At 39.1% G+C, this 72,089-nt stretch overlaps 2 protein-coding genes across 2 annotated transcripts; one reads left to right on the top strand and one right to left on the bottom strand.

The window, feature by feature from the left end:
- The first annotated feature begins 36,030 nt into the window (after positions 1-36,030).
- LOC145061634 (putative protein phosphatase 2C 44) lies at positions 36,031-40,149 on the top strand. Its single transcript, XM_079009168.1, has 5 exons — positions 36,031-36,259; positions 37,056-37,307; positions 38,448-38,724; positions 39,466-39,620; positions 39,791-40,149. The coding sequence occupies exons 1-5, from the start codon at positions 36,209-36,211 to the stop codon at positions 39,926-39,928; spliced, it is 873 nt and encodes a 290-aa protein (XP_078865294.1). The 5' UTR covers positions 36,031-36,208; the 3' UTR covers positions 39,929-40,149.
- Positions 40,150-40,779: 630 nt separating this feature from the next.
- Positions 40,780-43,440, bottom strand: LOC145061633 (uncharacterized). The gene has a single exon (XM_079009167.1). The coding sequence runs from the start codon at positions 43,357-43,359 to the stop codon at positions 40,942-40,944; it is 2,418 nt and encodes an 805-aa protein (XP_078865293.1). The 5' UTR covers positions 43,360-43,440; the 3' UTR covers positions 40,780-40,941.
- Between the last annotated feature and the right edge of the window lie 28,649 nt (positions 43,441-72,089).

Here is a 72,089-nt window from a genome sequence, read left to right on the forward strand (position 1 = left end):
AGTGCGGCCGGACTGGTCATCTTAGCAGGGATTGTACTGCTACCACCACACAGGGATCAGAACTGATATGTTTTCACTGCAGTCAGCGGGGCCACAAGAAGGCCTAGTGCCCCAGTTTGCTTCCGGAAGGACGGGTGATAGCACCTGCCCCTACAACTCTGAGGATCTCATACGGCCATCAGGGCCGAGTAGAGGCACCTGCGGTAGGAGGCAGGGCTTTTCAGATGACTACCATGGAGACGCGAGCAGCGCCGGCCATTGCAAGTATACGAATTTCGTTTCTATTCCCTTTATTCATGATTATATGGTTATGGTTCTGCATTGTTATCGATATAAGTATTTTAGAATTGTGCGGCTTGCTTGTGATTTAGTTATATGCCATCTGCATACCTTGGATATTAAAATAGTAGTTAGGGGTCGTGCCCTATGGAAGCAGGTTACTTGGGATGTAGTAACTATAGCATGCTTGTGTGGAACTCAGTAGTGACCCGCTGGATTCAGAAAGGTGTTATTGAGTGATGGATCGGTTAGATCCCTAGCTGTGGCAAGCTTGGTTTTTCAGCAAATTGATTGCAGTATAGTAGAGAAGATTGGGAATTCTTCTCAAGCATTGAGCAGTGAGGTATAGGCAGGATCAAAGTGGGGGAGAACCCTCCGAGTGTACAAGGGTAAGAGCACGTAGATCCAGAATGAGTACACGACCTCTGAGAAGCAAAGGAAGTAGCACAGTGATTGATGGATTGAGGAGTTCAGCGTTGGGAGTTTGAGAAGCTTCCTAATAGTTAGTTCATGTAATCAAGATGGTTAGTATCTGGTTTGGAATTTAGGTTGGAGGATTGCCTGTAGGACTCGAGTGAGTCGGAAAGAGGATCTTGAGAATGGTTAGCATGGAAGGTGTTGTAAGACTACGGGGTAGCCGTAGCATTCACCAACGGTCAGTTAGCATGGAAGGTGTTGTAAGACTACGGGTAAGCCGTAGAATTTCCTAGCAGCTTAGTTAGCGGAGAGTGGGCGGGGGCCTGTATCTCCTAGTTAGTGGAGTTTGGGCGAGGCCCTTACCTCCTAGTGATCAAGGTAAGGATCAGGAATGGATAGTTGACGAGAATAGTATGGAACTAGCCTGCATAGCCCTAGAAAGGTGAGACCTTGGGAGAGGCCTCTCCAAGATGTAGTTGGGTGAGACCCGTGGGCGAGGCCTGTTGGTGAGTAGCAGTATAGGTGAGACCTGAGAGCAGGGTTGCTCGGTAGTATAGTCGGGTGAGACCCGTGGGCGAGGCCCGTGAGTTTTAGTAGCACAGGTGGGACCTGGTAAGGACCTTAGGGTCAAGTTGGGGGATCAAGGATCGCAGGACTTGTAGCGCTAGAGTGGCAGGGTAGATGGAGCAATATTAGGTGGCCGAAGTTTCTTCGGAAGTCGTTGGGAGCAACTGAGAGATTACGATGGGACTAGCGACCGGTAGAAGTCCGGTAATCCAAATATTGATAGATTAGTAGGGACCAGGGTGGTCTTGGTTCACCCGGAAGGCAGACAAGGGGCAGTAGAAATTTTCAGTCAGTGACGGTGATGGTAAGAAGGCTACGGTGCAAGACAGCTATTTGATCGGGGAGTGCTATGCATCTCACAGCAAGGTTGGATAATCTCAGAGGGAAGGGTTTGACCCTGTTGCGTAGCTCTTTTTGAGTCTAACTGTTGCAGGGATGAATCTTTTACTCAAAGGATTATCTAAACCATTCGTTGTGATGGGTGCTTAGCACTAAGCTATAGTAGTAAGAAGTATCCAGTGGGTACTGGCAGTAATGACCGCCCTAGAAGTAACAGGAGTAATGGATTCGGTGAAGGGTAAGTCCTTTAAAGCGATAAGGGAGGTAGTTGGTTATGGAATGTTGCCTTGGGGAGGCCGGAAAACGCACAAGGAAAAGGGGTGAACCCCTAGGATGTCCAGCATGAGTACTCATGAGTACCAGAAAGATTGTCAGTTGAGTAAGTTGTGTTTCTAGAGTGGTCAGGGTTAGGGTTAACCCGAGAATATTATCCGCAAGGATTAATATTAGTCAGAATGACCGGGCGAAAGGCCAACGAAGGTAGTCAGCGGGTGTTAGGTCTATCAAGCAGACTATTGAAAGCAGATTGCAGGGCGATTGGTCGTAGAGAAACTTCGATGACGAAGTTTAGTTTAAGTGGGGGAGAGTTGCAATACCCAGAATCAGAAAGACTAAGAAAGGAAAGGAAAACCCTAAGTCAAGGGGTCAAATCGTCGAGTCCTTAGCTGAACTCGACGAGTCGGAGTGGGATCCGGGTTATGGAATAAGTGACCGGCAAGTGGACTCGGCGAGTATGGTCTGATCGAGGAAAGCCCTAATCCGAGGGTTTGCACCCTATTTAAAGGACCTTATGTCCTCTCCTTAGTCCCCCTTGTCATCCACAAGCTGCTATACATGATTCCAAACCCTAAGTTGAGTGAGAGAAGGAAGAAAGTGAGTTTGGGGCTTTTGCAAGAGAAAGATTTGGAGGAATTGACCACTAAGGAGCTGGAGGATCCAACCCTTTTGTTTTGAGCATCAGTTTGAAGGTAACAATCTGTCACCTTGCCTTTGTTGCTTCTAGATCTTCTCATGGATGATGTTTTGGGGCCATTTTGGTATGATAAGGAGCCTTTTTGAGTTAGAAGTCCAAATCTGAGGTTTCTACTTTAGATCTAGGTGTGTCTTGGCCCAGGGACCCATAAAGTATCAGTTTTTGGTGTGTTGGTAAAGCATGTTTGCCCCAAACCCTAGCCCTAGAGTGTTTTAATCCTATAGCTCCTTGGTTTCACGTAAAGTTTGCAACTTTACGTGAGGAATAGACTTTGGAAGAGTGGATCTACAAGATGGAGCCCCTGCATGGCTTGAAAAGCCACTGTATGGATTAAGAACTGAAGTTACTCGGTGAGTCACATGGGTGGACTCGGCGAGTTGGATGAAGACAGGCGAGGCCTTAGGACAGGAATATAGTAGGGTATGTTCGGTTATGTGTTATATGCTATTTTGTATTATGTGGTTAGCTGGCAGGGCCCAGAGACAGGTGGGGCCTAAAAGAAACAGATCTGTATCCGAGCGAGGCCCGGAATAGTGGTCATGGCCTAGTATGTGCAGTATGTGTTTATGCATGGTATGTGGTAGGTTAGGGGAACTCACTAAACTTCATGCTTACGGTTTTCAGTTTTGGTTTCAGGTACTTCCGGTAGCGGAGGGAAGAGCTCGGGGTGATCGCATGGCACACACCATTGATTAGTCAGCCTGGGATGTTTTACTCGGATAATGAAAATATGTTTTGGAAATGATACTCTGAATTTAGGTTATGACTTATGATATGTTTTTATGAATATGGCTTTGGTAATGATTTAAAGAAAAATTTTTGGTACGGATTTTTGGGTCGTTACAGATGGCGGCATCAATTAGAGATATATGTATGAGGATGACGGTGATTACTCCCTTGTTGGAGCAGATTAGAGAGGCACAGGTCGAGGGCCTGAAGGAGGAGAGGAAGAATTGTGAGAGGATTGTGGGCCGAGTAGCTTCTTTCGACTATGACAGTCGAGGATTGTTGACCCTTCATGGGAGAGTCTGGGTGCCATATTAGGGAGGAGTACGGCAGGTGTTGATGGATGAGGCCCACAAGTCCCAATTATCCATCCACCCAGGGGCGACGAAGATGTATAGAGATCTTCGACCCGATTATTGGTGGCCCTGCATGAAGCGGGACGTGGCCTGGTACGTAGAGAGGTGCCTCACCTATAGGAAGGTCAAGGCGGGGCACCAGAGACCCCACGGCAAGATGCAGCCGTTAGACATTCCTGTGTGGAAATGGGAGGATACCACCATGGATTTCATCACTAAGCTTCCAGGACCGCACAGGGAGTTGATTCGATTTGGGTCATAGTGGATCGGCTGACCAAGAGCGCGCATTTCATACCGATCCAGGAGAGTATATCGGCTGAGAAGCTAGCCGATATTTATGTGCGTGAGGTAGTAGCACGGCATGGAGTGCCTGTATCAGTAGTATCAGATCGATACGTCCGATTCACTTCTAGGTTTTGGAAGCGGTTTCATGACGAGATGGGGAATCGTCTTCATTTTAGCACCGCTTTCCACCCTCAGACAGACGGGCAGAGCGAGAGGACGATTCAGACTCTCGAGGACATGCTTCGGGCATGTGTTCTAGACTTCGGTGGTAGTTGGGATACGTATCTTCCACTAGCGGAGTTTTTGTATAACAACAGTTACCACGCTAGTATTGACCGCCCTCCTTTCGAGATGCTCTACGGAAGGAAGTGCAAGACCCTGATTTGTTAGGGCGAGGTCGATCAATGATATGTGTATATATATATATATATATATATATATATATATATTTATACATTATATCTTAATATTTTAGCCTTTATTATTCTCTTTTAGAACTAAAAAGTACTTATAATGCTTTGAATTATGATTTGCAGCTATTAGTTGTCGATAAAGCACAAAAGAAAAGACTGGAGCGGAATTAGGGCTTAGAAGTTAAAAGAAAGAAAAAATGGTGGAGGAGTCAATTACACCCCGCGTAATTGCTAAGTACGCTTAGCGTAATGGCCAAAGACGAATTACACCTAGCGTAATTTATGGTTACGCCCAGCGTAACAGCTTGCATCCGGATTTCCTCATCGCGACATAGTTCTCAGTACGCCCAGCGTATGTAAGTCGGTTCCAAGGGTTATAAAAAGTGATTATCAGGTAACCAGAAGGGGGGGATTCGACGTCTAACCTAATTTAGTCGATAATTAACCTTTGTTAAGCCGTTTTGAGGGTCTAGAAGGCGGCCGCAAGGTCATTAAGCTAACGGGAGCGGAGATCGGAAGGATTGGAGAGCGAATACATGTCGGTAATCATGTGGGTTGTTAACGTGACCATGTTTAGCATTCCACTGTGATACTATTATGTGTTTAGTTCCTGATTTGGGTGTAAAAACCTTTTACTTTGCGTTTATGATTAAATGAAACCTTGATTTATAGATTAATTGCTAGATTAAATTATTTGTTTATGTTTAATTTATCTTGCCAAGCTTGTTAAAAGATCCTTACCTGTTAATGATAATTATGTGCTGTTAATTGTCAAGTAAATTAAGTTGTATGAACATCTGCTTGATTGCTTGTATCTTATGACTTTGATGACCATCAAGATTATAAGTCTAGGAATAGCGAATGTGCAACTACGATTAATTTGGAAATAAGTAAGTTAACGTGTGAGCCTTGTTTGATGACCATCAACAAGAGGTTAATTGAACGACCAATTTGATTAACTATTATTACAAGTCTTACTTGATACGAACTGAATACTAGGAAACATGTTAGTTTAATCAACTGATCACTGTTTAAATTGACTTGTTTGCTAAAAGATTAGTAATAGTGAACACGAATCTAATCATTTTAGGAATCGGTGAACATGAATAAATAAATTAGTGTATGCAATTGTCTATGCTTTTAAGGTGTAATTTATCTAAATCAAAGTACCTGAAGAGATTTGTTTCCCTGTTAGTTTATCAAGATTTGTTAATTAATTGTTCATCTGCGATTTAATAAACCATTTCTTTACTACTTTTGTGTGTTTTGTAACCTATAATCAAATATTTTAAATTAATTCACCACCGTTCCCCCAGTGTCTGACACCCTTGCGTATCAAAGCTATACTATACTCGATCGGGTTCACTGCCTGTAAGGTGTGGTTAGATGCGATAAATTAGGACTTATAAATAAAAAAACTAGTGCATAAATATCCACACCAAGTTTTTGGCACCGTTTCCGGGGAACGGTTTTCAATTATTTTAGTTTATTTGATTATTCGTTATTCATTTTTATTTTTAGTTTTTTTAGTTTTATTTTTGATGATATCATTTCACTTGTCGAGAAGGTTCTTGTTGTTAATTGCAGGAATTTGGGATCGTACACATTGATTGTCTTTACCTTTTGCATGGGTTTCGAGAATGCAAGTGATTAGGGAATTCTTGACCTGCTTAGCATACTACTTTGTTGATTTGTCCAACTCAATCCATGGGGCGTAGTATAGCAAGGCGTATTGTGGTGGTTAAGTAGAAGACCGAGCTCTTGCTATTCTTGACTAGTTAGGTCACTTCTTGTTCTACTTTTAGTTAAAGGTACGAAGAAAACAAAGGAAATATTCTAACGGGTCCCGAAAGTGGTTGTTTACACGCACCATTTCTTGCGTGCAAGGGTTTTAATCAACTATTGTTGTTTGATCTCGACAAAGACAATTGATCATGATGTCTCATTTTTTTATGTCACTCATCGGAAAGTCATTGCTGTTGTTGAAGCAATTAAAAAAATAATAATATTTAGAAGTTCCCAAATTTATTAGTTGGAAAAAGGAATTTCAAATAGGGAAAAGGAAAATATTTCAGTTAAATTACGCCCAGCGTAATTGACATTACGCCAAGCGTACACAACCTTTGATCGCGAATGACTTCTTCTTGGAATTGGAGGTACGCCTCGCGTACATTTGAAATTACGCCCAGCGTAAGACGGTGACAGGTTATATCTTTTTACCCTTTGACTTTTTGTTATTCTTTCAAATTGTTCCTTCGCTCGCACGCACTGAGACGGTCGAATCTCCCCACAAGATCTTCGATTTTTTTTAGTAGAATCGACACAAAGGTATGTTATTCGGTTACTCTATGTCTTTGATTTGTGTTTAATCAGTGAAATTTGTTGCATATTGCCTTTGTCGAATTCTAGGGTTCATATATTTCTTGAATGGGGGGCTGATTTCACAATTGTATGTTTGATTATGGCATAAATAAGGCTAATTTCGGTCAACAGACTAAACCCTAGGAGTTAATTTGGCCTTAATCCCGAGCAATAGCCATCGATTCGTCCTTATGGGTTTATGCCTAGCATTCGCTAGACGTAAACCTTCGATTGATGGACTGCCCTGCGCATTTCTTGGTATAATGTTGTTGAAGAGTGATTATGGCTTAAGGCGGTGACGAACATGTTCAGATACGACTTCGTTGGACGTATGCCTAAGTAGTTTGCCCATATTTTGACTACCCTTCATGATTCTCTGGTGAATATGTGTTGACTGTTTATTATGACTTTAGAACAAACAGGGGACACCGGGACAGTTTTGAGCATCTGGACGTACGCCCAACGTATGCTGGATGTACGCCCAGCGTACAGTCTTGACCAGCACTATTATTTTTCATTCTAAATCTGTTAATGCTGTGATTATTTTATTTGGTTTTGTGTTTGGTGTTTATTTGTGCAAATTATGGCCCATAGAACTCAAAGAACCAACCCACCCGAGGACGTGACAGATCACCGTTTCTTGCAGTTCCCGCAAACTCTAAACAACGAAACCCGGGCCAAATATGTCAACAATCTGAGTCTGCTGCTTACTATGGAGATTGACATAGCACCTTCGTTTGATTGGGAATTGGCGGCCCAGACTGGACTTGCTGCGCTGATCCAGGATTTTTTACAATACACGCACTCGGACGCGAGTGGCGTGCATTTGTTCGTATGTCAGGGTTGGGCAAGACTATTCAGGATCCAGGAGCCTGTGTATCAGGAATTTTTGCTGGAGTTTTATGCTATAGTTTCCTATGACCCTAGGAAGACACCCGATGATAGGACAACCTTTTCCTTCAGACTAGGTGGTGTGAGTCGGGAGTGCAGTGCGATTGATCTTGCCACTCGAGTTGGGATATATACGGTAGACGAGACGAGGAGTGTCCACTTCCCGGCATTCCTTGCTGATTGTCTCACGGGCCGGCCAGATGACTACAGTGAAAACACTTTTTGGGCAGAGATCACAGGGGGAGTGTACACAGCATCTACTGCACGGGGGAGGATGATTCGGTCTACCACATATAGACTGTTGCACCGTCTGATTTCCATATCTCTCACGCACCATAAGAATACTGAGAGAGTGCCTTCTACAGACTTGTATTTCTTATGGGCACTTGTTACTCCAGGGAGGCACCTGAACCTTCCAGTTGCTTTAGCCGCTTATTTAGGTAGGAGGGTCAGGGGACTTCGGGAGGATAGCCCGATTTACCGGGGGGGGGGGGGCATTTTATTACGCGATTAGCTCGATACTTTCAATTTTTAACGCGTGAGATTACGAGATCGATGGTGTTTCATGATATGAGGCCGATGAGCCTTCAGTTATTAGAGTCGATGCGTGTACTTGAGCGGAGCGAGGATGGTGTCTTGCGGGTATGACCAAATGACGTGGCGGACGAGGAGGGTGCAGTCTAGCCACAGCCGCGACGAGCCCAGCGGTGTAGATTTGCTCCTCAAGGAGTGCAGTAGGGACGTGAGCCGGAGATTGATATGCGTTACCTAGCTCAGCGCATTGATGAGGGATTTCACCGTATTGACGAGGGAGTGTAGAGCCTGGGTGAGCGCGTTGCACATGTGGAGAGACAACAGCAGTGGTATGGGGATGCGTTGACCACATTCTTTGCCCACCAAGGGTTTCAGTACTCGGTTCCTTTCTCTCCACCATTCCAGTCACGACTTGATGGAGCCGGTACATCTGGGACACAACAGCATGATGACGGGGATGACGAGTGATTTAGTTTATCCTTTTTATTTTAGTGTTATTTTTAGTTTATTTTTACGTTGCTTAGTATTAGTATTTTTATTTGGTATGTAATTAAGTTTAATTTAGGTTGTTTTATTTTTGGTACTTTTTTTCCATGTTGATGCTCTTTGGTTGTTTAGATCTTTGCAGAATTTTTGCCCTTAGAAAGTTAGTTGTAAGTTCAGCAGCTAGGTTCAACTGTTGCTAGAGAGAGTCGTGTGAGAGTTCGAAGATTATAGTCAAGACCCACGATTTGTCATAAGTGCGGGGTGCATATTGATTTCGTGAGAGATTATTTAAAAGAGTGACATTTTTACTATATTTTGACTCTTATGGTACGGATGAGATGTTCCCACACCATAGAGTTTTATTTCGATGCGAGGTAAAAGTATCATCCCGGCTGCCACGACATGGTTGACACTTTCCTATATCGTGGGGGAGTTTTCATCGCGAGAAGAGGCTGCCATTCTTGATGAGACGACGTGGTTGACACTTTCCCACGTCATGGTTACTACATATTACATTTATTTGCAATCTATGCACCACATCTCAGAAGTCGGCGTTCTTGAAAATTCTGAAGCAGCAGTTCTAGTTTCCAGTCTTTCAGCAATATTTGGAGCAACTTGTAGCAGCCCCATTCGATCTTGCCACAACTACCCCAGGGGAGTCTGTTCATTTTTCTCCCTTTTTATGTGTTTAATTAGTGTTATGCATACAATGAGGGCATTGTATGAAATAAGTGTGGGGTAGGGGTCGATAAAAGTAAATTAAAAACTGAAATAATAGTTTGAAAATTGCTAGATTTAGGAAAATTTAAAAATTTATAAACTTGAAATAATAGTTTAATTTAGAAAAATCTAGTGATAATTTAAAATTTTGCTAATATTGTATGATATGATCAGATGAGAACTCAAATGTTTAGTTGAGCCAATACACGTTATAGTGCATTTGTGGCTTCTCTTATTCTAGTAAAATCATGGGACAAAAACACAACTTCGCTTAGTTTGAGGGATGCAATATGTTTAGCAGCATGTACCTGAAATGTATCTAGGAAAACTAATACTCTAACCAATAAAGGTTGAAGTTGAGCGCCCCTGCTTAAGCATGTAGGTTTTTGAGAGAAGAAAAAAAAGTGAGTTACATGTGAAAAAAAAGAGAGAGAATTACAAGAAAAGTTGTAAGAATTTTGGAGCAGTTAAAGTGAAGATCAAAAGATCAAAATTTCGAAGATTCAAAAAGTTGATGATACCAAAAATCAAAGAAGGTGGTGAATTCAAAGAAATCAAGATCAAATTAACAAAGAAGTGAAGAATTCAAAGAGCTCCGTTGTGGTATCAAAAATTGTAATTTTCTAGATTATGTATGCTTGGGTTGCTTGACCAAAAATACCTTGAGGTTAAGAAAGCTTTCTGGGGATGGATTCGGAGGGATGCATAAAATGAGCATTGTTCAAAAGAAGTGGACGAGTGTTTATGAGGATTGTGAGTATTTAGAATTAGGGGGTCCTTAGGAAAAATTTTAGACACAAATGCATGCGTTGCGGTCTTGACATAATGGCTGAGTTTAAAATGGATTGTTTAGTGCGATATTGGTAAAATAAAAGTAAATTTGTAACACCGTAAATTTTCAAAATAATTTTTTCGCAATTATAAAAACATTTCTCATTTAATTTCATAAAACATTAAGTTTAACATTCCAATTCGTGTCATACAAATCCCAAGATCACATAAATGTATATCAAAAGTCCCCTGCGTGTGTACAGATCAAGCCGGCGCCTTCCCACGGTCATCGCTAGTACCTGAAACAACAACACTAACACTATAAGCACGAAGCTTAGTGAGTTCCCCAAAATACCACACATAAAACACATAGTAGCCACTCGAGGCTATGACTCTATGGGTCCGTGCACCCAAACCCTGTGAACCCTCAGGTTCTAACTCTAGGAACCTTCCGATTCCAACTCTGTAAACATGCACAACATATATCACATAGAAATAATGCGGTACAACATATAACATACATAACATACAAATATTATGTCACATAACTCTGGTTACCTACTCAAGGTAAAGTATAGTGAGAAGACTCACCTCGCGTATCTCGGTATCTCACGAATCCTGGAAATCCCTCGTGCTCGATCCTCCGAGCTCTAATCCTCCTATCACATCATATGTCCCTAATTAACACTTTTTATCTCTAAGGTTGACTAACCCTAAGAAGTCAACACAGGTCAACTCTGGTCAACGGTCAACGGTCAACTTTGACCGTACTCGGCGAGTGCACAAGGGCAACTCGGCGAGTCTAGACGTTTTCACCAACTCTCTAGGATTCCCTTCTTACACGTCGAGTACTCCCCCTGACTCGACGAGTTCCACCAGGAAGAATCGCGGGGCTACCCCGACTCAACTCGCCGAGTCTCAAGAACAACTCGGCGAGTCCCAGCTCGACTCAGTCCACCGGTCAACCCTCTCTAACTCACCCTGACTCACTGAGTCAACCTATGACTCGACTGGACCACTCACTGAGCGAACTCAAGGCAATCTTCAAGCTACTCGCCGAGTCTGCTCATCGGACTCGGCGATTCCATGCCATGCAATCACTCAAACTCGCTTCTAAGGTCAGATCTGCTCCAACAATTCATAGATCTGGCCTTCCTGGACTGATTCATCACGTAAAGCCCGAAACTTGGTGTCCATAACACACCCCATGGCTCATAAATAGCATTTTGACCTAAGGCATAAGGATTCCAATCCAAAACCTCCATTGATTCCCAAAAATATTGGGCAAAGGGACACTCTGGACCTCCAAGGGTCCAGATCTATGGTCTAAATCGCTTAAGGGACCAAGGGAGCACAAGATCTAGCCACAAAAGGGTTCAATAAACCCTAAATCAATGTAAACATCAACATAGAAGAGGATAGCTCGAAGGTATTACCACAATAGTGATGCTCTGGACTCCAAACCCTCAGAAGATGGCTCCTCTTGCTTTCCCCTTAGCTGATTTTCCCTTTCCTTGCAAAATGACACCTCCAAGATCAATAATGGCCTCCTACTTTGCTCCAAACGCTCACACTCGATTAGGGTTTCACTCAAGGGACTGGTGAGCACAAATGACGGCCATAAGGCCCTTTAAATAGGTCCCAAACCCGAGAAATCAGGGTTTCATTAAACAGCGCGGACTCGCCGAGTCCATATCCTGGACCCGCCGAGTCCAGGTGAATCCCGCGTCCAGAATTGCGACCCTACTCGGCAAGTCTGAGCTCCAACTCGCCGAGTCCCCTCTCAAAACACCAAAATCATAAACAATAAAGATACCTGGAAATCCGGGCTGTTACACTTCTCCCCCACTAGAACTAGACATCGCCCTCGAAGTCTCGCTCTGAAAATAGCTCCGGATGCTGCTCACACATCTCACGCTCCGGCTCCCAGGTCATCTCCGATCCCTTCCGGTGTTGCCACTGAACCAATACCAGAGGTACCTCCTTGTTCCTCAGAACCTTGATCTTCCGATCTCTGATGGCCACTGGTCTCTCGGCATAATTCAGGCTCGCATCCACCTGAATATCCTCTAATGGGACCACTGCCGACTCATCGGCTATACACTTCCTCAATTACGACACATGAAAAGTGTCGTGGATCTGCCCCAACTCTGCTGGCATCTCCAAATGATAGGCTACCCGGCCTACCCTCGCAATCACACGAAATGGACCAATATACCGGGGCTCCAACTTGCCCCTCTTCCTGAATCGAATCACTCCTTTCCAAGGAGAGACCTTCAGGAGAACGAAGTCGCCGACCTGAAACTCAAGCTCGGACCGGCGTCTGTCTGCATAACTCTTCTTTCGGCTCTGGGCGGTCAATAACCTCTGTCTGACCTGCTGAATCTGCTCTGTCGTCTGAAGCACGATCTCTGTACTGCCCATCACTCTCTGCCCAACCTCTCCCCAACAAATGGGGGTCCGACACCTCCTACCATACAACAGCTCAAAGGGTGGCATACCAATGCTCGAATGATGGCTGTTGTTGTAGGAAAACTCTGCCAAGGGTAAATACGCATCCCAGCTACCCCCGAAATCTAACACACATGCTCGAAGCATGTCCTCAAGCGTCTGAATCGTCCGCTCACTCTGGCCGTCTGTCTGGGGATGATATGCGATACTAAAATGCAATCTAGTACCCAACTCCTCATGAAATTTCTTCCAGAATCTAGAAGTGAAACGCACATCATGGTCCGAAACAATCAAGATCGGCACCCCATGCCGAGATACCACTTCTTTCACATATATCTCCGCCAACTTCTCCGCTGAAGAACTCTCACTGATGGCAAGGAAGTGAGCGCTCTTCGTCAACTTGTCCACAATCACCCAAATTGCATCAACTCCTCTGGCAGTCCTCGGCAATTTGGTGATGAAATCTATAGTAATCTGTTCCCACTTCCACTCGGGAACCTCCAATGGCTGCAACTTGCCATGCGGTCTCTGGTGCTCGGCCTTAACCCTGCGGCAGGTCAAGCACCTCTCAACAAACCAGGCGACGTCCCTCTTCATACAGGGCCACCAATACTCTTTCCTCAAATCCAAATACATCTTCGTGGCCCCCGGATGGATCGAAAATTTCGACCGATGAGCCTCCTCCATCAAAGTAGCACGCGTACCGCCCACAAACGGTACCCAAATCCGACCCTGAAAAGTCATAAGCCCTCGACCATCCGTAACGAACTCTGAAACCAAACCAATGACCCGTTCCCTCTTCTGCATCCCCGGTTGCACAGCCTCGGCCTGTGCCCCACGAATGGCATCCAGTACCGGAGCTATCACGGTCAATCTCAAACATACATCTCGTAGTGGTGTGCTCTCTGCCCTGCGGCTCAACGCATCGGCTACCATATTAGCCTTGCCTAGGTGGTACAGGATCTCACAATCATAATCCTTGACCACATCCAACCACCTCCTCTGTCGCATATTTAGGTTGGGCTGATCCATCAAGTACTTCAAACTCTTATGGTCCGTGTATATCGTACACCGAACCCCATACAAGTAGTGACGCCAAATCTTGAGAGCGAACACTACTGCCCCCAACTCTAGATCATGCGTGGGATATCTCGTCTCATGAGGCTTCAGCTGCCTCGATGCATATGCTATCACATGTCCCCTCTGCATCAACACCGCACCCAGCCCCAAAATCGATGCATCACAATATACTACAAAATCCTCCATCCCTTCCGGGAGAGCTAATACCGGGGCTTTGCACAACCTTTGGTGAAGTGTCTCAAAGGAGATCTGTTGCTCGGTACCCCATGAGAATGCAACACCCTTCCGGGTCAATCTGGTGAGTGGCACTGCGATCTTGGAGAAATCCTTGATAAATCTCCGATAATACCCTGCCAACCCAAGGAAACTCCTGATCTCAGATGGTGACTTCGGCACCTCCCAACTCATCACCGCCTCAACCTTGGCCGGATCGACCAGAATCCCTTCCTGGTTAACAAGATGTCCTAGGAACTAGACCTCCCGTAACCAGAAATCACACTTGGAGAACTTTGCATAAAGCTTCTCTGATCTCAAAACCCCAAGGACCTCCCTCAAATGCTCCTCATGCTGCTCTCTAGATCTCGAATATACTAGAATATCATCGATAAATACAATTACCGACCGATCCAACATCGGCCTGCATACCCTGTTCATGAGATCCATGAACACAGCCGGGGCATTGGTGATCCCAAAAGGCATCACCACAAACTCATAATGCCCATATCGCATCCTGAACGCTGTCTTCTGGACGTCCTCATCCCGCACTCTCACCTGATGATATCCCAACCTCAAATCGATCTTGGAGAACCAAGATGCTCCCTGCAACTGATCAAATAAATCGTCGATCCTCGGTAACGGGTAACGGATCTTGACCGTCAGCTTGTTCAACTCCCGGTAGTCAATGCACATCCGGTGTGAACCATCCTTCTTCTTGACGAACAGGATAGGCGCTCCCCACGGAGAGCTGCTCGGCCGAATAAACCCCTTCCCCAGCAGCTCCTGAAGCTGCGAGGATAACTCTTGCATCTCTGGAGGTGCAAGATGATAAGGCACCTTAGCGATAGGCGCGGCCCCCAGAACCAAATCAATACTGAACTCCACTTGCCTCACAGGAGGCACACCCGGTAACTCCTCGGGAAAAACATCTGGAAACTCACGCACCACCGGAACCTCCTCAACTGAACTCGGTCTCTCGGAAGCCACCCGCGTATCCATCACATACGCCACAAAACCCTTACAGCCCTGCTGTAGACACTGCCTCGCCCTAGCGGCCGAACAAAAAGCTGATCCTGAACGTGTACCCTCGCCGTACACGGAAAGAACTCCCCCACTAGGGTCTCGTATGGTCACCAGCTGACGCTCACAGTCGATAATTGCGCCGAATCGGCTCAACCAGTCCATGCCCATAATGACACAGACATCACCCATCGCAATAGGAATCAGATCAATCGGAAACTCAACCCCGAAAATCTCTAATACACATCCCCGGAGAACCTCTGTGGCACAAATCATTCTATCGTCAGCTATGGAAACTCTCAGAGGCCAACTCAATGCCTCACGACTAACACTGGTATGCTGACTAAAGGCCAAAGATACAAAAGACCGACTCGCACCCGAGTCAAATAACACTAAAGCAGGTACAGAGTTCACAAGGAAAGTACCTATGCATAGCATAATATAAGCATAATATCTCAACATCAAAATAAATACATGAAAGGAAACATATCAGCCACAACATCGGGCGCAGCGCGGACCTCCTCCGCAGTCAGCTGGAAAGCTCTCCCTCAAGCTCTCGGCGCTTCGACCTTCACAGGCCGACTCTCTGTAGCTCTGATGGCGGCAGGAGCAAATCCCTGAGATGCTCCGCGCAACTGCGGACACTCGGCCTTCCGGTGTCCGGTCTGGTTGTAGTGAAAACACACTGCAAACCCCTTGGAGCAGTCCTTGGCCATATGACCCTCCTTGCCACATTCGTAGCAAGATCCTGCTCGGCAGACTCCCTCATGACCCTTGTCGCACTTCCCGCAAGTTCGGCTCTTCTAGCTCCCTAGTTTGGGATCAGCGGGCTTAGCCCGCTTGGCTGCCGGCTGAGACTGTGCCGGTCGCCGATCCCTCCCCTGAGACTCCGCCTCCTCCCTGGCCTGAGTCTCAAGCTCAATCTCCCTCTTCCGGGCATTTGCCTGAAGCTCAGCAAATGTCCAGTACGAGGAGTTCACAGCGAACTCCCGAATATCCCGCCTCAAAATGCTCAAGTAGCGGCTCATACGTGCCTGCTCAGTGGACACGTGCTCAGGGCAGAACATCGCCCTCTCATGGAACATCCTCGTGATCGCTGTAACTGACTCAGTACCCTGCTTGAGGATCAGAAAGTCCTGTGCTAAACGCTCCCTCTCCACCTGGGGAACGTACTCATCCCGGAACATGGTAGTGAACCTCTCCCAGGTCACCGCCGAAAGCTCAGCAGGCGTATAATGCGCCGTCACAAATTTCCACCAGTCCTTTGCTCCCAAGAGAAGCTGGTTCAGTGCGAACCGAACCTTCAAATGCTCACGAGACGAGCAAGTGAAGAAATACCCCTCAATATAATATATCCACCTCATAGCTGCCACCGGATCCTGAGTCCCATCAAACTCTAGTGGTTTGGTGTTGCTGAACTCCCGAAACAGCAATGCATCACCACCCTGCGGCCTCGCAGCAGCAATCGCCGCGGTAGCCGCTGCAACAGCAGCCTCAGAAAGAGCGGCATAACGCTCATCAAACGTCTCAATCAGTGTGGTCTTTATAGACCCAAACATCTCCGGTATCTCTGCCCTGATGGCCGCAGCCACCTCCTCCTGGATGATCCGGCGGATCTCCTCCTCACTGGTACCACTGCTCTCGGGCATCAAACGTGTCCTCACCAGGATCTACCTCTGAAATACAACATACGAAAATCAGAATCCACATGAGCATACTCACACTCGTCAACTCTTTCCTCCTTGATTCTTGGTATTCCAAAGATTCTTACTTGGGCTGCACACCGCTCCGGTGCTTTCAGTAGTACGGGCCCAATACTACTGTCCGCATCGCACCAGAATACACCCCAAGTCCTCCTCTTCGGATCCTAAGTCCCAAGTACTCTATCATGCGTAGACCACTCTCTAATAGATCTCTCATAAGCCCCTCACTACTATCATGCTACCTACTCACTCTCAAGCATCTCATAGCAGCTCACCTCTCCCTAGGCTAAGGCATCACAAATCAGGCCACTCTAGTCCTAATTGCAATACCTAGCCTACTCTAGCATGCAGATACATCATATCAATATCAATATCACATAATATAAAGGTATTTTGGGAAATCACCGTTCGGGCGCTGACTGATCGTACACACATCTCTTGCCCTGCGTTTTTCAAAAATCTTTTACTCTTTTTTTGAAAATACATCTCAAATCCTCAGTTTGAGTTCAAATACGCCCGAAGTACAACGCCCGAAGGTGTACTCGAATCCCTCAAACCAAGGCTCTGATACCAACTTGTAACACCGTAAATTTTCAAAATAATTTTTTCGCAATTATAAAAACATTTCTCATTTAATTTCATAAAACATTAAGTTTAACATTCCAATTCGTGTCATACAAATCCCAAGATCACATAAATGTATATCAAAAGTCCCCTGCGTGTGTACAGATCAAGCCGGCGCCTTCCCACGGTCATCGCTAGTACCTGAAATAACAACACTAACACTGTAAGCACGAAGCTTAGTGAGTTCCCCAAAATACCACACATAAAACACATAGTAGCCACTCGAGGCTATGACTCTATGGGTCTGTGCACCCAAACCCTGTGAACCCTCAGGTTCTAACTCTAGGAACCTTCCGATTCCAACTCTGTAAACATGCATAGCATATATCACATAGAAATAATGCGGTACAACATATAACATACATAACATACAAATATTCTGTCACATAACTCTGGTTACCTACTCAAGGTAAAGTATAGTGAGATGACTCACCTCGCGTATCTCGGTATCTCACGAATCCTGGAAATCCCTCGTGCTCGATCCTCCGAGCTCTAATCCTCCTATCACATCATATGTCCCTAATTAACACTTTTTATCTCTAAGGTTGACTAACCCTAAGAAGTCAACACAGGTCAACTCTAGTCAACGGTCAACGGTCAACTTTGACCGGACTCGACGAGTGCACAAGGGCAACTCGGCGAGTCTAGACGTTTTCACCAACTCTCTAGGATTCCCTTCTTACACGTCGAGTACTCCCCCTGACTCGACGAGTTCCACCTAGAAGAATCGCGGGGCTACCCCGACTCAACTCGCCGAGTCTGAAGAACAACTCGGCGAGTCCCAGCTCGACTCAGTCCACCAGTCAACCCTCTCTAACTCACCCTGACTCACTGAGTCAACCTATGACTCGACTGGACCACTCACTGAGCGAACTCAAGGCAACCTTCAAGCTACTCGCCGAGTCTGCTCATCGGACTCGGCGAGTCCATGCCATGCAATCACTCAAACTCGCTTCTAAGGTCAGATCTGCTCCAACAATTCATAGATTTGGCCTTCCTGGACTGATTCATCACGTAAAGCCCCAAACTTGGTGTCCATAACACACCACATTGCTCATAAATAGCATTTTGACCTAAGGCATAAGGATTCCAATCCAAAACCTCCATTGATTCCCAAAAATCTTGGGCAAAGGGACACTCTGGACCTCTAAGGGTCCGGATCTATGGTCTAAATCGCTTAAGGGACCAAGGGAGCACAAGATCTAGCCACAAAAGGGTTCAATAAACCCTAAATCAATGTAAACATCAACATAGAAGAGGATAGCTCGAAGGTATTACCACAATAGTGATGCTTTGGACTCCAAACCCTTAGAAGATGGCTCCTCTTGCTTTCCCCTTAGCTGATTTTCCCTTTCCTTGCAAAATGACACCTCCAAGATCAATAATGGCCTCCTACTTTGCTCCAAACGCTCACACTCGATTAGGGTTTCACTCAAGGGACTGGTGAGCACAAATGACGGCCATAAGGCCCTTTAAATAGGTCCCAAACCCGAGAAATTAGGGTTTCATTAAACAGCGCGGACTCGCCGAGTCCATATCCTGGACTCGCCGAGTCCAGGCGAATCCCGCGTCCAGAATTGCGACCCTACTCGGCGAGTCTGAGCTCCAACTCGCCGAGTCCCCTCTCAAAACGCCAAAATCATAAACAATAAAGATACCTGGAAATCCGGGCTGTTACAAAATTTGCTTGGGGGCAAGCAAAGGCTAAGTGTGGGGTATTTTGATATGTGTATTTATATATATTTTTTATACATTATATCTTAATATTTTAGCATTTATTATTCTCTTTTAGAACTAAAAAGTACTCATAATGCTTTGAATTATGATTTGCAGCTATTCGTTGTCGATATAGCACAAAATAAAAGACTGGTGCAAAATTAGGGCTTAGAAGCTAAAAGAAAGAAAAAATGTTGGAGGAGTCAATTACGCCTCGCGTAATTGCTAAGTACGCTTAGCGTAATGGCCAAAGACGAATTACGCCCAACGTAATTTATGGTTACGCCTAGCGTAACGGCTTGCATCGAGATTTCCTCATCGCGACATAATTCTCAGTACGCCCAGAGTAATGCGACTTACGCCCAGCATACGTAAGTCGGTTCCAAGGGTTATAAAAAGCGATTATCAGCTAACCAGAGGGGGGGATTCGACGTCTAACCTAATTTAGTCAATAATTAACCTCTATTAAGCCGTTTTTAGGGTCTAGAAGGCGGCCGGAAGGCCGTTAAGCTAACGGGAGCGGAGATCGGATGGATTGGAGAGCGGATACATGTCGGTAATCATGTGGGTTGTTAACGTGCCCATGTTTAGCATTCCACTGTGGTACTATTATGTGTTTATTCCTGATTTGGGTGTAAAAACCTTTTACTTTGCGTTTATGATTAAATGAAACCTTGATTTATAGATTAATTGCTAGATTAAATTGTTTGTTTATGTTTAATTTATCTTGCCAAGCTTGTTAAAAGATCCTTATGTGTTAATGACAATTATTTGCTATTAATTGTCAAGTAAATTAAGTTGTATGTGTTGGATTAATGTCTAAGTCCATAACTATAATTGGTAAGACTTGACCCGACCCGGTATGGTCCATTTGGATTGCATGGCATCTTGCATTTGGATAAACTATAATGAGAGAAATAACACTTAAGGTTTATTAATATATTATAAGTTATAATATATATTACTAAGATTATTTAATTATTATTGATCAAGAATTAATCTAGAATTAATTAAGTGATCAAAAGAAGACTAATTAAATATATGGGTTGATTGTGTAAATCATCCATACTTGTATAGTGGGCTAATGCTCCATGGATTATCAAGTTGGGCTAAAACCCATATGATGCTCCATGGATGCTCCATGATGTATTTGAACCCATGGATCCAAGGAAATGGAAATTCATGACAATTAGGGTTTACCCTAATTGTAACAACTATATAAGATCATATTCTTTGGGAAAATCGGCACTTATGTATGAGGAAGAGAAGGGCTAGTCGATTTTCAAGTGTTCTACATTTCTCTCAAGGTTATTCCAAAAGCAATTGATGTTGTGTGAGCCATTTGAGGTGTCACACTTGGGGCACTAGGCACTCAAGCTTCTTGAGAACATTCTACATCAAAGAGGTATGTATTCTATCTTGTTATATTCATTGTTTTGTATGCTAGATTAGGATAATACCTTGGATGTTCATATTTGCATGTATAATAGAGAAAACATAGATCCAAGGTATTTAGGGTTGCATGTACACTTAGGAGTGTTAGAATGCTGAAAACCCAACAGTGGTATCAGAGCCTATGCTTGTTTTCTTGTTATACTTGCAAAAGTAGCTGAAAAATCGAGTTTTGATGCTGTCTGCCCAGCAGACTCGCCGAGTCCAAGGAAAAATTCCAAGTCGCCGAGTTGGTTCGTGCACTTGACGAGTTGGACCCCCAGACAGCATATATTCGACTTTTTTGGCTGGAATTGGACTAGGAACATTACCCTAAGATGTTTTGAACTTATAAACTTGTTTTTTGATGTGGTAATGTTCATGCTAATCCAATTTCTAAGATAATTGTCATAAGTAAAAGATTTGTATTAGTTTGTATGTTCATGCTAATTTCTTGAAGATTGATGATTTGAATTATCTTGTTCTTAGATTAATAGAAAAGTTGTGTGAAATAGTTGATTTCAATCCATTTTAATCTAAGAGTTGATTCCAAAGTGTGTTTTTGTAACTTGTCCTCAGGTTATATGAAAAGTCACATTTAAGAATCATAAAAACTCATAAAAGTTGGCAAAGGTTACAAACTGAAGAGTCTAGTTCTAATTAAATGGTTTTATGACTCCATAACGTGTCCTCAAGTTATGGAGGTTCAAGAGTCTCTTCATTAAATTATTAATAAAAAATGTGTAACCTTAATTAATTCCATAAGTTATAAAATAAAGAAAACTTGATTCTTTTATTAGTTTAAAGTCTTCCATAACTTGTCCTCAAGTTATGGAACTTGAGGAGTCCTTTAATTAAAACTACTTTAAACACATAAGTTATGAAATTAATTAGTTTTGAATAGTTTCAAAACTTTCCCTCAAGTTTTGGAATTTGAAAAGTTTTCTCTTATGAATACTTTAATTCCAAGTTAGCCCTTAGAATTTTAAAAGTTAAAATTCAACCCTTATACTTTATAATATTATAAGTTAATTATATATATATATATATATATATATATATATATATATATATATATATATATATATATATAAGAGTAAAGTCAGTCTTACCGCAAGTAGGCCTCATTCACGAAGCCGGTCTATAAGGGGGGTATAAGGTTACTGCCTATAAAATGGCAGTTTAATGGGTGTCCACTCTCACCCACCGCTTCCTTGACTGGTGGAGGGTCGTTAGCCGAACGGGTAGGACAAAGACTATAAGTTCTCCCTTCATTAAAAGTATTAATGATAAATACTAAGTAACTAAACCTTTTATAAATTCCTAATCTTAGCTACTTAGGAAAATGTGAATAAGGTGCTAACCCATGAAATTACACTTGGCACTTTGCTTAAGTCGGTTGGTGGAGCGTGTGTGGTTAACCGGCACACTAGCTTGATTTAACAAGGTAGGAAAAGGGTTCCTTAAAGTTTAATCATAGGCCAGTGGAGCGTGTGTGGTTTACCGGCACATCGGTTGGGTGATAAACATTTAAGAGTACCAAGTAATTTGCATGGTTACTTCACACCTTGTTTTGTGATCCTCGGCATCCCAGTCACAAAACCTGAAGGGCACACTCGAGATTGAAACATGCCATTGAAAAGTTCAATGAATCTCAAAAGATCTAGGAGTTTCAAATCCAATTAAAACTTAATTATATTTCATTTTTCATGGTGGAAATTGGTAAAGCGTCATTTACCTACCTTCAAATATTTTATAGCTTGGATTACGGCATCCCTCTTCTGAGTTATAAAATAGTTTGTAGGGTCCTAGCCTTAATATTTTATATTGGGTGTTGTATTAAGGACTTTAAATCAACTATCTTGAATATCTCCCAAAAGATGTCTAGTTCAGACATCAATGATCTTCCAAAATATCTTAGAACTTCACTTCCTCCACCTCCTCCAATTGTTCTCCCTAACCCACAAGTTCAAGGTCACTCAAGCCCTATTGGCAAGGCAAGGTCTAGGTGTGATCACATCTTGGAGATGAAGTCACATATGGACAAGCCGGGAGAGTTAGGTGTCAAAGTCTTGAGAAAGTTGGTGGTTCAATCACTTTCTAAGTCACATAGTGAGTTCCTTTGGGACTCTTATGAAACAGACTATGACAAGACCCTTAATAATCTTATCTATTTGCTTGGTACTGCTGAATCAGCAATGATTTGGAAGGCCAGTAAAGCAAATTTGATTAGAAGATAGACTTCCAAAACTTTATGGACATTGACAATGATGACACTGGAAATCCAGAAAAAGCATTCTCATCCCAATGGAAAGGGATCGGCCATAGTCAACTCGGTTGACCAAATGGTAAAGAGAAAAGCTAAGTCTGTGATTGTCCCATGTACCATTACCAAAGGGTCCATTTGTTAAAATTGCCAAAGGAAGGGGCACTGTTTGCGAAGCTGCCAAATTTACCTAAGGATGTTAAAGTCAATAAGTTTGACTCTACTTTAGGTAAAGTCCATTGTCTAACTCTGTTAACCTCCTATTTGGAGATTCTTATTACATAATGTGACTGAGTCACATGGTGATGATATAAGAATCAAAGAAAAAGAGAGAAAGCTTAAAGGAAGTATATGTTGCTTCTGATCGCGAAGATGGATTTCGATCGCATCAGAATTTTGAAGCTTTTGCTTAAGAGTTATGATAAATTGCTTAGGAATAGATAACAACAAGTTTTCATATACGTTTGCATTGTAAGGATTAGTTTTTCCGCAAAGTTTTAAAATAAAAGAGAAGTTTTTAATTTTATTTATTTTAAGCATCCTTACAATGGCATTTGTGAAAGAAATTGTTGTTTATATGATTCCATTGATGGCAATAATGGAAAATGGTTTTGATTCTTTCATTTGTGGTAGTGTCTAAATTTACCAAATAAAGAAAATTTCTCATCACCCAAGTTTCAATTGGACCGAAACTTGGAATCATGCAAGTTGTATAGTATGATGAATGAGAACTTTCAAGCATTAGAAAATTAAGACTAATTACTTGTTCACATGGATGTGTGAGTCAAGTAAAGGACTAAATGATCGAGTACACATTCATGTGCACTTGTCAAAGTCCATCACAAAAGATGGATAAGACTATTCGTCATGATTTACTAAAGTTTAGTAAATATGATTATACTTACAAGCTTAAGTATAATTCTGATACATTGAAAAAATTTCGATGTATGGCAAAACGAATAAGAAGAATCAAATTAGGCAGAAGGATAAAAGTTTCTCAAATCTGAAAAGATGGGAGAGTATTTTCATGTTATATGATCATCTTAATGATTAAGAGACCTTATCACAATTCATCCTCTAAGTGCATTCTGACAGCTAAGAAGAGGGGCCATGAATTGTTGAAGTGGTTAAATCAAGAAGATGAGTCATACTACGTTCCAAAACAATTCTTAGAGTCATACTCCAAGATTGTAACTTGAGTGACATATCTTAAAGAAAGGTTTAAAAACACGTGTCAAATGTAAGTGTAAAAGTGTCCTACTCTTGTACATTTGAAGTTGGTAAGTTGTGATGTTCTGGATAAAACAAAGACCAACTTAGGCCAATTGTGTGAAGTGTTTTTCTTGATAAATAATCCGCACTATCCCTTGAATATTTGACAAGAGAGTCTTATATGTCAAGAGGACAGTGGGAGTCTTAAAGGTCTTGAAAGTCTCAAGAACTAATCAAGAATAAAACCTGAGGTTCTTCACTAGCACACGACTTGGGGTTTATAACCTATCGTGTTGACATATTCTGTGCCCATTTCAGTTAAAGATGGCTCTGCATATGAGTTCTTAGAGTTCTCAATTGGTTGCATAACAACTTGGAAGCAATGGCAGGCCCTGTACTGCCAGGTGGCAAGAAGTTAAAATTGCATAAGTTCGGTCCATATGTGTTTGGACTTGTCATTATCTGTGTCTTGTGACTAAGGTTTTGACAAATTCATATGGGTAGGAACACATACACCATAAAAATCTAAGTGTCATAAGGTTTCTCTCCGATTCATGAAAATGATGGTGAGGAAACGCTTCCACTAAGTAGATTTGTAAGTAGATAGTAATCTTTGCATTCTCAAAGTTGTTAGTAGGCACACTAACATGGACTTATGAGAAATAGCAAAGGTCTAACCAATTGAGACTATGATTACGGCATTCCTTTTCATAGTTCTGAAATTGTTTAGACACACTTGTGAGCTATCTAAGATAAGGTGTATGATTTTGATAAAGTCTTATCAAAGCAATCTAGTATCAGAAATCTGAACTTTGGTAAAAGAAAAAAAGTCAATAGCTGATTTCTGAGTACATGTCAAAGCTAGTGGGAGCATAAGTGTTATGCTAATAATAATCATGTTAATGGGAGCATGATAATTATGATAAGTATTGCAAGTTAGCAATGTTAATTATAGAAAACAAAAGTTTCAATTCGTGAGGTTGCAGGGGTTGAAAAAGTTGTTTTGCTATAAGTAAGGGAGAGGAAATTATATTTCATTTCAATTATGAAAAGCTTAGATTGAGTTTAAAATCACTCTAAAGAGCTTATATTGAGTTTTTAATCACCTTTAGTCAAGAATATATATATGAATTTCATGTTGGATTGGTTCAACTTAAGAAAATTCTATATATTGCGTTCTCAAAATTCGATTATGATTACGGCATCCCTTTTCATAGTAAAATTTTGAGAATATGGCAAAAAAAATTATTATGGCAAAAGACTGGTCTAGAACCATGTCTTTATGTGAAACATCATGAATCGTGTCCCATTTACTTTGGGTACAAGATCGATTACATGTGCTATAATATTTATTCTTTATGAATTTTCCAAATGCCTTGGGGCATTAAGGATGAAAATGTCTAGAATTGGATATGACTAAAGTGATTAAGCAATTGTCGAGGACAATCTAAGGATTACCAAAGTTTGGTTGCTCAAGGATAGTTGGAAGTATAGTGTGAATTTTGGAATGGCCATATTGACATAGTCTGAAAAGAGGCAACTCTTGTTCAGAAGTAGTAGTCAAAATGGGAATATAGAGTTGTCTCTATAGATAGAAGCAATCTGTGTAAGATTAGAAAGAACTTAGTGCAAGAAGCATGTTCAAAGCAATGCATACTAACATAAGGCTTTGTGTCCATGGAGTAGGTCTTCATTGGAATACCATGTAATGGTTGTTGACAAGTCTTTGTGACCTTGTACACATTCATTTCAAGAGGGTAGGGAATTTAAGTTTAAATCCTAACAAGATTACGATTTGGGAGTGTGAAATTAGAATCATTGAAAGTTTGGTCAATTGGTTTATTTCACAAAGCAAGGATCATAGATAAATATAGAGTGCATACTTGGTGTATGGCAAAGCTTTGTTTAGGAAAACATAGTGTACATGCTTGGAGAATGGGATACCTAGTGTTTTAATTCAAGTATAAAGTTGATAAAACCGAAACAATGAATAATGAGTAATCAGTATGGTGATAAATAGAAGTGGTCTATTTATATTCATAGGGTTTGATACCATATTTGATTCATTTATTCTTGTGTTTCACTTTGCATGTTTTGACTTCCATAATAACTAGGTTATTCTTCCGGAATGACTAAGTTATTTAAACCATCCACAGTCGGTCATATGTTGGAAGTAGATATGAATCAAGACTGTCATGGGTTGGGTTGTAGAGGTCCAAGTTGGTGGACAAAGTTCTGCTACAACACTCATGAGTGCTCATAAGTTCTGAGTATTGGATTCAACCCGTGCTCATTTGAATCACTTCATGGATTTTATCACGAGTGATCATGAGACGATAATATCTTATATTCTTCAAACCTAGAGATATGAGTTGTTACTATGAGTTGGTTATACATTGATTGCACGAAACCACATTGGTAACTCAATGTTATAAAACGTGTCGTTGTGTATAATTCAACAAGTAGCAGAACAAGCCATATGAGTCGAAGTTTATCCATTCCTTTTAGCTTCGGGATAAAAGCGATATATGTGGGCCCCTCGATGATTTAATGATGATACATGTGAGTGTTTTGCCAAGCTAGGACTGATTTGATTTGTTCAATCAGTCAGTCGTCATAAATCGGAAATCGGGAAACAACAAATAGACAAAGAGAATGATTTATAATCCATGTCTCAGTCCATATGATATCTAGAATGGAGGAATATATGATCCCTTATCTAATGGACAAGTCATTGACAAAGGTCAGAGTTCATCTACGAGGTCAGAGTTCGACGGAAACTTTTGAGAGCTACGATTGCCACTTGGTTCTTGAAGTCATACGCAATAATAGTTTTAGACTTATCCAAGTGGGAGACTGTTGGATTAATGTCTAAGTCCATAACTATAATTGGTAAGACTTGACCCAACCCGGCATGTCCATTTGGGTTGCATGGCATCATGCATTTGGATAGACTATAATGAGAGAAATAACACTTAAGGTTTGTTAATATATTATAAGTTATAATATATATTAATAAGATTATTTAATTAGTATTGATCAAGAATTAATCTAGAATTAATTAAGTGATCAAAAGAAGACTAATTAAATATATGGGTTGATTGTGTAAATCATCCATACTTGTATAGTGGGCTAATGCTCCATGGATTATCAAGTTGGGCTAAAACCCATATGATGCTACATGGTGTATTTGAACCCATGGATCCAAGGAAATGGAAAGCCATGACAATTAGGGTTTACCCTAATTGTAACAACTATATAAGATCATATTCTTTGGGAAAATCGGCACTTATGTGTGAGGAAGAGAAGGGCTAGTCGATTTTCAAGTGTTCTACGTTTCTTTCAAGGTTATTCCAAAAGCAATTGATGTTGTGTGATCCATTTGAGGTGTCACACTTGGGGCACTAGGCACTCAAGCTTCTTGAGAACATTCTACATCAAAGAGGTATGTATTCTATCTTGTTATATTCATTGTTTTGTATGCTAGATTAGGATAATACCTTGTATGTTCATATTTGCATGTATAATAGAGAAAACATAGATCCAAGGTATTTAGGGTTGCATGTACACTTAGGAGTGTTAGAATGCTCAAAACCCAACAGTATGAACATCTGCTTGATTGCTTGTATCTTATGACTTTGATGACCATCAAGATTATAAGTCTAGGAATAGCGAATGTGAAACTAGGATGAATTTGGAAATAAGTAAGTTAACATGTGAGCCTTGTTTGATGACCATCAACAAGAGGTTAATTGGATGACCAATTTGATTAACTATTATTACAAGTCTTGCTTGATACGAACTGAACACTAGGAAACATGTTAGTTTAATCAACTGATCACTGTTTGAATTGACTTTTTTGCTAAAAGATTAGTAATAGTGAACATGAATCTAATCATTTTAGGAATCGGTGAACATGAATAAATAAATTTGTGTATGCAATTGCCTATGCTTTTAAGGTGTAATTTATCTAAATCAAAGTACCTGAAGAGATTTGTTTCCCTGTTAGTTTATCGAGATTTGTTAATTAATTGTTCATCTGAGATTTAATAAACCATTTCTTTATTGCTTTTGTGTGTTTTGTAACCTATAATCAAATATTTTAAATTAATTCACCACCGTTCCCCTAGTGTTTGACACCCTTGCTTATCAAAGCTATACTATAGTCGATCGGGTTCACTGCCTGTAAGGTGTGGTTAGATGCGATAAATTAGGACTTATACACAAAAAAAAACTAGTGCATAAGTATCCACACCAATCAACGAGTCATCGGGAGAACCGAGGTGGTGCTCAAGACCACAGAGTTGATCCAACAGGTTCGTAGCAGACTGCAGACTGAGCAGATTAGGCAGAAGAGTTACGCCGACCCTGGAAGGGTGTTATCAGGTTTTGGAAGAGGGGCAAGCTGGGCCCTAGGTTCATTGGTCCTTTTAGGGTTTTGGCCCGGGTGGGTCAGGTTGCTTATCGGTTGGATCTTCTGGCAGAGCTTAGCCAGATCCACAACACTTTCCATGTTTCTCAGTTGAGGAAATGTTTGGTGGACGAGTCAGCAGTTGTACCCTTGGAGGATGTTCAGGTTGATAGCAGCCAGAATTATATCGAGAGACCAGTTGCGATCTTTGATCGGAAGATGAAGACCTTGAGGAACAAGGTGGTTTAGTTAGTGAAGGTGCAGTGGCAGCATCGAAAGGGTTCAGAGTGGACGTGGGAGACCGAGGGGGATATGAGGGAGCATTATCCAAAGTTATTTTCAGATTAATCAGCAACAAACTTCGAGGATGAAGTCTAAGATAAGTGGGGGAGAGTTGTAACGCCCCATTTATGGTATGTAATTTAAATAAAATATTTTCATTTCTTAAGGGATACTCGACGAGTCTGTAGTCTGACTCGTCGAGTAGAGACGGGATAATCACGCAGTTTAAGTTGGCTACTCGACGAGTCCATATGCTGGGACTCGGCGAGTTTTCCTGTCTGGATGAAGCCCTAATTTCAAGGGTTTGCACCCTATTTAAACACATGTATGCGCCCCAAACCTGCCTCCATCACCCTTAGAGCGTCCTTTACAAAACCCTAGCAATTCTTTAAGTAACTTTGAGTGTTTTGTGCTTTTTGAAGTTTTGGAAGGAGAAGGAAGGAGGATCCAAAGAAGAAGAAGAAGATCCAGGCTTTTGGGGGTCAGTTCAGAGCATATAGAGGTATTAACACTAGGACCCTTGCTGTTCCTTCAGTTGAATCTCCATAAAAGCTTAATCTAGTCACTTTTGGGCCATTTATAGAGCTATTAGTGAGTGGGGGCATGTAGGGATAGAAGAACATCAGATCTAGTTATGTTTGAGCTCAAAAAGCTCAGATTCACCAACTTTATCACGCCAATCATGCATGCAAGCCCTAGATCTAGACTTTTGGATTATTTAGGGCTTTTAATTCTCATTTGATCATGCATGCACGTAAAGTTGGAAACTTTACGTGTAAAACCCACTCTAGGAACCCAGATCTATGAATTGAATGCCTTGGAATCGATAAGAATCAAAGATATAGTTATGTCATGAAAGCGAATCGGCGAGTTGTTCATCGGACTCGACGAGTCGATTTGCGAGTACCCAAATTTATCCCTTCTAAGAGATTACGAGTGGAATCAGTGAGTAGGACGTGGACTCAGTGAATTGGGACACGAACTCAATAATGGAGGGACTCGGCGAGTCTACGCCCTGACTCGGCAAGTCCAAGACAATCTTCTTCCCTCAAGAACAGACTCGACGAGTTGTTCATACTAATAGGTGAGTCACAGACTAGATGTGTTCATATGATAAGGATGGACTCGATGAGTTGTTCATATAACTCGGCGAGTCGGATGAAGTTAGACTCGATGTTAGCATCGAAGAAGAACTCGTCGAGTCTTTGCCAAACTCGACGAGTAGAAGCGGGTAGAGGAGTAGAATGGATTATAGGGACTTGGCGAGTTGACGGCCCAACTCGGCGAGTCCGGTCAACTGAAAGTTGACTTTGACCAGAGGTAAAATAGTCATTTTACCCTGAGGACATTTATCAGTACCTAACCTAGTATTTTTGGGATTTGTAGTCGGACAGTTCCGAAGCAGCAGTCAGCCAGTGTTAGAGTTAGCATCTCAGTAGCCAATGTTACGAGGTGAGTTTTCCTTCCAGTAGGAACGGGTCTACGGCCATAATGTCGGCCCGTCTAGTTAGCAGTAGTTTTGGACTTCGGTCCAATGTAGTAGTTCAGTATGCTTGATGTCTTCGTGATTCAAGCAGGTCCTTGTGTTATATGTTCCGGACTTCGGTCCGATGCAGTATGCAATATATGTGTTTATGCTAGTTGATATGCTATGTTATGCTCAGTCAGTTTCCGGACTTCGGTCCGATGCAGGGGACAAGGTCCCAGTCAGTTCTGGATTTCGGTCCGATGCAGTTAGTTTCGGACTTCGGTCAGATGCAGGGGACAAGGTCCTAGTCAGTTCCGGACTTCGGTCCGATGCAGTTTTCGGACTTTGGTCCGATGCAGAGGGAAAGGCCCTGGTTAGTTCCGGGCTTCGGTCCGATGCAGTTTTCCGGACTTCGGTCTGATGCAGTTTCTGGACTTCGGTCCGATGCAGTGGGCAAGGCCCAATAGTTGTTTATGTGTTATTGTATGGTATATGGTAGTTTGGGGGAGCTTACTAAGCTTCGTGCTTACAGTTTCAGTTTTGATTTCAGGTACTTCCGCTAGCAAAGGGAAGAGCTCGGGATGATGGCATCGCACACACCACAGCTTCAGTTCATCCTGGGAGTTTATTTTGGATGTTGTTGTGATTGATACAGCTTTGTTTTGACATAGTTACTATGACATTTGAGTTACTCATTCCATGGTTTTATTATGTATGATACTCGATGATTGATTTTTAGGAATATTAAAACAAAAAATTTTGGGTCGTATTTTGGGTCGTTTCATTATGTGTAATTCTTGATGGTAACTTGGGAAAATTTCGAGTCAATACTTGGGACGAGTATGAGTAGGTGTGAATGGTAGTAGAGGCCTATACTATCGGAAGCACAAGACTCGCACTTGGATCAGGGAAAGTCACAAGGTTACCAAGAAGCTAGTAATTAATTCTGTTTTATTCAAATCTGTCATTACCATTGTTTCAGTAATGACTAAGAAGATGATTGTTATTCCGAACCTAGTGGTCATGTCATATCGAGTCTGACTAAGATATGTATTCAATGTGGTTCAGAGAACCAAGTTTGATGTAACATCCGACTTAAGCCAAAAGATTGAAGTGAAAGATAATCGAAGCGATCAATAGAAGTATCGCGACCATTATTTAAGTAAGAAGTCTATATCTAGAAATGCTAAATGCTAAAATGTGATTATATCACATTAGAACATGAAGGAAGGTATATTCCATTCTGGAATTTGACTCTAAGAGACCTGAGTCTAAGCGTTGCATCATACGATGAGAGGTCATTAGAACATGACCCATCGGTCTATTATGATAATCGAAGTAAAGAACTTCTCTTAAGATTAGTCTGTTTAAAAGAAGAAGGAGTCTCCAATAAGGATCAATTTTGTAACTCGAAGGTTACGATTGAAAGTCCAATATAGGATAAAGAGCGGGTTCAAGATTGAGCATCGCATGCAATCAAGAAGTCCACGAGTTAGAAACTCATTCAAATGAACATAGAAGTTACGGTTATTATCTAAGATGAAGAGACAATGCATGGAGTCATTATACAAGCCCTGTTTTGTTAATGATTTCAGGATGTAATTATCCTAAGGGGGAGATAATTGAAACGCCCGTAGATCCGGGCTAGTCAATTTGGAGACGATAAGCGTCAAAAATGACTTTTTTTATAGATGATTATTTAGAATAAATAATCTTAACTAAGTTGTAGTATATGTCACAAGGTTTTCGTACATATGAAGAACGCTGAAATCTGAGTTATAACGAAGAAGTTATGACCTGTCGAAGTTTCGCGACAAAACCGACACGACACCGAGAATCATAAAAAAGAAGTTTATGATAGAGTACTTTTTAGCCTTAGAGTTCTAAATGAAAGTTTTAGAGTATGTCTCCACCTTCACGTGGTTATAAAGAACGTCAAAAACGGAGCTTGTATGCAAAAATTATGGCCTTCCGAAGATATAGTTGTCTGAGAGCATGACACGTGTCAGAAACCCTAATTTGACTGGACTCACGACGTGAGGAATCAAAACGCCACATTTCAAAGCTAGAAGTCTACGGAAATGATAACTCAAAATCTCACGACGTAAGCAATGAATTCTCACGACGTGAGGAGTCAAACTGACACTATTCAAGCCTAAAACGCAAATGTCGAAGCTACGAGGTGATTCAGCCATGGCTCACGATGTGAGCAATGAATTCTCACGACGTGAATGGGCCGAAATCAGCCTATAAATAGAAAGTTCGACCTCATTCACTTCTTACACCAAATCTTCTTTCTCTCTCTCTCTCTCTCTCATTTTCTGAAGTCGTTCCGCATCTCGAGCCTGACGATCACGAACCATTAACCGTTTCTAGTTAGATTCTATCAAAGCACGCTACAAGTGAGTGCATAGTTACTTTCATCTTACGCATAGATATGAAGTATTTAATATAAATTACGTGTTATGTGTGCATATTATTTGTGTTCTTGATATCTATGTTGGATAAACGATTTATACATGTTTACGTGATTTAAACTGTATACGTAATTTTATACTTATAAATATATATTAGGTAGCAACAGGTGATGATAGAAAGGTGATAATGATTAGGTGATGATATAAAGGTCATGATAATTAGGAGATGATAGAAAGATGATGATAGATAGGTGATGATAAATAGGTGATGTGAGATGAGAGGAGGTACCATAACCTCGATCGGCGATGTGGCGATGTAGTCATCTACCAGAGTATAAATGGTGACCACTGACTATTCTAGACAGTCATGTGGAAACACCAGCGGGCTCATAACCTGTAGGTGATGAATTACGAGCTCAGGCGATGTTGTAACTACGTATTCATGCGATGATACTCTAACCCCTTACTATAAATTACGAGTTCAGGCGATGTTGTAACTACGTATTCATGCGATGATACCCTAACCCTTACTGGACACGTATTAAGGGAGTAATCCCCGAATCAGTACTGTCTATGTGATGTAGGCGATGATCCTTAGGAATAAACATATAAGGAAATGCGATGTAAGGAGATGAAAGGTAAATACGATGTAGGAGATGAACCTTAGGATAAATCTTTAGGGAAGGTACTTAGGAATAAAGAAGATAATGGGGATGGATAATTGGGTTATTTTCTTGATGGAACATAATAATTATATTATTGTGGGTTGAAAACCTTATGTACTCACCAGGTTTCCCAACCTGACCCACTCAGTTTATTTGTATCACAGGTATCGATATCAAGCTACTTTACACTGAGAGATTAAGGAGATATAAATCATCAGTGATAATGAATGTAAGTTCTGTTTATGCTTATGTTTCTTTAATGACGATGACGTCCCAAATGTTTTCAAATGAATAAAAATACATTTCTTCGGAAATGATTTGATAATATATTTATCATGTTTTTTTGGGAACAAATTCCGTAATATATTTCTTTAAAAATATACTCTGATTTCCAAATAAAACATAAACAAATCGGTCTTTTCTGGCCATGAAAATGAGGATGTCACACACGACGTGGTGATGACCAGATTCATCATTTTGGATCAGTTTCGTGTTGGTTCTTAGTGGTACTTTCTGCTTGTTTTTGCTTCTTTGATACAATTACAAAAAAGGAACTCTATGTTGGGTTCACAAGTTTGATCAACTACATGACTCGTCAAAAGAAGAAACCTACAAAAAAGTCAAAACTTTGTTTACATTCTATTGAGTTCTAATAAGTTGCATAGATTAGTTGAGTTTAGATTCATACGTTTCGAGTGTTAGATCAAATTGTTTGTTGTTTTCGCCATCATTTTGTTTGTTCTAATAAGACTTAGAACCCATCATTTTGTTTAAATCATAATGATTATAAAATTGTGGGGTGTGGTGGCGTTTTTTTCCGCCGGTATTATGATTTAGCCATGTTTACCGGCGGCAATCGGATCGATATTATTGTGGACGACACATTTGAGCAGCAAACCTTTGTCGTTTTCTCTCTACTCTTACTAGTTGAATTGATTGGTCTTTTATTTTTATTTTTATTTTTATTTTGTAGATTTGATAACAAAAATTATAAAAAATTTTATCAAACGTCGTTTTACAGCCAACTTCTTCATTTGTAATTAGATTTTAAAACAATTTTTTTCCTTTATTAAATGTTGCCATTTTCTTTTCTTTTTTTAATTTATTTTTAGAATTCAAGTATATATTAAATCATAATTTGGAAGACAAAATCTCATTTATAGTCAAATAGAAAAATCTCCAATAAAATCATAATATTTTAGGTTATTTTACGGTTTAATTCCAAATTAATTTTTTTTAAAAGACAAAATACCGACTAAACTTCGGAACAACCCTCCGGGGCCGGTTTTGTAGATTTAGTCAGTATTCCGGCGTTTTCATCAATTCGTCAAAATATCGGGACTTTTTCGTTAATTCGGTTAAAACTTCATAACAACATTTTTGTCAATATATTAAAAATAGTTTGTTTTTCACTAAGTGTTTCCTTTTGTACAACATTATATACTCAGTTTTAAAGTCACAAAATTTAGAAAAAGTATCTATACAATGCTAAAAAATTAACAAACTTCATAAATTTTCTGAAAAGTTATACCGGAAGATAAAGTGCTCCATGATTGCAAGATGAAATTCATAAAAAAATTATTGTATATTTTCTTGATTTCAACATTGGTCTAAGTACTAGGATAACCACAAAACATACATAATAATACTAATTTGGTATAATTAAATCTATGGGATAACATTTCTCGTTAATGAACTCCTCCATTCTTCTTCATTCTATTGGTTGTTTAAACCCTTAATCCATTGCCATCTTTCTCCCTCTATTTCTTTCTATCTATTGCAGAATTGGGAAGGATACGATAAGGGATACATACATACACCCCTCAGATAGATCTCTGTCTTTCTATTCTATGTGCGCACACACACATCAAAGTTTTTGATCTGGAACGTGTGTGCCTATGTGAAATGAGGGTATCAGAATTCAAGCGAATCTTCGTTTTATGGTCTAGCCTAGGCAAGACTAGCCGCTACCAAGATGTTGCTACAGTCATTGGCAAATTGGGTACAGGTTCAACATGAGCATGTTGAAGTCCATGATTCAACAGAAAATGAGTATTAACAAGAAAGGTTATCCCATATGTTTTGTAGTTATCCCAATACTTAGACCAATGTTGAAATCAAAAGAAAATATACAAAAATTTTATATGAATTTTATTTTGCAGTCATGAAACACTCTATCTTTCATTAAAGCTTTTCAGACAAGTTTTATGAATATTGTTAGTTTTTTGCATTGTATAGATAATTTTTTTTTTAAATTTCGTGACTTTAAAACTGAATATATCTATATAATGTTGTATAAAAAGAAATGAAAAATTACATTCAGTGAAAAACAAACCATTTTTAATATATTGATAAAAGGGTAATTTCGAAGTTTTAGCCGAATTAACAAAAAAGTCTCAATATTTTGACGAATTAATGAAAAAAAGTTGGAATACTGTCTAAATATGCGAAACCAACCGTGGATGGTTATTTCAAAGTTTTAGTGGGTATTCTGATATTTTTTGTAAACAAAATTTAATTTGGATTTAAACCGTAAACTGACATAAAATATTATGATTTTATTGAAGATTTCTCTAGACTTTGAAATTGCACCATATAAATATTATTATTGTTTTGTTACCACAAAAAGTGAAGCGATTTATCCTAAGCATAAACATGGAGATTCAATCGATCTAGGCTAATATCATACCTGAGGGTTACTATTGACAACTTGCGACAACCTTAAGGTAATTTTAGTAAAATTCTCACAGGAGAAACTTCCCGGTCCTAGAAAATTCAAACAGGTAGTTGGTGTATTGAAAATAAGGGGTTTCTTGTAAAACATTATACGATAGGGGACCACTAGGTACAGTAAATACAAGTTGAGGGGGCCTAAGATCAAATATCATGATCTTGATAAAACCGCCATAAAGTAAACGACCTTGTATTCCCTTTCGAAGACTTGAGAATTTGTCTCTGACTTTAAACACTTGCACAGAAAGATTAGATAGAGATCTGTGTGAAATCGTTCATAGTGATTGCTGTACGCCAACCCTTTTTGACAAAGTAGAACAGTTGATCGATTCTAAAGATATAAAACCGCGGGAAAGAATTCCGTTTTGATTTTATGTTTTAGAGAGAAATTGGCGATGGAGAAGAGATATCCCGTTGCAACTGGTGGAATCCTCCACAAAATCAAGGTGAATTTCGTGTTTGTGAAATCGTAGTTATGAATAATTTTGTTATTTGTTATCGAACAGTTTAATCTCATCATTTTTACTCGTTTTGTTTGAATTTTTGGTGTTCCGATCGCTGAAATTTGTGCATAAACGGTTATGATCTTCGAGTTTGGTTTGGTATTCATGTGTATTGTTTGATTAAACGAACTGTAAATTCATGATTTGCTTCCAATGAATACGTATACTTGTTTGAAAGAGTGGTTGCAACGGTTTCACCCGTAATTCATTATCCCTTTGGTTATCGAAAAAATCTGATCTATAGGATAAGATGATTTTCTTATTAGTCTTTTTCGATTTAAATATTTTAATCTACTACTTACTGAATTCAATTCGAACACATCATTTTTAACGATAAGAACTTTAATGCTTTTGCAGTTAAAAAGTTCAAAAAATTGACGTCTAAAACTCGAAAAGGACTTTTATCGCAGGGCAGAAAATATATTTTTATTTTTTCTGGAATGAATGCAGATGAATTTTATTGAAATCAAACTCGATCAAAGGCATTTTCGTTTACTCCATATCAAGGAATCTGTATGAAAATCTAATACAAGTTTATAAGAAAATTAAAGATCTTACAATTTTAGGCTTCACTTGAAACTTGAAATAAATGTTTGATCAATCAACATGTGTTACAACTTAAGAATTGGGATTTTGTACCCTTTTGTTATCTTATACTTGTACATATATGAATAGACATTCTGATTTAAAGTTTTGTCTTTTCCCTTTATTAATGATTCCTTTTATGATGGAATGACAGAAAGCTGCTTGCCTTGATGCATCATCATCTGACACTGGAAAAGGAAAAAGTAAGTCATCTGATAATCAAGTGTCTCATGGATTCCACTTGGTTGAAGGGCAATCTGGTCATGACATGGAAGATTACCACGTGGCAGAATACAGAAACATAAAGGGTCATGTTCTTGGACTATTTGCCATTTTTGATGGCCATTTAGGTGATCGTGTGCCAAGTTATTTGAAAGATAATCTTTTTAACAACATTCTTAATGAGGTAAGTTTCATTATACATTTCTCCCTTTTATTGTTTCATTCTTATAAGTTATAACACAACAAAATGTTGTGTGAATCTTTATGAATTTCATGAAATGGAATTATGTGTGAGTAATATTTAAATTAGGGAAAAAAGTAACTTAGAAAACCAAGGAATAAAGTACATGATATAGGAAACATAAGGTTGCTTAGGTTATACTTAGCTATGTGATTGTTTATCTTTTCAATATCAAAATTCTAGATCCCAAAGCTTCTATTGTCCTATGGAAAGAGAAGATTTTTAATGTTAAAAATTAAAATAAGCAAAAGTCTGAATATTTTAAGTGAATTTAAATATGGTGATATTTTCCATAACTATGCACAAGCAAGTTGTTATGTATTAAATCTATATATGAAGAAATTCCTTTTCAATGGTTTTAGTATTGGTAGCAATTAAAGGTGGCAAGTTTAATGCATTTACTTATGAAAAAAATTATTTGGATTATATTTTAAATTATAAAGGGTCGAATGGGTAAAATTAAAAAAAAAAATGCTAAAAAAGAAAACGGGTTGAAAGTTGTTCAAGATATATTTTTAATGCATACAACCTGTTGTATAGCTTTATTCAAATAGTTAAATTATTATTACTACCATAATATAGATGTTTTAATCATATTTAATATATTGATTATTTACAAAAAGAAAATATACAAAAAGATATTTTCACCTCAAAGTGAAAGCTTTTGTCATATAGGCTAAAAATGGCTATAAAATAATTTGTTTTGCTTTTTTTTTTTTTTCTTTTTAAGATATTTTAAAGTCAATCCTCATACTTTATTGGACCCGGATGGAAATTTGGAATTGGTCTCCTCCCTCCCCTTGAAGATTTTTTATTGGGTCAATGGCCAAATTTGACTATGAAAATTTCCAAAATCAGTCAGAAAGAATTGCCACGTGGACCATACTCTAGTGGCAATTAGACGAAAAGAAAAAAATTAAAACCCCTCAAAAAATGGTAGAATTTAAGATAAATAGATCATGAACCTTGGATCAAATTCATCCAACGGCTGTAATTTATAGAGGCTGTAATTTATAGAGGCTAATCAATATGCAAATTAAAAAAAAAAAAATTAACTTTTGTATTCGCTTAAACATTGTGTAGCCAAGTTTTTGGAAAGATCCAATGAAGGCAATAAAAGATGCATATCGTTCTACCGACCAATTTATCCTTGAGAATTCCGGGCAGTTAGGTCCGGGCGGGTCAACTGCGGTCACCGCAATTGTTATTGACGGTAAAGATCTGTGGGTGGCAAACATAGGCGATTCTAGGGCGGTCTTGTGTGAGAGGGGTTCCGCCAATCAACTTACTGTGGACCATGAACCGCACGTAGAAAGAAAAAGGATCGAGAAACAGGGTGGATTTGTGACTATTCTTCCAGGTAAATATTTGTCCTGTTTAAAAAACAGATAATGTCATAAATGAGTAACGAACTATTATTTTAGGTAAGTAACTAAAAACAGTTTTTCACAAAATATCATTATTTCATGGTATTTTGTAGGGTTAATCCCATAAAAAAAACTTATATTTTGTGTTTTTTTTAATTAAACCTCAAATTTATTTTTTGTCTGAAAAAGACCTTGTATATCTTCGTATTTTTCGATTGGGCCGTTTTAGTCAATTTTTTTCGAAAACTGTAATATGTGAGGGTTTTTTCGAGAAAATTTGAAAAGTTGAGGGTTTATTTGGAAACATTTAGAAGGTTGAGAGTTCTTTTCGAAAAAAATACAAAGTTGAGGAATTTTTCGGAAAAAATAATAAAATACAAGGTCCTTTTCAAAAAATATAAAATATAAAATATAAGGTCGTTTATGAGATTAACCCTATTTTGTAAACAAAATAGTTGGTTATATCTGATAGTATATTTTAAAAAATCAATGGTGTTCTATAAAAATTATATTTTTTTAGGACTAGACTGGCGATCTAGTTCTTTTTCTCATTTTTCTATTGTTTTTTTTTTGGATCGATAGTCAAGTTTTGTGCTTTTTCCTTGTGGATCAATTTTTGTTTATCAAAAAATTTAAAATTTTAATTACTTTTCGTAAAACATTTTCTAAAATCATTTTCGAGACAAAGTGGTATTACTATCGGCCACGTAAATTTGTTATTACTATTTTTTAAGGTGATGTTCCTCGAGTGAATGGCCAGCTAGCGGTTGCTCGTGCTTTTGGGGACCAAAGCCTAAAAGCACATCTAAGTTCAGAACCCGACATACGACATGTACCCATCGACCCCACCATAGAGCTTGTAATATTGGCAAGTGATGGCTTATGGAAGGTCCGTTATATTCACTCACTTTTAATTTTATATAATCTGGTATACTTATACACTCGACAAGGGTTCAATTCTCAACAGCTACAATGTTGTTTAACTTTATCTCAAATATCAATGAAAGTACGTTGCTATTTCTACTAATTAGCCACTGACATAAGTTTTTACTGGTATAGGTGATGAGCAACCACGAGGCAATCGAGATGGTGAAATCCATCAAAGATCCCTTAGCAGCCGCCAAGCGTTTGACCTCAGAGGCATTAGCAAGAAAAAGCAAAGATGATATTTCATGCATTGTTATTCGATTCGGTTGATAACACCCATTAACATCTTCCATTATTCGCATATTCGGTAATAACTTCCTATTACTTAGAATAAATATGTCGTATATAATAGGCGATGATTTAGTATTTTATTTTATTTTTTCGTTTTTTTCGGATTGTATATTCTATACATAAATAAGAATTGTAGCAGACCATGATGTATAGTGTGTTAGGTTTAATATGTTTGTTTTAAAGTGTGCTTAATTTGTCTTCATGTCTTTTACAAATTAATAATGCATCATCAGATTTGGTTGGACATTTTTTATGGGAGAATAATTAAAGAAAATATAATGAGGAAATTGAATGTGTGTAGCTGGCATAGTGAATGCAGAAAGTAGAGTAGTGAGTGTAGTGTGTATAATTTGAAGAACAGATGCATGTGATGAAGCACATGACTTGTTATAAAACGGTGGGCAGGTATGTATGGGAGCACTACAATTATTCATCTTTTATTTTCACGTGTATTCTACCGTTGCAAATTATCATTTATTATTTACATCAACCCATAATTAAATATAATGGACGTACTTGAAGATTATAAAATATTAATTATTAATATTTAAATATTGTTTTATGAACAGATGCATTGTATCATTAAATATATATTTATGGGTATCTAATCTATCTAGTCGGGTTCATTTCTCTAAAAGATTTGTAAAGGTGACATTGCACTATCACAGAAGCAATGAGATGGAAAACAGAAGTTTATTACATTCATAATACATAGATGTATACATAAATAATAATGAATAAGAATAAGCTAGGAATTCCTAATTTGGAAGCTGAAATTGTACATGATTATGATTATGATTATATCATGAAATGTAAAATACTTAAACAGATTAATAAAGTAGGCAAATCTTCTTGAAAAGAAGATTACATCGATCGATCTCAGCCCCCGAATCCCCAAAAAGCTGCAGATTTAATCCATAATTCTCTATGTTCTTCTTTTCCTTGATTTTCAAGGAAAATGTATGTATTGATAGATTAGGATATGGGTTTGATTAATAGTACGGAATTACCGGTGGTGGTGGGGAGGCGTAGGATACCCCGATCACTGGCGGAAGAGGGGTGTTGTCCGGTGGGGGTTGTGGGTGTGTGGGTTTATGGGGTGGTGAGGGTGGTTGGGTTTGATGTGGAGGTGGTGGTGGGGAATGATGGTGGGTGGTGGGTGGCGGTGGAGATTGAGGTTGTTGTGTTGGTGATGGTGGTGGGTGGTGCCATTGTTGTGGTGGCGGTGGAGGTGGTGGTGTTGGTAGAATGCATCCAGATGATGGTGGTGGTGGCGGAGGAAGTGAATGGGATGATGGAGGTGGAGGCGAGGTGCTGACGTGGCCGGGTGGAGAATTGTCCGGTGATGGAACTGGAATATGTTGGGGTGGAGGTGGTGAGGTTTGGCTTCCATGAGGCGGCGATTGGTGGCTATCGTGTGGTGGAGATGGAGTGCTTCCCTGTGGTGGAGATCCATGGCTTCCATGTGGCGGTGATGGTACAGGTTGACCTGCTGGTGGAGATCCGTGGCTTCCATGTGGCGGTGAATGGTGGCCTCCATGTGGCGGTGAATGGTGGCTTCCTTGTGGCGGAGATCCTTGGCCTCCATGTGGCGGTGATGGTACAGGTTGACCTGCTGGTGGAGATCCGTGGCTTCCATGCGGCGGTGACGCGTGGCTTCCATGTGGAGGTGATCCATGGCTTCCTTGTGGCGGAGATCCTTGGCCTCCGTGTGGTGGTGATGGTATAGGTTGACCCGTTGGTGGCGATTGATGGCTACCATGTGGCGGAGAATGGTGGCTACCATGTGGCGGCGATTGGTGGCTTCCTTGAGGTGGAGAAGGTGTGCTTCCCTGTGGTGGAGAAGGTATGCTTCCCTGAGGTGGGGATCCCTGACTTCCATGTGGCGGTGATGGCACAGGTTGTCCAGTTGGTGGTGTGATCTGGGACACTGGTGGTGGTGGTGGATAATGGATTGATGGAGTAGTTCCCTCTCTAGGCGGTGGTGGAGGGTGTAACTTTGTATTTGGTGAACTCTCAGAAGTAGGCGGTGGTGGTGATGGCTGAACAGATGGCGGATGTGGTGTAGGCATGGTAGAAGGGGGTTGAGACGGTGTCGGAGTCGTTGGTGTCGTTGGAGTAGGAGCTGACGTCGGAGTAGGAGCCGACGGTGACGTCGGAGTAGGAGCTGACGGTGTATTGGGACCAGAAGGTGACGTCGGGGTAGGAGCTGACGGTGTAGTGGGAACAGAAGGTGACGTCGGAGAAGGAGTTGAAGGTGAAGTCGGAGTAGGAGAAGATGACGGCGCCGGCGATGAAACACCACCACATTGTAGCTTCCTACAATCAACAGGACGAGCATCTCCAGAGGAACACTCCCTCACTGATCGCTGGTTCGTCTTTCCAATAATACAATTCTTCCCGTCATCAAACACCTTACCACCACCACCTCCGGCAGCAGAGCACGACGGCGCTTCACCAGTGAAGTAGTTAAAAGAGTAAGTAAAGTTCTGCAATCTCGGCAACCTACAAATACTATCCGGCACCACTCCAGTCAGCCGGTTATGCGCCACATTCAGCTGCTCCACACTTCTCATTCCACCAATCGCCGCCGGCAACGGCCCTTGAAGATTGTTAAAGCTGACGTCAAAAACCGTCACCTGCTTCAACATTCCGATTTGCACCGGCAAACACCCCGTTAGATTATCATTCATGAGAATAATCTCGTTCAACGTTTTCCCCATCTGACCAATACTCGCCGGAATACAACCACCGAGATTATTGTTCGCTAAAACAAGAACAGACACCGGCGAGTTACCCAAGTTCGGCGGAATGCCGAACTGAAACCGGTTATCATTCAAAAAAACCGCATCAAGATCTTTATCAAACAGCTTCGTAGGTACAGACCCCTCAAACTCGTTGAACCGGAGATCCAAATACTTCAACGCCGGCAAAGACAAGACCACCGTCGGGAAAACTCCGACGAAGCGGTTGTTACTTAAATCGAGCTCGTGTAGTAATGTAAGGTTCTTGAAAGTCGTCGGAACAGTGCCACAGAAGCGGTTTGAGTTGATGTGGAAAAGGGCTAGGTCAGTGAGTAAGCCGAGCTCCGGTGGGAGATAACCGGCGATATCAGCATGGTTGAGGTCTATGCCGGCGACGACACGGATAGAGGGGTTGGGTATGGAGGGGGCGCAGTAGACACCGCTGTAGGAACAGACGTTTGAGCCTTTCCAGTTGGTGGTGAAGTTGAAGGGGTCGGAAAAGATGGCGGATTTCCATGCTTGGAGAGCAATGTAGGCTTGCCGGAGCCTTGGGTTCTCGAAAACAAGCTTGTTTACGTCGTCGTTTTCAGCGGCGGAGCAGATCTGGAGGGTGGTGGTGGAAATGAGCAAGAGGAGGAGGAGGGAGCGTAAGCGCGGTGGAGGCATGATTTAGAGGAGAGAGAGTGAGAGAGAAAGAGAAAATAATGAATAAATGTTGAAACAAAGCAATGTGCGATTCCTGTTATATTTCCCCCCAATGTCAGAATTTAAAGCCTTTGGTTTTATTAACATGAATAATTGATATTTGAATTATTATGGTACCTTTTTAAATCTTATTATAATATTTAACTTGAATAGGTAAAAACTACTACAAGTATCTGTAAGATGATTTTTTTTAGTCTTTTGACCTTTTTAACCACAAAAATGTCATTAAAATTGGAAAATCTATTCAAAAAAAGGCTTCTTCTTTTTTTACATTCGTAAAGTTTTTACAAAGTTGTTAATTAACAAACTAAACTATCGTCATAATTATTTTCAAAGATTTGATTCAACCAATTATAAATTAATTAAAAAAAAAACAGAAAACTACTTTGTTGGGGAGTTTTTTATTTTTATTTTATATATATATATATATATATATATATATATATATATATATATATATATATATATATATAAAGATTATACCAAAAACCATGCTTTTACTTGTTTATATTAAATTATATAAATGGTCCGGAAGTTGGGTGGACACTGCAACTGGTTTTTAAGCATCAATTTTTTGCAAGAACGGTCCCTTTTATTAATACTGTTAGTTTCTAAGAAACGGGTATTAAATACTTATAAAAAAACTAACTTACCATTATTTTTTACTTTTTATTTTTTTATTTTACTATTTATTTATCAACAGCCGAATCACAACATCATGTTTTTTGAACGGAACAAAAACAAATATATGGTGCTTTTGGGATTTGCTTTTAGAAACCAATATATGATTACGACTGGAAGGGATGTTATGTTGGTTGTAGAAAAGGGAAAGATTAATTATAGATTACATATTTGGTCCTTGTGGTTTGTAAATAAGACCACTGTATGTCCTTTTGAGAAATTTTGCATATAAATTGTCATATTTTCAATTTCATGTTTCAAATGAACACGGAAGGTCCCTTTAGCTAACGTGCTTACGGGGTTAACTTTTTTAATTAAATCCGATATGAAATGAAACATTTGTCTTTTCTATTGCATGGACCATTTATGTAATTTTTTCTTACGACAAGGACTATTTGTGTAATTTTATCTATCATTTAGACAAATGCAAAAAATGGTCCCTGTGGTATGCATTTTTTCTGATGTTTGATCCAAACCTCGAATTTTTTGATCGATGGTCCTTTTGACCATGATTGATTGTGATTTTGGTCATTCGGAAAATTGAAAAGACAAATGTGGTTCTTATATACTTTTTATATTTCCTCGATTTAATTTAAAAGCATTATTAATTAAAATAAGGAGTCTCTCTCTCTCTCTCTCTCTCTCTCTCTCTCGGCATGTATACAGTCGTGTTTGTTTAATAGATCAGATCCATTCCAATTTAGTTTCGAAAAAAATGCAAAAATGGTCCCTGTGGTATGCATTTTTTCTAAGGTTTGGTACAAACCTCGACTTTTTTGAATTGATAGTCCTTTTAAGCTATTTTGATTGCGTATTTAGTCCCTCCAAATATTGAAATGACTATAATACCCGTAGGGTATTTATTTTTCATTTTTCTTTCATTTTTTTGTAAATCAAATCCTTATTTATTTATTTTATTAATCATAAAAAGAGGTCTCTCTCTCTTACTAAAACCGTCCCCAAAATATGCATCTTCCTCTTACTCATACAAAAGAACAACCATGGTTGTGCTCCACCTCTCTCTTTAATCAAACCCTTATACCTAAATTACATAAACGAAATCCCCCTCCCTTTTTGATTCCTCACAGATTCACTCTCTATGTTCTAATCAAGAGTTCTTGATAAACCCTAACTCTTAATCGCACACCCCAAAACAAGACGAAGAGAAGAAAATCTTATAATTGATCGAGTTTTTAGAGTTCTTGACAGACCCAATTCTTATATACACACAGACAAAGAAGAAACCATGTAAATTATGATTAAATCTCGTTGAGTTGCAGGGGTGATTGTTGACCCAATTGTGGTGGTGATAATGGTGGTCGGAAATTTGTTGGTGGCCATCAGACTTTGGCCCACCTCCATATCTCTCTCTCTCTCTCTCTCTCTCTCTCACATCCAATTCTCTATGTACCTTCAAAAATCATCTCCTCAAGAAATCCAAGGTTTTAAACCCAATGAAATTAAAACCTAATCCCTTTTGTTTTGTTTCTTGGTTTGATTTCTGAATAAAAAAAAACCTTATTGGATAAATCGAGAATAATATATTAGAAAGGGAGATAAAGACAGTGGTGGTGAACATGATATTCAAAAATAAAAGATACAATGGAGATGAACCGATGAAGAGCTGATGAAATTTCAATTTACAAATCCCGATTTATAGATGTTAAAATATCGAGTTACCGGAAAAGCCCCACATTCAAGATCCAAACTTCAATTCTTCTTCAGAGATGAAACACAAACGCCCCACCTTCGAATCTAGGGCTTCACTGGTTCCTTATATGCCAAAAATGCTAGGGCCGTTAGTCGTCGATTGAACCGACCATTATAGAACATCGTCCAATAACTTTGTCCAGGACATTGAAACGCATTTCAATTAACACAATTATCAAATTCAAATCCCAAAGATCACAAATTGCGGAAAAAACACGGGTGTATGCGCTGCGATCGTCCCGAGCTCTTTCGTTTGAAAACTAGAGTAACATAAACTGGAAACCATAAGCACAAAGCTTAGTGAGTTCCCCAAATACCACATACCATACATATCCAACAATCCATACGAGTCATACATAATCGCGAGCCATACATATCATTCATATAACATAATCAATAAAGGTGTTATGTGTCGCACATAGTCTTGCCATTATGTCGCGAGCCACCTCGTGGTCTTTCCTGCCAAGTCGGGGGCCACAACCCTGGGTCTTATAGAAAAGTGTCAGGAGCCACCTTCAGGTCTTCCATGCAAGCATCACAAAGACAACTAGCATACAATCTAATCTGCTTAACTAATTAGCATACAATGTACCAGGAACCGCCTCCTGGTATTTTATAGCCTAGGGCTAACCCCTGGGTCTTCCTACAATACTTAAACCAAATGGGTCGGCATTGGTGCCTTCGACCCCTACGAAAAGTGAAGATACTCACCTAAAATGCTGAAGCTTATTGCATGAAATCTTAGTTGATGACCTGACGACTTCCTAAACTATTAATACCCAAACAATAACCAATTAGCAACTAAAATCCAAACCATGTTCCATAATCCAAACTTGGGGTAAAATAACCATTTTACCCCTGGCCCATCAAGACTCACAACCAAGGCCCAAGCCTAAAACCAACAAGGCCCAAAACTATAAGATCCATAAAAGCCCACTAATGGCCTAATTTTCCAAATTGAGCCCGATCCCATATGGGTCTTATCCTAAGCCCATATTTTCCTTGAATACAATTCAGGGTACACAAACACCTCTTGGGACACACATTGGTCGAAAGCATAAGTCAAAAGTCAAAGTCAACGCTCCGACTCAACTCATCGACTTATCCCATAATTCATTGAGTTTCCATTAAGCACAAAACCGCGATATTTCGATCCAACTCGCTGAGTTTCTCATTAACTTGTCGAGTTCCTCTTTTTTTAACAAAATCGGGACAAACCCAACCCAACTTGCCGAGTTCCCCTATGAACCCGTCGAGTTCTTCAGTTAGCCAACCCACTTAATGCATTCAGCCACTATTCTTCAAACCAAAGCCCAATCTTCCAGATCTAAACTGAAAAAGCGTCTAGAAGGAAAAGTTTCCGGCTTTACCCATTAAGAACCATCATAATGGGATTAAAATCAAACCTTAGCCTTAAGAAGCTTATGCCTTAATCTGAAAACCACCAAGTCTTCAAGATAGAGCTCATAAACACAAATTTGGACCTTAAAGGCTAAAAGGTCCCGCAAAGTCTTCAACTTTACTCACATGTAAGGCTAAAAGGAGCTTAAAAGGCCATAACAAGGGCTTAATGGATGCATGTAGCTCTTAGGGCCATAAAGTTGGCACCTTTATGCCATAAAAGCTCCCTAGGACCCTAGATCTGAAAGGGTTTGACCAAAAGGGACGTCCAACTCCCAAAACCTTATAATTTGGACCAAAACAAGCAAAAGAACCCCAAGATGAAGATCTAAGAAATCACAAAGCAAGGTTGAAACTTTTTACCAGAAAAATGGCGAAAATGAAGAAAGGATTCGGGATCTAGCAGCTCCTTCTTATATCACCAAGCTTTCCTTTCTTCCAATGACTTCAAACACACCTAAAACACTCCAAAATGGTTCACAATCACTCAAAGATGCCTTACGGTTTTGAGGTTAGGGTTTAGGACAATGGAAGCTGGAAATGAGACCAACTTATGGGGTTTAAGTTGTTTAAATAGGGTGCAAAATCCCGAAATTAGGGTTTCCCAAACCACATCCAACTCGTCGAGTTGTTCCTTTCCAACTCGTTGAGTTGGTCTTCAAAAACACGCGTGACCAACACTTCCAGCATGTCGATTTTATGCCTTAAACTCGACGATTTGACCTTTAGAAATGAGGTATTTATTTCCATAACTGACCTTCTAGATTTCGGATGTTATAGTCCAAACGAGGACAGACCGAAGAGGGCATGATCCAACTTCAGAACATCCAATTTCAAGCATCGTTGAATGGGATGTGTCGTTGATCAAAAAGAGGAAATAATATGTAGTTATTGATAAACATGTGGGAATGAACATCTACACCCAAATTAATTTCCAAAAATTAAAACATACACAAACACACACACATACTCAAATCAATTTCCAAAAAGAAAACACAGACACACATTCTAATAAATTTCATGTGTGAAACACACAAACACATGCATTTTCAAATTTTGTTTTTGGGGATGAAGACACACACATGAATTCATATGTGGTTCGATTTTAGTGTTTCGATTCTTGAGTTTCGGTTTAGAAAAACCCAACACCATTGAGTTATAATTATTGAACTAGTTTTTTTAGTGTGCATTTTGCAAGTGTTTGTATGTATGAAGCCACTCGATATATATATATATATATATATATATATATATATATATATATATATATATATATAGAGAGAGAGAGAGAGAGAGAGAGAGAACGCTAGTGTTGTTGTAAGCTCCGATAGTCAATCCTACCTGCAACGCTTGATTGTGTTTTTTCCCGTCCAAATCGATTTTGATTATATGTTCAATTGTTCATAGATGAACACGATGAACAAAAACAGACCTGTACATTGATTTTTTTTGGTTTTGTTAGGGCTAGAAAATGTTGAATTTAGGGTTGGAAAGTATTGATTTTAGAGCTGGAAAACATCGACATGGCAAATTTTTACAAACCTTAATTTCTGATCTTGATCTTGCTTATGTTTGATGTGGAATGGATGCCATATTGATTAAAGTTTTATGGGAACTAAAAACAAAAGTACAAAAATGGTCTCTGTGGTATGCATTTTTTCTGAGGTTTGGTCCAAACCTCGACTTTTTTGGATTGGTGGTTATTTTGACTATGTTTGATTGTGATTTTGGTCCCTTGGAAAACTGAAAAGACTAAAATTCCCTTATGATACACTTTTTTTATTTTCTCTATTTAATTTAAAAGTTTTATTAATTAAAAATATGGGGCTTCTCTCTCTCTCTCTCTCTCTCTCTCTCTCTCTCTCTCTCTCTTTAGCCAAGCACTCCCACGTTATCTCTCATCACCCACCTCTCACCATCATGTACCTGCTTCTCCGGTTTGCAAACTCGGTTTCTAGAAGAAAGGCAAATCAAGAGCATTTTGCTTATCTCAACAATAACCACAAAAGATATGGAAAAGTCATTTTTTTAAAGATTTACAAATTTTATTTTTTTCTTGTAAATTCATGAGCATACAGACACACGTGAAAAATCCATTGACTTTCTAGGTTCTACACACACACACACTGATACACGCACAATGATTATGTGCTTCAAGGTTTTTGTGACATCCTTAATTTCACGGTCATTTTAAAAAAATTATTCTTGCTTATTTAAAGATCAAAGTAACCATTTTAAAGGATACTATTGTGAAATTTGTTCCCAGAAAACATGATAAAGATATTATCAAAGCATTTCTGAAGAAATGTATTTTATTTATATTAAAACATTGGAATGTCGTCGTCAATATAGAAACGTAAGCATAAATAGACCTTACATTCATTTACACTAATAATTTACATCTCCTTTAATCTCCCAATGTAATGTGTCGTCATATCGATACTTGTGATATAAATAAACTGAGTGGGTCAAGTTGGGAAACCTTGTGAGTACATAGGGTTTTCAACCCACATAATTATAATTATTATGCTTAATCATCAAACAATTAACCCAACTTCCCATCCCCATTATCTTCTTTATTCTTAAGGATCTACCCTAAGAATCATCTATCATTCATTCCCAAGGATTATCCTAAGGAATATGCATGAAGCCCATCGTTGCCAGGGTTTATCTAACAAGCACTAAGTCGATAGCTGTCGATGTTATCTGTTAGACACTAAGTCCATAGCTGCCAATGTTCATCTATAGGGTACTAAATCCATAGCTGCCAACATTCATTTGTAACGCACTAAGTCCATAGTTGCCAACATTCATTTGTAACGCACTAAGTCCATAGTTGTTGGGGTTTTTAGAGTACATATGGTGAACATGTCGTTCACAACACTTGCAGGTTGCGAGCCTGCTAGCATTCCACTAGACTGTCTATAATAGTCCGTGGTTGTCATCTATACTCGGCTTGATGACTGGGCCATCGCTTGGGTCAAGTCTTCTCATCATCTATATCATCTTTCATCTCTCATCATTCATGTCATCTTTCATCTCTCATCTCATCTTTCATCTACCCATATTTAGCCATCATAATTATAGGTATAAAATATGTATACAATTTAAATCAAACAAAACATGTATATTTTGTTCATCCAATATAGATATCAAGAACACAAATAATATGCACATATAGCATGTAATTTATATTAAATACTTCATATCTATGTGTAATATGAAAGTAATTATGCACTCATGTGTTAAGGTGATGAATCTAAACTCGGACAACGCGTCGCTTCTAACAATTTTATTTTCCTTCGACGAAACCTAGTATCATTAGCACTAGATTTTAGTCTAATATTTATTGCGACTAATTATTAGTCTAGATTCACGAGCGATATTGTTTAATAAGTGTTAAACAATACTTTTCAACTACTATGTACAGACAGGGGCCAAACATGAAACACCGTAGGGCATGACCATTTTGGCATTTAAGCTGTTCTGAAATCCAACAACCTTATGTGGCCCTTCGAACCAAATTCCCTATACTGCGAGTAGTTAAAAGGTATTATAATAACACTTTATATTTTATCATACTTAGCACATATATTGCTTATAAGTTCATAATAACGATAATGAACTTATACATCAGCTATAGTTAAAGTAGGGTAAGCATAACTTACTTATAAGGGGGTTTAGCTAGGAACCATACTCTACGGGGCTAGAAATTATGAGCCAAAAGCTCTTCTTCTCGGTGCCTTATGGCGCTCTGAGACTCGCCTGTAGCACTTGGGAAGTACTAAGGAAGGGGAGGGAGTGTTTGGGAGTTATGAGAGAAAAAGAAGGGATAAGGTGTGAAGAAATGGGGTGCTCCTCGCATCTATTATAGGGGTAACTTTGGACTACTTTGGGTGTAGCCTCAGAGCACACTGCATGTACGAGGGGCTACGTTGCGCGTATGAGGGGGCAACTGTCAGCTCCGCACGCGAGACCATGGGGAGAAAGCAAAGGTTTGGATGGTGCCATGTGGAGAAATCTGGGACCACATATGTGAGTACGCGCGACATAATGTCGGGTGCGCAGGGCGTACTCGTGCCACGTGTCACCCTCGTATCCTCTTATAAATAAATAAACTTCTAAATTCCGTAACTTTCACATACAATCTCCGTTTTTGACGTTTTTTATATCCACACACAGGTATTGAAAGGATCTACAACTTTCATTTAGTCTCTATCGGCTAATTTTGACTTTGTTTTTAAAGTTATATTTTAACAGACTTAGACAGATAAAGTCTGTTAAAATTTCATAATTTTATCATTCGACGTCTGTTTTCGTCTATCTTTATATCGTTGAGTTCCTATTAGTGAGATCTTCAATTCTGGTTTAGATTGTGTCGGATAGAAATTGATTGATCTAAAATTTGAATTTCGGGTTGTGCACTGCTATGCTAAATCTTAGAAAAATCATAACTTCCTCATACGAAGTTAGATTTGGACGTTCTTTTTATTCACATTCTCGATTTAACGTATACTACTACTTTCCTTTAGATCGCTAAGGCTAAAAAGTAATGTGAGTCCCCAAAACTGAAACCAACTAGTGATCAAACACAAAAACAAGTAGTAATCAATTAAGAATAAGGAGTAGAAGCAAAGAATGATCCAAGAATGCACACGTCGATTAGGCCGCAAACTTCAGGTACACTTGGATACACACACACGACTACTGTTCATCTGACAAATCTGACACTATTTAAAGGGAGCAACCAATCGCAAACACGTTCATGACCACACATACGTTCACGGCCATGAACACCTATACAGCCGCAAACACACAACCGTACACCCATACATTACATGACCAAAACCCTATCAAGACCTATACAGATTGATGCCTAGCTTAAACCAACAAAATATGACCTAACATTCTCCCCCTTGGTTTGAGGCTAGCATGAATTTAGTCTTTCTCGATGACCAGCACATCAGATATACCCATTGCACCCAGCCACATCTTTTTCTCGATAATATCGGCAATCATGCTTGTGAAATCCTTAACATCAACCTCATAAATCTCTTCATGGCATGAAATTTGATGATGAGCCAAAATGTGGATGTCCCTTTCACCAAATTGTAGCAGATCCCTTTTGTAAACAATATGAAAGACACCATCTGGGAATTTGATAACAACAGAAGCTGTGGCAACATCATAGACCCAATATTCCATCTTGTGTAGTGATCCATCACAAAATTTCTTCACAATCGAAATTTGTTTCATCTGATCTGTCGGGGGCCACATGACATTCGTGAAGTTCTTATTGGTCTTTGGGTTAAACACATCTTTAGCTCTCTTCAGGAAAGATTAAGCGGTCTTCATCCCATCAGATTGTCTCTTAACTTGGTTTTCCAAGAAGAGTTTGAAGTCTGTTCCACGAGGGTCATTAGCAAGATTGGAGAATGGAGCTTTAGAGAGCTCCGTAAGATCCACCTTCGTCAAAGAAGTTAAATCATTTTTGTTTTTGTAGTACTCCACATTCCCGCTCTTGCGTTTGATCAGCCAACAATTTAATTTATCGTGAAAATCCCACATACGAATCCCTGACCGTTCATCGTATCTATCTCTGAACCACATTTTTCCGAGATCCATCAAAGTGAGTTGGGGCTGGTCTCCACGAGCATTCTGATCAGAATTTTTCATGAAGAGCCATTTCCCCTTCTTCTTAAAAGATGATGATTGTCGGGCTCGCTTAAGAGTAACTCTTGGAGGCACTTAAGCTGGTTCAGTTTCAAATTGGTCAACTATTGTTGTGGTTCTGATTGGAGGATTGTTATCAAGCTTATCAGATTGTGATGTATTAGTTGGGGCTGATTGAGAAGTCTCGGCTGCCTTTGGATCTTCGACTATGGTCTTGAACTTGTCACCAAATTCTAAAATAAGCTTGTTCTTCAAGTTGAAGTATCCAGCAGTTAGGGCTCCAAGGTTGACTTGTAGAGTAGAGATTTGTTTTGACTTTAAAGTATTTTCTTCTTCCAGCTCGGAAACTCGGATGTCGATATTTTCAATCAAAACGTCCTTTTCCATGCTTTCTTTGACAATGTCAATGATGTTGCACAACCTGCAACGGAGACAGAGGGAGCCCGTAATGTTCTCGAAGTGACGCCTCCAATTTCTAGCGAGATGGCCAAAATTTGTAACTCCCCAAAACTGGAACCAACTAGTGATCAAACACACAAACAAGCAGTAATCAATTAAGAATAAGAATGAGTAAAAGCAAAGAATGATCCAACAATGCACACATCTATTAGGCTGCAAACGTCAAGTACACTTGGATACACACACACACACACGACTACTGTTCATCGAAACATCTGACACTATTTAAAGGGAACAACCAACCGCAAACAAGTTCACGGCCGTACAAACGTTCACAACCGTGAACACCTATGCAACTGCAAACACACAACCGTACACCCATACATTACATGAATAAAACCCTATAAAGACCTATACAAATTGATGTCTATCTCAAACCAACAAAATATGCCCTAACAAGTAATTTATCAAAAATTCACCTTTTACGTTACGCAGTGTCGTGTCGGTTTAGCTGTAAAACTTCGACGGGTCTTAACTTCTTCGTTATAACTCGGATTTCAGCGTTCTTTATATGTACGAAATCCTTGTGACATATACTATAACTGGGTTAAGATTATTTAATCTAAATAATTTTCTATCAAAAAGTCACTTTTGATGCTTATTGTGTCTGAATTGACTAGCCCGAATCTGCGGGCGTTACAATTATCTCCCCCTTAGGATGATTACGTCCCGAAATCATCAATGAGACAGGGCTTGTATAATGACTCCATATGTTATATTTTCATCCTTGGTAATAACCGTAACTCATATGTTCCTTCGAATAAGTATCTAACCCTTTGACTTCTTGACTACAAGCGGTGCTCGATCTTGCAACCGCTCTTTGTACCATGTTGGACTTTCAGTCGTAACTTATGAGTTACAAAATAAGTCCTTTTTGGAGACTCCTACTCCTTATTAAACAGACTTTACTTCGATTATTGTAACAAACTGATGAGTCATGTCCTAACGACCTCTTAGCGTATGATGCAATGCTTAGATTCAGGTCTTTTAGAGTCAAATTCTATATTTCCTTCCTTCATGTTCTAATGTGATATAATCACATTCTAGCATGTGGCACTTTTAGCTACAAGCTCTTTCTTTAACGATAATCGTGATACTTCTATTGATCACTTCGATTATCTTTTACTTCAATCGTCTGGCTTAACTCAGATGCTACATCGATCTTGGTTCTCTGAACCACATAACATATTCATCTTAGTCGGACTCGATTTGATATGATCACTAGGGTTGGAATAACAATCATCTTCTTAGCTATTACTAAAACGATGGTAACGACAGACATGAATCAAACAAAATCAATTACTAGAGCTTTGTTAACCTTGTGACTTTCCCTGATCCAAGTGTGAGTCCTATGCTTCCAGTAGTATAAGCCTCTACTACCTTTCACACCTACTCATACTCGTCCCAAGTATTGTCTCGTAGTTCTCCAAGTCACGATACAAGTATTTGACATAGTCATTTCACACATCAAATAGCATAGCTAAGGTTTATATTATTTCTTGAAATGATTACATAGATTGAATGACCCAAAGATCAAACAACTTATCAAACAATGACAGAAAATAAGAACAATAAAGATTCACAAAGAAAACTTTTCACTAAGAATGATAATCTCACAAAGCGATTATCGTATGCACAAAGCGGCTATTAGGGTTTGTGAAAACGTACGTCAACACAAACGGATACAAAAGATTATATACTACTATTCTAGACAATCCCTATAAATCAGGGATATGCCAGCTAACTAATTTACGCTAACTAAGGAAACAAGATAAATACAAAAACTGTTACAACGTGCTGAATAAAGATATATACTGATCAACTGAGATGCTGATGTTGATGCTGATGCTGAGTCATGCGCTGACGCTGATAGACTAGTTTCAAACATCATCATATTTCAAGGTTTGACCTTACAATCTCCCCCAATATGATGATGTTCAAAACCAACTAGATTAGAACACCTCTGGACAAGAATTCTTCATACTTAGCTTCAACTTCTACTTTTACTGGCCAGTAGGGACTGTCCAGCAGCTCCTGTCTTCTATTCAGCAATTCCATAGCAATTAGAATATGAAATTCTCCAGAAAGATCTTGATGGCTCATGCACATTTGTCTTAAGCCAACGAGATGAGTTGTTAGAGCCCTTGGAATCTCAGCAGTTCGCTGAAAACACATTTTTCTGTTTTTGTCGAGATAGAACATTCCATGTTCAGGAACAAAGATAAACTGATGTTGAACAAGCTCAACACCAATGGGAAGAGAGTTGTTTAATTCAGCAGCACCAAAATTCAGAACCAACACATCTTCACCATCAACCTAAAACCTGGTTCTTCTGTTTCTTGGAATTGAAGAGCTTGAGCCTTGCTGCTGGGGATGTTCTTGGGGAACTAGGTCTAAAAGCTGAACTTTCTTAATCAGCAAGTGGAGAGCACAAGTCAATTCTGATGAAAGAGCTGAAGTTTGCTTGGATGCCAGCTCGAGCAATTCCATCCACTCAGAGAGACAATATTTAATCAACTCGTCTCTCTTGACAACTTCAGTGTATGGGTGTTGAGGACCTTGACGAGTGATCAGTAAAGTGAGAACTTTCTTGTTACGAGGCTTTGATGCTTTGACTTTAATGATCTTATCACTGCTCACTCTTCGTTTATGAACATCTTGAAATCTCTTTCGATCAATCCTGTCGAGAACACTATCAGTCTTAGACTTACTGCTGCTGGGAGGAGGCTGAGAAGATTTAGATTTGGACTGATATTCTAAGAATTTCTGCATCTGAGCTTCAAAGGATCCTTTGGCCTGAAGTTTATGCTGAATGACAGATTCATCAGCTTGAGCAATATTCTTCAGAAGCTGAGCTTTATTGGCTTCATCAAACATGCCAGATCATGAATTAGTAACTGCATCCAATTTCTAAAAAAATCCCAATTGATTCAAAAAAAAAAAAATTCGAAAGTCAATTGACTGTATTGATCTCGGTAGCTACGCCACCCATGTAATTTAAAGAACCTAAAGGAGCATGGGTCATATATTCTGCGAAATGACGTAATAGTCCTCTTAGCTGGTCGATTGGCTTGAATCTCTCTTTCTTTTAGAATTTGCTTAACTTGATCAGGAGACATGTTCCATTCAGCCGCCAAATTGGATATGCTGACAATAGACTTAGGTTTCTTGCTGGGAGGAGGATTGTCAGCGTGTGAATCAGAACATACAGTATCAGCTACTTTACGCTTTCAAGACAGAGGAAGAAGATCCTCACTAACAACATCAGAGTCTTCACCTTGAACTGGTACTGTGGGATCAATGAAATTCATGTCCAACATCTGACACTCATTATCCTGTTCTTCTTCATCATCAGGCTCACTATTTTTAGTAGATTTTTCAGTTTCAGCTTCTATTTGTTTCTCAGACTCGTGCACATGTTGTGGTGGCTCGGTCTGTTTCAGCACGTGCCCCTCAGATACATTCTTAACATAATCAGTTTCTCCCCCTTTTTGAGCATCATCATCATTTGGGCCAGGAGTAGGAGTTGACAGAATAACTCCTTTCAGTTGTTGAACATCAACTTCAATACGAAGGAGACGCTGACTCATGTCTCGAGTCAGTGTAAGAAGCTCATTAAAGGTTGAGGATGGGATTTGGATGAACTGAGTACCTGGAAGCTTTTGTGATTAATGCTCCTCCCCCTGAGAAGGTTGCTCCCCTGAGATGGTTGCTCCCCCTGAGCAGATGGCTCCCCATGAGCAGATGGTTCCCCATGAACCGAGTGAATTTTTTCAGTGACGGAGATGGTATGGTGAGAAAGTTGAGGAGAGATTTGACCATCTCTTGGACTAGGATCATCTGGAATGTCAGCAGTAGTGTCGTTTATATCATCAGCTCCTTCGTCAGTGTCAGCGTTCAATGATGGAACTGTATAAGGATGTGCGATCCACTCTCGCATCCGATCAGAAATGCCGATGTCATTGGCTAGAGGATCATCTTGGTACATTCGAACTGACATTCATGGGCATGGGATGGGGTTTCCAGAGTGTGAGTAATAGGCCTCAGCGAAAAATTTATCCAGAACAAGAGCAATCCAGCGAGAAAATGGAACATGATCAGCTCTTATATTGGCACGAAGAAGTTGAACAAGCTGATCAAAGAAGAAGGCCCCATAATCAAGACGTTTGTTGAGAAGAAGAGAACATACCACTTGTTGCTCAAAGGTACTCAGTTGATCACCACTACGAGATTTGTGACCCACACACTTGCAAAGTGCTCCGGTGAAGAATTTCCATCCCGGAGTCATACACTAACGCATAATGAGATTTGATCGAGCACCAGCTTTGGAGTGATCGTATCCCAATTGATCGAAAAGGCGTCAACAACATTCAATGGATGGGATCTCGGAGAAAGGTTCAAAGATTGGCAACCTGAGAGCAGCACTGAGAAGATCAGCAGTGATGAATACTGAGTGACGGCCACGCCCAACGGTGCCGGAGATAGCGTTATTGTCGTTATTGAATGATTCAGAGTAGTAGAACTCGCATATTTATTCTGGAAAGAATTCTGATGGAACCTCACTGATAGTGTATCGAAGTCTGCAAGAAACTAGAAAGCTAACAAAATCTTCGAGTCCAAGACCTCGATGAACATCTGGTATATCATGGTTGAAAACGACATTAGTGGCTTTGATGTATATGGGAAGAGGAGGAGAGTTTGGAGCAGGGATTACTCTTCGTGAAGTGGATGAGAAGGTAAATAGGGATGCCGCCATTGAAGAAGGTTTGGATTCTAGGGTTTTGAAAAGAAACGAAGGAAATTTGAATAATGGAAGGAAGGTTTGAAAGAGAAGGGAAAGAGGTTTAAATATGGGACAAAACGGGTTTTAAAAGGTAATAATTATCTTCTTTAAAAATAACTGCGTATCGTAACAAACTGTCAAATCAGAAAAATAGCCGTTGGGTAAAAGAGCCGTTGAACTGAAGATGAAACGACAATAAGTGTCTGCGGAAGCGCTGAGATCAGTGTTACGAAAGTTTCATGCTGAAAGATGGTTTACCGTCAATTCAAGGTACAACTTGCTTGTTTAAGGTTAGCAAGGTGGTTGGTGCGTGTGATAGATACTAGTTTAATTATCTAACCATCGGCACAGAGTGTTGTGTCTTTATCAGTGAGTGGTTCGTCTTACTGAATCATTAGACACTGAGTGAGAAGAAGGTGAAAAGAGGATTGTTGCGTGTTATAGACCTTGGTGTTTTGGTCTAACCATCGGCAAAGACTGTTAAACTCTCATCAGCGTGTGTTTTGTCACACTGAATCACAGAATCAGTGTAAGATTGGTAAGACAAGATAGTTGCGTGTGATAGACCTTGGTGCTTTAGTCTAACCATCGGCAAAGAGTTTCAAGTTGTTATCAGTGTATGGTTTAATATAGTGAATCATTCAACTTTAGATTAGAAGATTTGTAGAAGAGATAGAGATAAGAGATCAAACCAAGTACTCAGCATGAAAATATCATCAGTATATCATCATCGGCAAAATGTACATCAGCTTATAAGACAGTAGCAAACATTAGAAAAACTAATTACAAAGTAATCATTCCAAGTTCTCCTATAATGTGAGCAGTTGTTTGAGTGTCCAGGGCCTTGGTGAAAATATCAGCTAGTTGATATGAAGTCTTGACATGTTTAAGAACAACCTTGCCCTTCTCAACGTTATCCCTGATGAAGTGATGTCTGATCTCGATATGCTTTGTTTTTGAGTGCTGAACAGGGTTCTGTGTGATTTGAATGACACTGGTGTTATCACAGTATATGGGAGTCTTAGTGAATTTGAGCCTATAGTCTAGAAGCTGATTCTGAATCCATAAGAGTTGAGCACAACATCTTCCAGCTGCAACATACTCAGCTTCTGCAGTCGAGATAGCTACTGATGTTTGCTTATTGCTAGACCAGCTGGTAAGACGATTTCCAAGGAAATGACATCCACCTGATGTACTCTTCTTGTCTAAGTTGCATCCTGCATAGTCTGAATCAGTGTATCCAAAAAGTTCAAATGCTGAGTCATGAGGATACCACAGTGCCAAGTTCTGAGTGCCCTTCAAGTATCGAAAAATGCGCTTGACTGCCATGAGATGAGACTCCTTGGGATTAGCTTGGAATCGAGCACAGAGAATAGTTCCAAACATGATATCAGGACGACTTGCAGTAAGATACAGAAGAGATCCAATCATTCCTCGATAAAGAGAGTGATTGACATCAGTACCAGTGGGGTCAGCGTGTAGCTTATCAGTCTTGGACACCGGAGTGGAGGCCGGTTTGCAGTCACTGAGAGAGTACTTAGCAAGCAGGTCAGTAATAGATTTACTTTGACAAATTGAAATACCTGATTTTTGTTGCTGAACTTCAAGACCTAAGAAAAAGGTCATCTTCCCCATCATGCTCATTTCGAACCTTTGAGACATGATCTCAGCGAATTCCTTGCTTAGTTTCTCACTTGGAGAGCCAAAGATGATATCGTCGACATAGATTTGAACAAGTATCATGTCCGAGCCTTTGTTTTTGATGAAAAGAGTGTTATCGATTGCTCCTCGTCTGTATCCATTTTCAAGAAGATATGATGTCAGCGTCTCATACCAAGCCCTGGGAGCTTGCTTCAGTCCATAAACAGCTTTGTCTAGTCGGTACACATAATCCAGGTGATCTTTGTCTACAAAGCCTGGGGGCTGACTGAGAAATACTTCTTCTTCTAACACACCATGAAGAAATTCCGTTTTGACATCCATCTGATAGACAATGAAATTCATGTAGGATGCATATGCGAGAAACAGTCTGATTGCTTCAATACGGGCAACTGGAGCAAAAGTCTCCTCGTAGTCAATAGATTCAATTTGAGTAAACCCCTGAGCAACAAGTCTTGCTTTGTTGCGAGTAATAATACCATCTTTATCAACCTTGTTGCGATAGACCCAGCGCGTTCCGGTGATGGTCTTTCCTGATGTTCTGGGAACAAGAGTCCAAACCTTATGCCTTTCGAACTCATTTAGCTCGTCTTGCATGGCTTTAATCCAGTCAGCGTCTTGAAGAGCTGAGTGAATCTTGTCAGGTAAGATCATTGAAACGAAATTAACATACATGCAAAAATTATTAGATACACGAGATCTGGTTCGGACACCATCATGAAGATTCCCAATAATTAGATCAACAGGGTGATTTCGATGTTCATGAGCTGAAACTGATTCCAGTGAATTTGACGCTGAAGTGTTATTACTGAGAGGAACATCAGTTGCAGGAGACCCTTCAGCTTTAAGGGTTTCATCAGCATCTGACAAATGAGTTGTTGTGCTGACCACAGTACCTTGATTTATAGAACTTTGGTTTGGAACAATGGGATCAGGAGTAATAGCTTCTTCTTCAGGGTGAGAAACTTCACCATATGGGCAAGAGAGCAGCTCATGAAAGATAGAAGAGGAATGAGCTACCTTTCTATCAGTGAATGATTCTTCATCAAACTTTACGTGAATGGATTCCTCAATGCACTGCCTGTTCACATGAAAAACACGAAAAGCTTTTGAAATAGATGAGTATCCAACAAAAATACCTTTGTCAGCCTTAGGATCAAATTTAGATCTAGGATCTCGCTGATTGAGAATATAGCAAACACATCCAAACACGTGAAAGAAGGATACGTTTGGCTTTCGACCTTTCAGCATCTCATATGGTGTCTTCTTGTGAACTTTGTGAATTAGAGAGCGATTCTGAGTATAACATGCTGTATTAACAGCTTCAGCCCAAAAGGACATAGGAAGACCAGCATGTATCATCAAGGTCCTTCCTGCTTCAATCAGTGTTCGATTTCTTCGTTCAACAACTCCGTTTTGTTGAGGAGTACGAGGAGCTGAGAAGTTCTGCCCAATGCCTTTAAAATCACAAAAGTCTTCAAGAATTGAATTTCGGAACTCAGTGCCATGATCACTCCTCAGCTGCTTAACTTTGAGACCAGTCAGTGTCTCATTTTGACGAATCAGTGAGATAATTTCCTATGCAGCATGACCTTTCTTCTTCAAGAAAACCACCCATGTAAATCGAGTAAACTCATCCACAACCACCAGAGTATACTTATTTCCTCCTAGGGAACGAACAGGAATAGGACCAAACAAGTCCATGTGAAGTAAATGAAGAGGAACGGATATGCTCGAACATGACTTGGGCTTGAACGAAGACTTTGTTTGCTTTCCTTGTTCACACGCTGAACAGACCTTATCTTTGACAAAACTGAATTTTGGAAGACCTCTGACCAGATCTTGATTGGATATCTTAGACAGATTTTTAAAATTCAAATGTGAGAACCTTTTGTGTCAAATCCAACTGAGATTGGTTTGAGATTTGGTAAAGAAGCATTGCAGCAGTGCCTTGTCACTTGAGAACATGTCGAGAACATATATATCATAGTCTCCGTATGTAACTGCAGGACCACTTTTCTTGACATAGTCTTCCAGGAGAGACTTGGATCCTGTCATATGTCTTGAGCAACCACTGTCTAAGTACCAAAGATGCTCTTGACCCTGCAGTGCTGAGAAACTAGTTAGAACACACTGACCCATTGTAAAATGGGTCATTCACAAAGTTATTCGATAATAAATTATAACACTCTTTAGGAAGACAATTTAAAGAATTTGACTTAAGAGTCCATTTTTCATTTCTAACTTTGATGTTATCAGCTCTTAAAGATGTTTTATCAAATGAGCATTTACTGATCTTATGAGAGGTATCACCACATCTGTAACAAACTCTAGTACCAAAGTTCTTCTTGGTGAGCATATTTCTAGACTTCACACAATTAGATTTGTAAGATCCACCAAGTGAACTTTGAGTCCTTTTGTTTGTCATTGAATCATGACTGAATTTAGTGCCAGATAAATTATGATCAGTGATAGATGAGGAGCTGACATCAGTATCAGATTTGGACTTATTCACAGAAGCATTACAATCAGGAAAATGCTTAAGTTGTTCATGAACAGCGTGAAATACTCCATTTGAGATAGGGAAGGCAATAATATTCTCAGTGAGAGGAGTTGGTCTCACAAGATGTGCAGGGTAAGAGGTAGGATCAATTCCGGTAATTTCAATATCACACTTAGTGACACCATTAGAATCAGTAACACAATATTCATCAATTAGACTCTGATTAATAAAAGTGTTACTGATAAACTTGTTTTTGAAATTATTTTTCAACTCATTCATGGAATAAAATTCAGATTCTTTTTCTTGAGATTTAAAAACCTTTTCAGCTTCTGCAAAATTGCCCCCAAGAATTTTCTCACAAGAGTGTGGTATTTGAGCAGAAATAATATAATTAGCATTTTTGTGAGATTTAGCCCAAATTTGTAGCACAGTTTGTTCTTTGTTCAAGAGATCTTTAACATTATCAATTTCGGCAGACAAAGATGAGTTTGACAAACTAGTGATTCTAAGATTTTCCTGAGTAGAATCAATAATGTTATTTTTCATGGATAATTCAGTTTTAAGAAGATCAATTTGATTTTGCAAATCCCTTATTGTTTGATTCTTCTTAGAATTAAGAACACCCAAATACTTAAACATTTTGATTTTTTCATTCATTGAATAGGAAACAAAGTTTTTAACCTGATACATTGAAGGATAATCAGTGTTGTGCTTCCTGGAATTTTCAACCGCATCAGACATATCAGCATCAAATGAACTTGTGCTGTCTTCACATTCATCAACATCTTCTGTTTTAGCCATCAGACATTTAACTTCATCATCTGATGACTCCTCATCAGTCTTCCATTTTTCTTCTTCAGCAACAAGAACTTTATGTTCCAAGTTCTCTGCTTTCAGCTTTTCAACCAATTTGTTGTACTTCTGCTTCCAGTATTCGTCCGAACTTTGGGTTCTTTGCTTGTATTCTTTTGGAAAATGGTCAGTGCTACCACAGTTAAAGCACTGAGCTTTCCCTTTCTTTTCAGTAGCAGGTTTCTTGTCAGCATCTGACCTTTTGAAGGATTTCCCTTTCATCTTCTTCTGAAACTTTGAGAAATTACGGCCTGATTTCTCAAAAGTCTTCACAATGAACGCCGCACTAGCAACAACCTTTTCCAGACTATCAGTATCACTTTTAGTAGAATCAGTGTATGAAAAGGATTCAGTGTCTGACTCGGATTCTTGCCTTTTGGTTGAAAACAGTGCCACTGATGACTCACGCTAAGCATCTTTCATCAGCTCCTTTCTTTGGAGCTTTGATTCCTCATAGTATCGAAGATTTCCATAAAGACTTTGTAAATCCATTGTGTTGATTTTCTCACTATTTTTCAGCACATCAACATGATTTTCCCAACCTGCACCCAAAGAATCCAAAAACTTCTGCACTAGAACAGTTCGATGCTTTAACTGATCTAGTCTTTGCAAATCATTAACAAGAGTATTAAATCTGTTAAAGGTTTGACTTCCTCAGTACCTTCAAAAGACACAGTTAGTGTGTCCATCATTTCTTTTGCTGATATGCAGTTTTGAACCAGCCCAAAGATATTATATGGTAAAGCATAGCTGATTGCTGCCCGAGCACGAACATCAAGCCCATTCTTTCTTTTGTCATCAGATGTCCAGTTTTCTTTAGGTGTTTTCTTCATGACACCATCAGGAGCATTGTTTTTCAGAGGCTGATACATCGGAACATATGGACCATTATTGACAATGTCCAACATGTCTTCATCTACAAATTCCAAAGCATACAAAGCTTTGATTTTCCACATAGCAAAATTGTTTTCATCAAATGGAGGAATTTTAGTAATAGAAGAAGATGATGAAGCCATTTGTTTGATAAGAGAACACTGCTCTGATACCAATTGAACGACCCAAAGATCAAACAACTTATCAAACAACGACAGAAAATAAGAACAATAAAGATTCACAAAGAAAACTTTTCACTAAGAATGATAATCTCACAAAGAGATTATCGTATGCACAAAGCGGCTATTAGGGTTTGTGAAAACGTACGTCAACACAAACTGATACAAAAGATTATATACTACTATTCTAGACAATCCCTATAAATCAGGGATATGCCAGCTAACTAATTTACGCTAACTAAGGAAACAAGATAAATGCAAAAACTGTTACAACGTGCTGAATAAAGATATATACTAATCAACTGAGATGCTGATGTTGATGTTGATGCTGATGCTGAGTCATGCGTTGACACTGATAGACTAGTTTCAAACATCATCATATTTCAAGGTTTGACCTTACATAGATGTTCAAGTTCACCCCACAATAGGCCTCTTATAATAGGCTACAACACATGATACTATCTATATGGCTACTTCATATCCTGATCTTTGGATATATAGATCCTCACTCCTGATCCCTTGCATTGTCACCTGCTTCATCAAGGATCATCTGGAATGCTCTTGCCTTTAGCTTTGGTGGTGCATTTGGCCTTGCTGCTTCATTTTTCTTCGGGCAATCTTTTGACATGTGCCCCTTGTCTCTGCATCTGTAGCATACCTTATCATTAAGCGTACAATCCATGGAATAGTGACCGATCCTCCCACACTTGTGTAACAAGTCACTTTTCCATACCATTTCCCATAGTGCTTCTTTTTACACCTCTCACACCACTTTTCTTCATTGTTATCCCCATGCCTCTTGTTGTTGGGGTCATACTTTGGGAATCTATTTTTCTTGTCAGATATTGAAGATTCCTCAAATATCCTCTTCTCCCCAACTTCAACCTTGTTTGTGGTTCTGCCTTTGATCATCTCTTTGACAGACTTATCAACCCAGATGGATGCCTCAAGAGTAGGTGACTGGCGTACTGCATAGTGTACTCCCATGGTAGTCCCTTTGTATACTTATCGATTTTTGTTAGCTCTTTAGGGACGATGCGGAAAGCAAACTCCATCTTGTCCGTGAAGGCATTGGTATATTCCTCAATGGACATGTTGCCCTTTCTCAATGTTAGAAACTAATTCTCCAGCTCTAGCATGTTTTGGGCTGAGCAGAACTTACGTTTAAAGTGTACCAAGAATTCTTCCCATGTCAAGTGTAGCGGCTAATTGGTATATTACTCAATGGACGATGCGGAAAGCAAACTCCATCTTGTCCGTGAAGGCATTGGTATATTACTCAATGGACATGTTTCCCTTTCTTAATGTTAGAAACTAATTCTCCAGCTCTAGCATGTTTTGGGCTGAGCAGAACTTACATTTAAAGTGTACCAACAATTCTTCCCATGTCAACTGTAGCGGCTAATTGGGGCTGATGATCTTTCCCAAAGTGTTCCATCAACGAACAACCCCACCCTTAAACTGACGCACAACATATGTGGTTTGTAGCTTGCCCTTACAACCACATGTTATGAAAGCTAGCTCCATCTCAGAGATCTAGTCCATAACTCTAATTAGGTCTTCTTTCTTAGTGAATGTTGATGGTTTGCAAGTTATGAAGTCTTTATACTTGCATCCATTTCTTTCAATCCCTTCATCTTGGTTATTTCTTCTAACCACTGGCGATTCAGCTTGGCTTACGGTTTTACTATAGTTTCCTTCTTCTGACTGTCCCTCATTCAATTTAGGTTGCATAATTGGCACAGTAGGTTTATCCCTATTAAGCAACATTTGCCTCATCTCCTCCCTTTGTTCGGCCATCATAGCATAAATCATTTCTTGGACTCCTGCCATCGTGATTGGCTCGGGTGGAGCTGATACCTCTAGTGCATGCTCAATCATAGACCGCTGATTAGCATTAGCCTTCCCATTAGTGTTTCCGAATCCGCTTCGAGTTCCCACCATGTCGATCTATACACCAAATTAGACATTTTGTGTGTAGTGATGAGAATTTGGATACGAAAGCTTTATTTACGATAGACATATAAATCTCCTTATCACTCCGAAAAGTTACATGTTAGTTCTAATACCATAATTAAACATTTAGAAATATGAACACATAAAGTTTCCAGATCCGATCGGCAACAGACCATAGATCCAATCAAACAATGGTATCATAAAGCATACAAGGTATCTTATGGCATAAATCATTTAGCACATAAAAGCAATTTAGGCATCTTCCTTAAATAATCTAGTGCTTGTGTCTATGCAGGTGTACTACCTAAAATATATTAGACATACTCCTCACTATCATCGCTTAACATTCTAAGTTTAATCCTAGAAATTTTCTACAAATTCCTAGTTTGCTTAAACTAATGCTCTGATACCGACTGTGACATCCCCAATTTTATGGTCATTTTAAAAATTTTATTTATGCTTATTTAAAAATCAAACTATCCATTTTAAAGGATAATATTGCAGAATTTGTTCCCAGAAAACATGATAAATATATTATCAAAGCATTTCCGAAGAAATGTATTTTATTTATATTAAAACATTGGGATGTCATCGTCAATACAGAAACATAAGCATAAACAAACCTTACATTCATTTACACTAATGATTTACATCTCCTTTAATCTCTCAGTGTAATATGTCTTCGTATCGATACCTGCGATACAAATAAACTGAGTGGGTCAGGTTCAGAAACTTGGTGAGTACATAGGATTTCCAACCCACAATAATATAATTATTATGTTTAATCATCAAACAATTAACCCAACTTCCCATCGCCATTATCTTATTTATTCTTAAGGATCTATCCTAAGAACCATCTACCCTTCATTCATTCATTCCTAAGGATTGTCTTAAGGAATAGGTACGAAGTCCATCACTTCCAGGGTTTATCTAATAGGCATTAAGTCCATTGTTGCCAATGTTATCTGTTAGGCACTAAGTCCATAGCTGCCAATGTTCATCTATAGGGCACTAAACCCATAGCTGCCAACGTTCATTTATAAGGCACTAAGTCCATAGCTTCCAACGTTATTTGTAAGGCACTAAATCCATAGCTGCGGAGGTTTTTAGAGTACATCTGGTGAACATGTCGTTCACAACACCTACAGGTTGCGAGCCTGCTAGCGTTCCACTGGACTATCTAGAATAGTCTGTGGTTGTCATCTATACTCTGCTAGATGACTGGGCCATCGCTTGGGTAAAGGCTTCTCATCATCTTTCACATCTCTTCATCTATATCATCTTTCATCTCTCATCTCATCTTTTATTTATCCATCTTTACCCAATATAAGTATAGGTATAAAATATGTATATAGTTTAAATCGAATAAAAAATATATCTTTTGTTCATCCAGCATAGACATCAAGAACACAGATAATATGCACACATAGCATGTAATTTATATTAAATACTTCATATCTATGTGTAAGATGAAAGTAACTGTGCACTCATGTGTTAAGGTGATGACTCCAAACTCGTACAGCGCTTCGCTTCTAACAATTTTATTTTCCTTCGATGAAACCTAGTATCATTACCTCTAGATTTTACTCTAATATTTATTGCGACTAATTATTAGTCTAGATTCACGGGCGATATTGTTTTATAAGTGTTAAACAATACTTTCAACTACTATGTACAGACAAGTACCATACATGAAACACCGACCATTTTGGCATTTAAGCTGTTCTGAAATCCAACAACCCTATACGACCCTTCAAACCGGATTCCCCGTACCGCGAGCAAATATAATGTATGATAATAACACTTTATATTTTATCATACTTAGCACATATATTGTTTATAGGTTCATAATAACGATAATGAACTTATACATAAGCTATACTTAAAGTAGGGTAAGCGTAACATACTTATAAAGTGGTTTGACTAGGAACCGGGCTCTGCGGGGTAGAACTTCTGAGCCGAAAGCTCTTCTTCTCGGAGCCTTCTGGTGCTATGGGGATCGCCTTTAGCACTTGGGAAGTACTAAGGAAGGAAGGGAGAGTTTTGGAGTATTGGGAGAGAAAGAAGGGATATGGTGTGAAGAAATGGGGTGCTCCTCGCACCTATTTATAGGGGGCAGCTTCGGACTATGCTGGGTGTAGCCTCGGAGTAAGTTGCGCATACGAGGGGGTAACTATCAGCCCACATGAGAGACCGTTGGGAGAAAGAAAGGGTCTGAATGGCGCAATGTGGAGATAGCTAAGACCACGTATGCAAGTACACGGGACGTAATGTCGGCTGCGCGGGGCGTACTCGTGCCACGTGTCACCCTCGCATCCTCTTATAAATTAATAAACTTCTAAATTCCATAACTTTTGCATACGAGCTTCGTTTTTGACGTACTTTATATCCATATGTAGGTATCGATGGGATCTACAACTTTCATTTAGACTATGTCGGCTAATTTTGACTTTATAAAGTTATATTTTAACAAGCTTAGACATATAAAGTCCGTTAAAATTTCATAACTTTGTCATCCAACGTCCGTTTTCGTCTGTCTTTATATTTTTGAGTTCCTATTAACGAGATATTCAATTCTCGTTTAGATTGTGTCGGCTAGAAATCGATCGATCTAAAATTCGAATTCTGGGTTGTGCACTGCTATGCTAAATCTTAGAAAAATCATAACTTCCTCATACGAAGTCAGATTTGGATGTTCTTTTTATGCAAGCTCTCGTTTAAAATATACTACTAATTTCGTTTAGATCGCTAAGGTTGAAAAGTAATTTATCAAAAATCCACTTTTTACCTTACGCGGTGCTGTTCCGATTTAGCTGTAAAACTTCGACGAGTCATAACTTCTTCGTTATAACTCGGATTTCAGCGTTCTTTATATGTATGGAATACTTGTGACATATACTATAACTGGGTTGAGATTATTTACTATAAATAATCTTCTATTAAAAAGTCATTTTTGATGCTTATTGTGTGTCTGAATTGACTAGCCCGAATCTTCAGATGTTACAGTTTTCTTCTCTGGTCTGCCCACATCTAGTTCTTTCTCTTTCTCTCTCTCTCTCTCTCTCTCTCTCTCTCTCTCTCTCTCTCTGCTCAAGTGTTCTTCTTCTTCCTCATGATCACACCACAAAACCACCGGCACATCCATGAAAAATGTTGTGAATCTCAAGCACCACCGCCATTAAAGTTGTAACACCACCACTAATTCGACACTACCTTGAAGGAAAACAAAATTTTAGGAGATATCAGTCCCTGTATGGAAGAAAAAATATATAAAATCTCGAACCCCGGTGCTAGTTCCTTCAAAACATCCATCTTGAAGCAAGAAATTAGTTTATAAAGTGATAATAAGAACATAAGGATAAGCAATTTCAACAACCATCCACCACGTTTAGCCCTACAAACTCAGTTTCCAAATAGATTTGAGAATTGTGATATGAAATTAATGCTAATTGATTCCATTGTTCTGAGTTTCGATGAAGTTACTTGAGAACATAGTAATAAGTCCATAATAAATGTGTCGGCCAAAGTCCGATGGCCACCAACAAATTTCCGACCACCTTTATTACCACCACAATTGGGTCAACAATCACCCCTATAATTCTAAAGATTTAATTGCAATTTACAGAGTTTCTTCTTCGTCGGTGTGAATTTAAGAACTGGGTTTGTCAAGAACTATAAAAACTCGAGCATTTATCAGATTTTCTTCTCTTCGTGTTGTTCTGGGGTATGCGATTAAGAGTTAGGGTTTATCAAGAAATCTTGATTAGAACACATAGAGAGAGAGAGAGGGAGAGAATATATGAGGATTAAAAAGGGGAGGGGGATTTCGTTTGTGTAATTTAGTTATAAGGGTTAGTTTGAAGAAAGAGAGAGAAGTGGAGCACAACCATGGCCGTTCTTTTGCATGAGTAAGAAGGGGATGCATATTTCGGGGACGGTTTCAGTAAGAGAGAGAGAGAGAGAGAGAGAGAGAGAGAGAGAAAGAGAGAAAGAGAGAGAGACCTCTTTTTTAGATTAATAAAATAAAAAAAGGATTTGATTTACAAAAAAATGAAAGAAAAATGAAAATTAAAAACCCTAAAGGTATTATAGTCATTTCAATATTTGGAGGGACTAAATACACAATCAAATTAGCTTAAAATGACCACCAATCCAAAAAAAATTGAGGTTTGTACTAAGCCTCATAAAAATGTATATCACAAGGACCATTTTTGCGATTTTCTCTATTTTTTATGATTTATATTTTTGAAGTTTTGTTGCAATATATTGTTTAATGGTTGTTTTACAATTTTGTACACTTACATTTTTTTGATGTTTTATTTGAATATATTTTTTTTAATATCTTCTTAACATTTTTTTTATTTGCTAATGATTTCTTGACCCTTATAATAGTAATTCGTCATGTAATTCATTTAAATCATGTTTTTTTTGTTCTTTTCATATTGATTATATATATATATATATATATATATATATATATATATATATATATATATAATATAACATTCATTCAAATTTTTAATTATATAACATAGATAAGGTTATATAATTATTGTTTTTGGTGCTGATGATAAATCCATGGTTTATACAAAATATATTCCATCTCCTCCATGATTAATCTAAAATACAATATAAGGATTTGGTAATCAGTGATTTGGATTTTAGGAAGAACAGTGGAGATGATGATTGTGATTCGGATCTTAGGAACCAAACAAAAACTATAAAATCCAATCGAACAAAAGAAAATTACCGCCACTGTGATCCATAGATGAATCGACGTCCTAATCACTTGACGTTGTGCCTAGAAAGTTGGTACCATGGATCTATTGACAATCAATTTCAAAGAATTGATTTTAGAGAACTCGATTCCTGGCCAACTATGCATTTGTGATCCACAGACGAATTGATTTTTACCCAATTAATGATGAACTAATGATGTTTGATGGATTTGGAGGGAGGTTGGAAGGAGACAATAAGGAAGAATGTGAGTGATGAGGTGATGTAACGATAAAAGGAAGGAAGAATAGATATTGTTCAATGTTATGTTGATGGTCGAAGATAAGGTGGGTCACTAGAAGGCGGAGGGAGATGGTCGTTGGAGGAGTTAGAGAGGTGGCAGATTGAGAGAGGAAGAATATATATTGTTCAATGTTATGTTGATGAACTAATGACTTTTATTCTTTTTTATTTGGGCAAATTGCAAAAAAAAGTCACTATATTACCACAAAATTTCGATTTTGATACTGAGTTATTTTTTTTCGCAATTATGTCATTATATTTACAATTTTGTTTCAATATCAACCGAATGACCAGTTCTTCCTATTCTCCCGGTAAACACTTTTTCCGAATTGCAATAAAGTCACTAAGTTTACCAAATTTTTGATTTTGACACCGAGTTTAAATTTGCAAGAAAGTCACTATATTACCACACAATTTTGATTTTGACACCGAGTTTTTTTTCTCAATTATATCATTACATTTACATTTTTGTTGCATTTTCAACCAATTGTCCAGTTCATAAGATGTTATTGTGGTTGAAGCTCAATTTAGAAGGTCGATTTGTACAACAAATAAATGAAGGTCGGTCCAATGGTTCAAACTCACTTACAAGTCAGTGAAAATAGTATAATCACACTTTTAGGAGATGTTATTATGGTTTAGAAGCTCGATTTATACAACAAAGAAATTAATACCCCTACAAGTTTGATTTGGTGGTTCAAACTTTAAGCATCACATGGATCGACATTGTAGGGGTCTTCATTTACTTGTTGTACAAATCGAACTTTTAAACTGCAATAACATCTCTTGAAAGGGTGAGTATGCAATTTTCATTGACTTTTAAGTGAGTTTGAACCACTAGATTAACCTTTAGATGCCATAAGTAAAGAAATACTCTTATAGAATTTAAACATAAAACATTATAATAAAAAGTTTCACCTTTTATAAAATCAATCATTTTTAT

Source organism: Lactuca serriola, chromosome 7, assembly GCF_051521515.1.
Source record: "Lactuca serriola cultivar US96UC23 chromosome 7, Lser_US96UC23_V15, whole genome shotgun sequence".
In the NCBI taxonomy this organism is placed as follows: Eukaryota; Viridiplantae; Streptophyta; class Magnoliopsida; order Asterales; family Asteraceae; genus Lactuca; species Lactuca serriola.

What these genes read in the sequence shown, in the direction of transcription:
- LOC145061634 (XM_079009168.1), top strand. Translation starts at nt 36,209, where the DNA reads ATGGAGAAGAGATATCCCGTTGCAACTGGTGGAATCCTCCACAAAATC. An exon ending in GAATCCTCCACAAAATCAAG is followed by an intron (nt 36,260 to 37,055) that starts GTGAATTTCGTG and finishes ATGGAATGACAG; the next exon opens with AAAGCTGCTTGCCTTGATGC. An exon ending in ATTTGTGACTATTCTTCCAG is followed by an intron (nt 38,725 to 39,465) that starts GTAAATATTTGT and finishes CTATTTTTTAAG; the next exon opens with GTGATGTTCCTCGAGTGAAT.
- LOC145061633 (XM_079009167.1), bottom strand. Translation starts at nt 43,359, where the DNA reads ATGCCTCCACCGCGCTTACGCTCCCTCCTCCTCCTCTTGCTCATTTCC.